Genomic DNA, 60,948 nt, shown 5'->3' with positions numbered 1-60,948 from the left:
TTTTGGACGAACTTTCTGTAATTTAAAATTTAAGAGCAAACAAAAATTCTGCAACAAAATTTGTTCATTTAAGTTCATATTTTCGTATAGCCCACATACAGGGGTACCTCCGAACTAGCTGTTAATGACATTTGAAGTTCCCACGTTATGTACCGATTTTCGGTATTTTGAGGATTTCAGCTACAATTTTTAACCGAATTAGGAGTTATTTGACATTAAAGACTCCCATCAAAAACTGTCAACATTGGTCCATGTTTTATTATAATCTAATATAACGGTACCTCCCAATTTCTAGCCCACCAAAAATTGTCAACATACATCATTGATGCTCAAATTATTTTGTTCATTTATTTCTCTGAGAGTGTCTTTCCTTTGCTAAACCACGGCAGATGAGAAAAAAAGAGAACGTGTGTTGTTGTTGTAGTCACGTTAACGTATATGGATGATCTTGGCTGACATACATAGTTAGATATAGGCACCATAAAAAAGGGCCTCCCGAATGAAGCAATTTATGTACATTATCTGACATTTTAAAGTACCCACTTAAAGTTGGGGACAGGAATGAAAACTAATTATTCCATTTTAGTTCAGAATATTTTATGGTGGAGGGTATGAAAAGTTCGGCCCGGCCGAACTTAACGCTTTTTACTTGTTAAACCTAGTCCTTAAAAAACAATTTGTTCCATATGCCATTGTTCGTAACTTGACAGAATTTGACAATTTTTTGTTCCAAACGCCATCATTTTTTGTGAGTAACAATTCTTTTTTGTCCCTTTTTGTTCCATAATCCAAACGTTATGGATGTGGAACAAACAAGTTCAAAGGTCTTTTGTTTCATACGCCAGACTTTGACATGATAAAGTTCAGGATTTATTTGGGACTTTCTCATTTGATGCCTTTAGAACTCGTCCGTTAATCCAACGAAGGAAATGACCAGTGATGATACCCGCAAAGGTTTTATAGCCCATGCTCTGCGAATCAGCACTCACTGGCGTACATACATAGACATATGCTTACAAAGAGCAAACATTCACAGATTATTTTTGTTTTTCAATCTATTTACATTTATTTACTAAAATTTAAACTCAACCTTTTCAAAAAACAACTCTTGAAATCACAACTTTCAGCATTGTTTACTGTAATTTGATTCGTATGCTAATTAAATGTGAGAATAGTCCAAGACTTTAGAAAGTGGAATGTGGACAATTATCTTTTCTTCACAGATAGCATAAAAATACAATTCTACAATTAATTTGGAGATAACTTTCATTAAAAGGAAGGTGGGGGAAATCTCCCAATTATGTATTTTGTAGGTGACCCCAACTCCGTTTAACTTGTTTCAAATTAAATTATACTGAAAAGAAGTTGATTTTCTTAACGTTTTTGAAAAAGTTAAAGTTCGCTCAACAATTTTGAAACATAAAACTAGTAAATAATTTTGATGACAATACAGCAGGGCTATCATTGATCAACTAATAATTTCCAAAAACTATTCTTTGAGAATTCCTGTTTTTGGAAACCAAGTTGATGACAAAGATAGACAGAAAGTGTAGTTGGGGTGTTGATAACAAAACGTATAAACCTAATAAGCCATAGTGGTCAATTGCTAAATGTAATTAAGTATCTATGTATGTATGTATATTGTTAAAAAATATATAGTATGTGTGTTTGTTTTGAGCTGGGTTTTAAGGGTTATTGCACTTCCCCTACAATCATCCATCAAACATCTTGACTTGGCGCCTCTTGATGGGAATCTGTTTCACAAGATTCCACATCAGCCAATGTTGCTTCGTGTTCTTCTTCGCCACTTGGTTCTATTTTTGGAGATGTCGATGCTTCGGGTTCTTTGTAATCGGCATAGATTTCGGCACGTTGCTTAATAATCTCTTGTATGATAACAGTAAGAATTTCACGCGAATCTACAATGTGACCGACTTCTTCGGCCACTTCTGCCGACAGCCAAGGACAGAGGGTTTCCATTAGCTTCTCACGCTTGGTAGCATCTGTGGCAGGCTCAAGATTGTCCAGAATTTCAGGCAGAATGCTAGCAATGTGACCTTGTAACAGTTTGGCGGCGGTTACTTCTTGTTGCATATCATTATCCAGCGATTTGGCAATTTGGTCTTGCCTTAGACGTCTTTCCTTTTCGGCCTGTAGGCGTATTTCTTCAGCTTCCAGGCGACGTAATTCTGCCAACTCGGCTTCGCGTTGTGCCAGGAGTCTGGAAAAAAATAAACAATTATTAAACATTTTTGATTTCAATTACACTTGTTTGTCTACTTACTCTGCTTGTTTGTCTCTTATGTGCTTGATTTCTCTTTCATGGGCCACCTCCAATATGCTCAGCTCCAATGTGCTATCCACCAAGGCATCAATAATTGGCTGAGCTTCTTCATCGAATTGGAAGAGTTCACCGTCACAAATCTCCGTAGCCACATCGACGCCAATTTTGGCCGGCACATATGGTGGTGTAGGTGGTTTCTCCAGAAACAGATCTGTTTGTGTCTCTACCGACTGTTCTGGTGGCCTTGACACTAGCTCCTCCAAATATTTGTCGGTCTGTACATCTTCATGACGTCGACCAGATACCGGTGGTGGTGTGCCCAATACATTGCGTTGATTCCGTTGGCTAACATTCTTTTTACGTAATGCCTGACGTCTTCGTAATTCTGCAGCTTTGTCAAAGGGATCATAGTCACTCTAGATGAATAGAATAGATGGGCGAGAGGAGTGGATGAGGCAGGAGTTTATATTATTATTTGTTTAGTTTACGCAAAATTTTGTTAATAAATTTAAATTGCTGTCACAAATTGCGAGCGTTATTAATGAGTGTTTAACATGCTAACCGAAGCAATTAGTTTGGTTACAGGTAGTCTGGTCGTCACCCTCATCCATATGGGAAAACTATTGAATCACACTGTTTAGAATTGTTGGAATAGATGTATATGACAAAAGTCATTGTATTGCAAATAATATTGTTATGTTTGTAGTTGTGATGGAAGAGCCTCTACAGATGAGCAGAATTAAGTATTACCGGTAGGAGTCTTTATTGACGTTCCGAAGGGAGAGAAGAGATTTTTTTGTAGACCCTCAGAACAGAGTCTTAATAGAGGATTGTATGAGCGATACACAACCAGAATACAGTCTTCATAGACGACCAAGAGAAGTCTTTATTGACTACCAGAATAGAGTCCTTGTAGACAACCAGAAAGGAGTCTTTATAAACTTCCAGAAGAGAGTCTTTATAGACGACCAGAAGGGAGTTTTTATAGATAACTAGAATGGAGTCTTATAGACGACCAGAAGGGAGTTTTTATAGATAACTAGAAGGGAGTCTTTGCAGACAATCCTTCAGAAGTTTATTAAGACTTCTAGAAGATTTTATAAACAACCTGAAGGAACACTATGTATACTACCAGAAGGGATATTGTGTAGACGACCAGAAGGGAGTCTTTATAGACGACCAGAAAGGAGTTTTTATGGACAATCACAAGGGAGCTTTTATAGACTTCCAGAAGAAATTCTATATAGAACCAACAAGTTCTATATATAAAACCAGAAGGGTGTCTTAATAGACGACAAGAAGGAAGTCTTTATTGACGACCAGAAAGAAGTATTTTTAGACGACTAGAAAAGAGTATTTATAGACAATCAGTAAGTAGTCTTTATAGACCAATAGGGATCCAGGCGAGGAGAGACGAGTCTTTATGTACATACGAATGAATTGAGTCTTAATAGATAACCAGAAGGGGGTCTTTAAGAAATCCAGAATATTAGATACGACCACGAGGGTGTCGGGAGTAAGTAATGTTTATAGACGAAAGTGAGTCTTTATTGACGTGCAATGATGCTTTGTAGACTTCAAGGAAATCTTTATAGAATAGCATAATTAGGTTTTAAACTCTTTTTTGATAGTCTTGAAGATACTCTTTTAGCTCGATATTGACAGAACGACTTCTTATTTGTAGTCCGTTCGATCAAAAGCAATTTCTAGATTGCGGATGTATATGACACTCTCCTTTACCTTGGGAATGTGACATATTTGTTCATCCTCAAACTCACCATAGTATTTTATGGCCAAGCAAAGCATGTTAATGAATTTAAGTTGGCAGCATGACATTTTTAATTGTAACTACCAATTATACTGAGACTCCTTATCTTTGTACCAAATCTTCAAAAACGCAAATTAAATTATTTTCAATAACCTTGCAGCCTTCCTTCTAAAACTAAAAAAAAATTAACTTACCAAGAGGGCATTTGTGGTTCCATAATTACTGCCTCGTACCACTCTACGGTCATACATTATATTTTTGTAGGGTTCCGCTGGTGGGGTTTCTCTGAAAGTAGAAAGCAAACAAGAAAAAGAAGAAGGTGAAAAAGAAAAAATAAATATATTAATTGCAAGTTAACACAAAATAAATATAAATTTTCCTTCTTCATAGTTCTCAAGAACACACGAAACGATGAATCGATGACCTTTCGTGATGATGAAACGGCAAAAATCTAAAAAAAGGACGTTTTTCACATGGAAAATGTACTTCTTATATGTATTTGTTTTTCAATGAGGCAAGGAAGTTGAATATTAGGATGGCCTCTTCGACAGAAGGGTAGCCAATTACTACTGAAAGTGAGGAGGAAGAGTTTATTGACCAGAAAATGAGACAACTCATATACCAGTGGAAGGGAGCGTTTATAGCAGGAATATACACCATATTTTCTATTGCATACTTTAAGGAGTTTTGATTAAGTGAATTCGACGCACCTTTGATTATTGCTCGTTTAAAGGACAATTACCTAAAACATATGAGGCACTCAGCGCCAAAACGGCCTAATCCACATGGTTTAAAAATTCAAACTGACTATAAGAAAATCTTTTGAAATAAATACTAAAAAACTAACTATTGCATTGTATAAAATAATGTAATATGGATTTTTTAGTATTTATTTCAAAAGCCAATTCGATATATTTAGTCGTTTTGATTTTTTAACATGTGGCCGTTATGGCTCTTAGTGCCTCATATGTTCTTTATGTATATTTTCAACCTATTATTCATGTATTTTTTCAAATCATCCCCAGGGAATTCTAACTTTTAATTCCAATCACAAAAATAATGTTTCACAATATTCTATGTCCTTTCTCAGTGCCACTCTAATATCCACAATGTTTAAATTTTCAAACAACATCTGTGGTTTCTTACACTGGCCAATATGCCATTCACACAGCAACATGTGATGGGAATATTATAGGCTGCATGTCTGAAAATAAAATCCCTTTTGCGAGAAGGTTGTTCAATTGAAAAAAAAAATCAAGTCGAAACTCACGACCTATGCAAATTTCCATTGAGTTTTACAATGGACTCTTTATTTTATTTTTCTTTTGCCATTTTCAAATAGTTTGCCATAGACCGGAAGTAAATACAGACATTACGGTTCTGTTGTGTATGTGTTGTACGAGTATAGTGTAGATGTGTGGATGACGTTCTATTCTATGACATGAGGGATAGTGATTTTTGCAATGCACTGAAAAAAGGTTTATGGAGTCCCTTTCTTGCGTCTTTATAGACGGCCAGAAGTGGACCCCACAGACAAGTAAAAAAGTCTTTAAAGAAGGAAGGCTTTATAGAAGGCATAAAGCATGGATTCTGTATGGACGACAATAACGAAGTCTTTATAGATGACCAGAATGGGGTCTGTATGGACGTCCAGAAAGTAATCAGTATAGATATGCGATCAGAAGGGAGTCTTTATGGACGTCCATGTAGGCGCCCTGAAGGGAGACTTTGTGAACAGGGATTCATTACAGACAACCAGAAGGGAGTCTTTGTAGGCATTATAGGCTACCAAAAGTTGGACTTTATGGTTGACCAAAAGGGAGTCTTTATAGACGACTAGAATGTAGACTATATAGCGGACCAGACGGGAGACTATATAGTTGACCTGATGTAAGTCTTTATAGGAGCCCAGGAGGGATTCTTTATAGGCTACCAGAATGGAGTCTTTGTAGACGACCAGAACGGGATCATTACCGGCGATCAGAATGGAGTTTTTAATTACAACCGGAATGGAGACTTTATAGACGACCAGAAGGGAGTCTTTATAGATGTTCAGAAGGGGCCTTTATAGATGTTCAGAAGGAAAACTTTATAAACGAGCAGAAGGGAGTCTGTATGGACGACCAAAAGAGAGTCTTATAAACGACCAGAATGGATGTCCAGAAAGAGTTACTAAAGGCGACTTGAAGGGGGTCTTTATTGGCGACTTGAAGGCGATCTTTACATGCGAGCAGAACCAGAAGACAATTAGAAGAGATAAACAGATGTTAGTATTTTTAGGTGACCAGAATGGAGTCTTTATAGACCACCAGAAGGGAGTCGTTATAGACAACCGGAAGGGGGACTAATAGGACGGTGTCATTATAGACGACCAGAAGCGAAGGGAAACTTTAAAGACTACCAGACCGGGGTCATTATGGGCGACCAGGACGGACTAGGACGACCAGAAGAGAGACTATTTAGACGACCAGAAGGGAGGCTATTTAGACGACCTGTAGGGAGTCTTTATAGACGACCTGTAGGGAGTCTTTATAGACTACGAGAATGGAGGCGACCAGAATAGAGTCTTTATAAACTACCGGATGGGAGACTATAGACGATCAGATCGGGGTCATTATAGACGACCAGAGTCTTATTATGCTACTAGAAGGGAGACTTTATAGGCGACCAGAAGTGAGAGTCTTTATAGACGAGCAGGATGAAGTCGTTATAGACGAGCAGGATGGAGTCTTTATAGACAAGTAAGATGTAGTATTTACAGAGGATCAGGTAGGAATCTTTATAGACGAGACTAAGGATGTCTTTACCTGAAGGGAGGGAGTTTTATAGACGTAAAGAAGGGAGACTTTATAAAAGTCCAGAAAGAAGACTTTATAGACGACTGCAACGGGGTCATTATAGGTTACCAGAAGTTGGACTTTATGGGCGACCAGAAGGGAGTCTTTATAGACGACCAGAGTCTTATTATACGTACCGAAGAGAGTCTTTATAGACGAGCCGAAGGGAGTCTTTATAGACGAGCCGAAGGGAGTCTTTATAGACGAGCCGAAGGGAGTCTTTATAGACGAGCCGAAGGGAGTCTTTATATACGAGCCGAAGGGAGTCTTTATAGACGAACCGAAGGGAGTCTTTATAGACGAGCCGAAGGGAGTCTTTATAGACGAGCCGAAGGGAGTCTTTATACACGAGTCGAAGGGAGTCTTTATAGACGAGCCGAAGGGAGTCTTTATAGACGAGCCGAAGGGAGCCTTTATAGACGAGCCGAAGGGAGTCTTTATAGACGAGCCGAAGGGAGTCTTTATAGACGAGCCGAAGGGAGTCTTTATAGACGAGCCGAAGGGAGTCTTTATAGACGAGCCGAAGAGAGTCTTTATAGACGAGCCGAAGGGAGTCTTTATAGACGAATCGAAGGGAGTCCTTATAGACGAGCCGAAGGGAGTCTTTATAGACGAGCGGAAGGGAGTCTTTATAGACGAGCCGAAGGGAGTCTTTATAGACGAGCCGAAGGGAGTCTTTATAGACGAGCCGAAGGGAGTCTTTATAGACGAGCCGAAGGGAGTCTTTATAGACGAGCCGAAGGGAGTCTTTATAGGCGAGCCGATGAGAGTCTTTATAGACGAGCCGAAGGGAGTCTTTATAGACGAGCCGAAGGGAGTCTTTATAGACGAGCCGAAGGGAGTCTTTATAGACGAGCCGAAGGGAGTCTTTATAGACGAGCCGAAGGGAGTCTTTATAGACGAGCTGAAGGGAGTCTTTATAGGCGAGCCGATGAGAGTCTTTATAGACGAGCCGAAGGGAGGCTTATAGACGATCCGAAGGGAGTCTTTTTAGACGATCCGAAGGGAGTCTTTATAGACGAGCCGGAGGGAGTCTTTATAGACGAGCCGGAGGGAGTTTTTATAGACTAGCCGAAGGGAGTTTTTATGGACGAGCCGAAGGGAGTCTTTATAGACGTGCCGAAGGGAGTCTTTATGGACGAGCCGATGAGAGTCTTCATAGACGAGCCGAAGGGAGGTTTATAGACGAATCGAAGGGAGTCCTTATAGACGAATCGAAGGGAGTCCTTATAAACGAGCCGAAGGTAGTCCTTATAGACGGCCACATAGTGCCGTTATAGACAAATCGAAGAGAGTATTTATACACAGCCACAGGTTGTCTTTATAGACAAACCGAAGGGAGCCTTTATATACGAGCCAAAGGGTAGTCTCTATAGACGAGCCGAAGGAAGTCCTTATGGACGAGAAGATGGAATATTTAAAGATGAGCAGAAGGGAGTCCTATTGAGCAGAAGGAAGTCCTATTGAGTAGAAGTGAGTCATTAAGGACGAAGAAATGGGAATATTTTCCTCTTCACAGAGAAGAAGGAGGAGGTGTTTAAGGGACTGTTTTATTTCCTTTACTTATTTTTTAAATTTTTTAACACAAATGTTGTCTAAAAGATTCTTTAAAGATGTTTTCATTGGGGGGTTTAAAAACACCTAAAAATAGGCAACGCAATTTCCAACAAGTACAATTGATCAATAACACTGTGACTCAAAATGGAACTCAAAGTCTGGGGGGTGGAAAATTTCTTTTGAATATGAAAGCACTTGATGAGTATACTAAGAACCCAAAAGGAAATTTTCGCCATAGGTCAAGTTTCTGAGATATCTCGCGATAAAGTTTTTGATTTTTTCCCTATAATACTTGGTAAAATAGCTCCATATCTCTATTTGGCGTTGTTGTAGCTTCATTTTGAGGTGACATGTCTTCGGTCAAATCGATTGGCGAATCTTTTTGTAGAACATTTCATTCTTCTAACTCAATGCCTTTCATGTCCTTTTCGTCCTTTATTTCTAGAACCGTAGTGAAAGTACCACAAGATGAGATTTTTCAGCATCCAAATATTCTACAAAAATGTTGATCAGAAGATTTTAGCTACGGTTCTCTTTGACAGCTAATCGATTCTGTCACATTTTCATTGTCCTTTTTGACATTTAATCGGTTTTGGTTCAGAAATAAACTATGTTTTGTTTTTCTGTATATTCGGCATTGGTTATTTATTGGTATGTAGACATAACAGTTGATTATTGCTTATGTAGACATCTGGGGTGCTTCTGAAATATTTACCACAAATAGCTCTTGTAATGGTGAACACGTTAATAACAAATTTTCTTGGAGGATAGATCCGGTTATCTCAATTTTTGATCCGGATATTCCGACATTAAAACGGAATTTTGAACCGGTTTTAAGTAACCGATTAAACTTATATGTATACCGTTAAAAAGCTTATAGAGTTGTCAATCAAATTAAATTAATTCGTTTCTGAAAACTTTGTTAGTTGCAGTTCTAGAACAAAAAAACCGATTTCTTAAACCGTTTTTAAGGAAAAATATCAAAACGCGCAAATATGGAGATCAAAGGCTGGGGGGCGAACAATTCTATTTGGCGATGAAAGTCGACGAAGATAATAATACGAACGCGGAAGGACAGTTACGCCGTAGGTCAAACTTCTGAGTTATGGCGCGATCAAATTTCGCTTGTTTTTGTCATGTAGGTATGTATAGTTTGTCAAGAAAGAATTCATTTCGCCATAACTCAGAAGTTTGACCTACGGCGTAACTGTCCTTCCGCGTTCGTATTATTATCTTCGTCGACTTTCATCGCCAAAAAGAATTGTTCGCCCCCCAGCCTTTGATCTCCATATTTGCGCGTTTTGATATTTTTCCTTAAAAACGGTTTAAGAAATCGGTTTTTTTGTTCTAGAACTGCAACTAACAAAGTTTTCAGAAACGAATTAATTTAATTTGATTGACAACTCTATAAGCTTTTTAACGGTATACATATAAGTTTAATCGGTTACTTAAAACCGGTTCAAAAATCCGTTTTAATGTCGGAATATCCGGATCAAAAATTGAGATAACCGGATCTATCCTCCAAGAAAATTTGTTATTAACGTGTTCACCATTACAAGAGCTATTTGTGGTAAATATTTCAGAAGCACCCCAGATGTCTACATAAGCAATAATCAACTGTTATGTCTACATACCAATAAATAACCAATGCCGAATATACAGAAAAACAAAACATAGTTTATTTCTGAACCAAAACCGATTAAATGTCAAAAAGGACAATGAAAATGTGACAGAATCGATAAGCTGTCAAAGAGAACCGTAGCTAAAATCTTCTGATCAACATTTTTGTAGAATATTTGGATGCTGAAAAATCTCATCTTGTGGTACTTTCACTACGGTTCAAGAAATAAAGGACGAAAAGGACATGAAAGGCATTGAGTTAGAAGAATGAAATGTTCTACAAAAAGATTCGCCAATCGATTTGACTGAAGACATGTCACCTCAAAATGAAGCTACAACAACGCCAAATAGAGATATGGAGCTATTTTACCAAGTATTATAGGGAAAAAATCAAAAACTTTATCGCGAGATATCTCAGAAACTTGACCTATGGCGAAAATTTCCTTTTGGGTTCTTAGTATACTCATCAAGTGCTTTCATATTCAAAAGAAATTTTCCACCCCCCAAAAATGCTGCTGCACAGTGTAATCAAAAAAAAAAAAAAAATAAATAAATAAAAATAAAAAAACAGAGTAATATTTTTCTACAGTGTAGCCGCCATCCGCCATCGACTGGATTTTTTCGAATGAAAAATTTAACATTTCCTTTGTTGCTAAAACTGAAGTGTAAATTGCGAAAACCTTGCATTAGTTTTAACGTCAAGTTTCCTACAACTTAGCAGCAGTAGTTGCACATTTTTTTTCATTTCGTTTGCCAACAAATAACAAAACAAAAATAGGTAAAATATTTAAGGCTTATTAAGGATTAGCAGGACATTCACCTATACCCCAGGCGAACGAACACACACAACAACAACACAATCAAACCTAGACAACCAATACAAAAATCAAATAAAGTGAATAATTTTTTTATTAGTCATGTCAAAGTTGAAACTCTAACTACATACAATGTTTGACTTTTGTTTAATAAAAGTGCTCTCCGAATTGGCTATTTGGGGTTTTGGGGCATTAAAATTTGATTTTCGGTTGGGGAATTTCCGTGATTGACGCATATGACACAAATAGATGGTTACTTCCTCTCCTACTTACATATGTAATATGCATATGAGAGCTAGGAATCTCTATAAAAGTGAGAGTGAGAATACTTTTGTAAATTGTCCTTATTTTTTCCAAATTGTCATCACCATCATCATCATGCTTGTTGTTATTCTTATTCTAGTTGATTGTTGTTGTTATTATTCCTTTGAATTTAGGACACACAAGTAATGATTTGAAAACAAAATAATTACATGTTTTTAATATTTTATTAACCTATATTTTGTAAAATTGTTGTAGGGAGGTACCGTTCGCCGATAATGTAGGGAAGGATGATTAAATCACGCATAAGCTTTTGGAAACATTTACATGTGTATGACTGCTCATCTTTGACATACTGTCACGGTATTTAGTTCAATTATTCATTTTAAAAGTTTAACAATTGCAGATCAATTTTTAGATATCATTTAAATAGTGAGGGGGAACAGCAAGGGGGCAGAAGACATTTTAAAGCAGATGGGGATTTTTAAAGACGGACAAATTGAAGCAGAGAAAATCTTTGTAGAAAAGCATCTGGGCGACTTCAATGCAAGGAGTCCTTATAGAAGACCTGAAGGTAGTCTTTTTAGAAGACGACATCGAGTCTTTATAGCTAACCTCAGGAAGTCTTTATAGACGAGCTGAACGGAGTCTTTACAGACGACCCGAAGGGAGTCTTTATAGACGAGCCGAAGGGAGTCTTTATGGACAAGCCGAAGGGAGTCTTTATAGACGAGCCGAAAGGAGTCTTTATAGACGAACAGAAGGGAGTCTTTATAGACGAGCTGAAGGGAGTCTTTATAGACGAGCTGAAGGGAGTTGTTATAGACGAGCTGAAGTGAGTCTTCATAGATAGCTGAAGGGAGTCTTTATAGACGAGCTGAAGGGAGTCTTTATAGACGAGCTGAAGGGAGTCTTTATAGAAGAGCTGAAGGGAGTCTTCATAGACGAGTCGAAGTGAGTCTTAATGGACGAGCTGAAGGGAGTCTTTATAGACGAGCCGAAGGGAATCTTTATGGACTAGCCGAAGGGGGTCTTTATAGACGAGCCAAAGGGAGTATTTATAGACGAGCCTAAGGGAGCCTTTATAGACAAACCGCAGGGAGTCTTTATAGACGAGCCAAAGTGAGTCTTTATGGACTAGCCGAAGGGAGATTTTATAGACGAGCCGAAGGGAGTCTTTATGGACGAACCGCAGGGAGTATTTATAGACGAGCCAAAGTGAGTCTTTATGGGCTAGCCGAAGGGAGTCTTTATAGACGAGCCTAAGGGAGCCTTTGTAAACGAGCCGAATGGAGTCTTTATAGACGAGCCGAAGGGAGTCTTTATAGACGAGCCGAAGGGAGCCTTTAGAGACGAGCTGAAGGGAGTCTTTATAGACGAGTCGAAGCGAGTCTTAATGGACGAGCTGAAGGGAGTCTCTATAGACGAGCCGAAGGGAGTCTTTATGGACGAGCCGAAGGGAGTCTTTATAGACGAGCCGAAGGGAGTCTTTATAGACGAGCCGAAGGGAGTCTTTATAGAGGAGCCGAAGGGAATCTTTATAGACGAGCCGAAGGGAGTCTTTATAGAGGAGCCGAAGGGAGTATTTATGGACGAGCCGAAGGGAGTCTTTATAGACGAGCTGGAGGGAGCCTTTATAGACGAGCCGAAGGGAGCCTTTATAGACGAGCTGAAGGGAGTCTTTATAGACGAGCTGAAGGGTGTCTTTATAGAAGAGCCGAAGGGAGTCTTTATAGATGAGTCGAAGTGAGTCTTAATGGACGAGCTGAAGGGAGTCTCTATAGACGAGCCGAAGGGAGTCTTTATAGACGAGCCGAAGAGAGTCTTTATAGACGAGCCGAAGAGAGTCTTTATAGACGAGCCGAAGGGAGTCTTTATAATCAAGCTGAAGGGAGTCTTTATAGACGAGCTGAAGGGAGTCTTTATAGACGAGCTGAAGGGAGTCTTTATAGACGAGCTGAAGGGAGTCTTTATAGACGAGCTGAAGGGAGTCTTTATATACGAGCTGAAGGGGGTCTTTATAGACGAGCTGAAGGGAGTCTTTATAGACGAGCTGAAGAGGGTCTTTATAGACGAGCTGAAGGGAGTCTTTATAGACGAGCTGAAGGGAGTCTTTATAGACAACCTGAAGGGAGTCTTTATAGACGAGCCGAAGGGAGTCTTTATAGACAAGCTGAAGGGGGTATTTATAGATCTTTATAGACAACCTGAAGGGAGTCTTTATAGACGAGCCGAAGGGAGTATTTATAAACGAGCCGAAGGGAGTCTTTATAGACGAGCCAAAGGGAGTCTTTATAGACGAGCCGAAAGGAGTCTTTATAGACGAGCCGAAGGGAGTCTTTATAGACGAGCCGAAGGGAGGTTTATAGACGGCCATAGGGTGTCTTTATAGACGAGCTTAACGGGGTCTTTATAGACGAGCTGAAGGGAGGTTTACAGACGAGCCGAAGGGAGTCTTTATAGGCGAGCCGAATGGAGTCTTTATAGACGAGCCAAAGGGAGTCTTTATAGACGAACTGAAGGAAGTCCTTACAGACGAGCCGAAGGAAGTCCTTACAGACGAGCCGAAGGGAGTCTTTATAGGCGAGTCGAATGGAGTCTTTATAGACGAGCCGAAGGGAGTCTTTATAGACGAGCCGAAGGGAGTCTTTATAGACGAGCCGAAGGGAGGTTTATAGACGGCCGTAGGGTGTCTTTATAGACGAGCTTAACGGGGTCTTTATAGCTGAAGGGAGTTTTTATAGACGAGCTGAAGGGAGTCCTTATAGATGAGCTGAAGGGAGTCTTTATAGACGAGCTTAAGGGAGTCTTTATAGACGAGCTGAAGGGAGTCTTTATAGATGAACTGAAGGAAGTCTTTATAGATGAGCTGAACCGAGTCTTTATAGACGAGCTGAGGGAGTCTTAATAGACAAGCTGAGGGAGGTCTTTATAGACGAGCTGAAGGGAGTCTTTATAGATGAGCTGAAGGGAGTCTTTAAAGACGAGCTGAAGGGAGTCTTTAAAGACGAGCTGAAGGGAGTCTTTATAGATGAGCTGAAGGGAGTCTTTATAGACGAGCTGAACGAAGTCTTTAAAGACGAGCTGAACGGAGTCTTTATAGACGAGCTGAACGGAGTCTTTATAGACGAACCGATGGAAGTTTTTATAGATCCAACCGAAGGTAGTCTTTATAGACGAGCCAAAGGGAGTCTTTATAGACGAGCCGATGGGAGTCTTTATAGACGAGCCGAAGGGAGGTTTATAGACGGCCGTAGGGTGTCTTTATAGACGAGCTTAACGGGGTCTTTATAGCTGAAGGGAGTTTTTATAGACGAGCTGAAGGGAGTCTTTATAGATGAGCTGAAGGGAGTCTTTATAGACGAGCTGAACGAAGACTTTAAAGACGAGCTGAACGGAGTCTTTATAGACGAGCTGAACGGAGTCTTTATAGACGAGCTGAACGGAGTCTTTATAGACGAACCGATGGAAGTTTTTATAGGTCCAACCGAAGGTAGTCTTTATAGACGAGACAAAGGGAGTCTTTATAGACGAGCCGAAGGGAGTCTTTATAGACGAGCCGAATGGAGGTTTATAGACGGCCGTAGGGTGTCTTTATAGACGAGCTTAACGGGGTCTTTATAGCTGAAGGGAGTTTTTATAGACGAGCTGAAGGAAGTCTTTATAGATGAGCTGAACCGAGTCTTTATGGACGAGCTGAGGGAGTCTTAATAGACAAGCTGAGGGAGGTCTTTATAGACGAGCTGAAGGGAGTCTTTATAGATGAGCTGAAGGGAGTCTTTAAAGACGAGCTGAAGGGAGTCCTTATAGATGAGCTGAAGGGAGTCTTTATAGACGAGCTGAACGAAGTCTTTAAAGACGAGCTGAACGGAGTCTTTATAGACGAGCTGAACGGAGTCTTTATAGACGAACCGATGGAAGTTTTTATAGATCCAACCGAAGGTAGTCTTTATAGACGAACGGAAGAGAGTCTTAATGGACGAAACGAAGGGAGATTTTATAGTCGAACCGATGGGAGTCTTTATAGACGAACCGATGGGAGTCTTTGTAGACGAACCGATGGGATTCTTTATGGACGAACCGAAGGAACTCTTTTGGATGGACACAGAGAGTCTTTGTAGACGAGGCGAAGGGAGTTTTATAGACGCGTCGAAAGTAATCTCTTTAGACGAGCCGAAGGGAGTCTTTATACAGCTGCGAAAGAAATAATAGCACCACCTCCTAAAAAAATGGTTTGGAGGCATTTTAATTTACATGTGCAAATTTTGCTGTCCTTTTCATGCATTTTTAGAACAAAACGATTCTAAAGAATATAAATGTAACCACAATCGCAATTATTTCCCACACTTTTTAAAAAAATAGACCAAATTTAACCAAAAATCCAAAAAATGGGCGAAAAAAATAATAGCACCACCATTAACAATTTCCTTAAAATTATAGAAATTGGACAAATGTTTACACTTTATTGCTCAAGAATAGTAGTATATCAAGAGAAACAAGTGCCTACTGATTTATTGTTCAGTTGAATTCGATAGTAACGCCTCGGGATAAGCTTGGTATCGAAGAAGTGGATTCTGGTATTGTTCGCAGGATTATTCTTAGAGGATTTCTAAATAACTATCCAAAATGATTTTCTGGTGTTTGGTTTTGATGCTGTAGTTGCCTTAGTGAACTTAGATAATACTTTTTTGATTTGTCATAGTCTAGGGAGTGGCCACAGAACTTCTATAAGACAATTTCTTTGACTTTCTTCCAAATTATAACCCAGTTTATTACTGTTCATATCCTTTTGGAAGGGCCAAACTAGTGCCATCTTACTTTCTAAATGAAATAGAGTCATATTTTCTAGAATTTCAACGATAATAAGTTAATTCTTTACAGTTTTGTTGCCATGTATAGGGCTTAGTCTCTAACGACAAAATCAGCTCTATCCTATTACGGTTAAACAATCCTTTCATAAAGGTTTTGCTGTATATTTTGGTTCCATTTAGAGTTTTTTGAGATCATGTAACTGAGAAATGAAATTATTTTCGCCCAAACATAAACATTTAGAACCACAACTACATAAAATATTGCCCCACAGTTGGTCTTGCAAATGTAAAATGTCATTGTGACTACTTTTCGGCTCTGTATCGTGTAATCCGTTAAAATTATGGCGTTTCCTAGAACTGTGTGCTTTTAAACTATGCTCTCTGAGATATTTGCGAAATTTTTGTACTGTTTCCGATACAATGTGGTCCTTTTATAGCCTACTAGGACCTTTGAAATAGTACCTTTTTGCATTTCAGATGCAAATTTTGACCTGATGTTGTGTCAGGGATCAATTAATTCCACTACTTTACGCATTTTCTTTACAGTTAATAGAGTGATGAATCATTTTCTTAGATTTTCAAACAAATCTGCCAACTTATCTGTGAATATTTTCTATCAACAGAGCTGTTGTTCATTATTTTGGGCTTCTCTGCACTGTAGGACATTTTACGACCTATTTTAAGTTAAAACATCGTATTTTTGAAGTTGGAATGTCAAAAATGAAAATTAATGTTCAATAAGCCAAATAAGTATTTAAATGCAAGAAAATGTCCCAAAAGTAAAATATTATCTATAGAAAATGAAAGTGGTGCTATTAGTTTTTTCGCCTCTTTTTTGATAGTTTTTCGTTATAGCTGCCATAAACAAATAGTTATAATAATGTGAACATAAAATTTACTTTTTTATAAAAGGGGACACCTTGGGATATTCACCTAACAACAATATTAGTGGAAACAACAACAATCTTAATTTTGTTTGTAGTGGTAAATAAATTGTTCACGGTGGTGCTATTATTGTTTTCGCAACTGTATATGAACCGAAGTCAGTCTTTATAGACGACCACATGGTGTCTTATTAGACAAACCGAAGAGAGCCTTCATATACGAGCCAAAGGGTAGTCTCTATAGACGAACCTAAGAGAGTCTTTATAGACTAATCCAAGAGAGTATTTATAGTCGAGCCGAAGGGAGTGTTTGTACAAGAGCTGAGGGCCGTCTTTATAGATAAGCCTAAGGGAGTCCTTATCGACGAGAAGAGGGAGCGGAATGGAGTCTTATTGAAAATGATGGGGAAACGTTATAGACGAGTAGAAGTGAGTAATTGAAGACGAAGAAACAGGAGTATTTATGGAGGGACAGAAATGGGTCTGTATAGACGAGCAGGAGAGAGTCTTTATAGTGGAGCGGAAGCTTGTATTTATAAACGAGTAGAAAGTAGTCTTAGTAGACGAGCAAGAATGTATTTAAGGACGTAAAAGGTGAGACGAGCAAAAGGGAATCCTTGTAGAGGATCAAAGTGGTAAAATATTCCAAAATTTATTTTTTTTTAAATTATGAACTTTCCAATAATACCAACAAATTTTATCTGAAAATCAAAATTTTAAGCTTTTCTTTAATTTATATGCAAATTAAATTTCCATTGAAAGAAAATATCCTTCAAAACAGAAAAAGAGGTACACACATTAACACAACAATATGTACATACGTACTACATACATAAATCTGTTCATACATATGTAACAAAAAACGAAGTTACCTTTTTGAACGGTTTAGCTCAAGTTGTTGTTGGAATTGTTGTTTGGTAATATTTATGCCACCCAATAATGGTGGCGATATAGCGTCACCAGCCGCCAAAGAGGATGCATATAATGGCCCCCTGACACCGTTTATACGTAAAGTTGATTTCGACGAATCTTTATCAGCATTGGCGATCGAAACTCCAACACCACCACTATCACCACCCCGTCCACTGTCGGCGGCACCCCCGCGTTTGCCTGTTGTGGAGCCTGTTGTGGTATAGGTATTTGAATATTTGTCCTTGGCCATTGTTATCGAAGAGTTTCGGTTTGTGTAGTGTTGTTGTTGTTGGTGCTGTTGTTGTGGTTTTTCTTGGTTATTTTGGCTTCTGGTTATTATTTTGTGGATAATTTGCGTTTGGTCAGGATAGGGTAGTCGACTGAAATGATGTTGGTGTTGGTAATACAACGCTGGAGACGACGATGACGGTTCATTATTGTTGCCTTTATAGACGACCGGATGTGAGGAATACGCATACAACTGTCGTTTACGTGTCGGCGAAATGAGTGCAACTTCGTTTGGCGGTGGTAGAAAAATGCCACGCGGCACAGTGGTAATGAAAAGCGGTCGTTGGTTAAGTGTTTCTTGATTGCTGCCCTAAGAGTCCAAAAAAGGAGAAGTCAAGAAACGCAAAACAGAAAATGGAAAAGAAATTAAACAAAATGAAGAACAAATACAATGGTTTAAGAAATTGAGTTAAATGAATTGGACCTCCCAAATGATGATACATGGGGAGTGTTTCACTTAAGTTTACTTTTTTTCGGCGAAAGTATGGGAAGTTTAATTAGGAAATGCCAACAATAATGGAAAAGGTTAAAAGATATAACTATTGTCATATAGAGAACAATTAGTAAATCTGTTTGCTAATGAAAGCTAAAGAGTCATTGTCCACAAATGATGGACATTTATTTGTTGATAATTGTTTTAATATATGAGAATTATATTAGGTCGAGAGTCGGAACCAGATATTATAGTCTTTAGGAACATGGCACTACATGATAAAGGGTGCACTGCAAATATTCTCAAATGGAAAAAAATCTGTTATCGCAGTCCGGTAGTGTGTATAATCCAAAAATAATTCAACGGATATGGCAAGTTATGAATGCATGAATTTAAGAAAATTCTGGTCAACGAAACTGAAACTGAAGAGGGCAGGACTCAAAGAAGCATGCGTAAAGAACTCAGATTTGTAATATACCCTGAAAAAAGTGAGATTTAGTGGACCCCCGTACACTTATTATTTTCGATTTACATGAAATTAAGATCCATTGAAAGAGAGGAAATATACGAGACACGAGATAGTTGTGAAAATGGAAGGCCTACTCTGCACATTCACATTTTTATAGACTAGCTTAAGGGTGTCTTTGTATACGAGCTGAAGAGAGTATTTATAGGCGATCCGAAGGGAGTCTTTAGAGACTAGCCGAAGAGTGTTTTTAGATACGACAACAGGGAGTCTTTAAAGGTGATCCAAAGGGAGTTTATAGATACAGAGGGGATATGTAAAGATGAGAAGAAGGGAGTCATTAAGGAAACGTGGCATGGAAACGTTATAGACGAGTAGAAGGGAGCCTTTAAAGACGAGCAAAAGGTAGTCTCTAAAGACGAATAAAAGGAGGTCTTTAGAGTAAAAGAGAATCTTTACAGACGAGCATAACGAAGTCCTTAGAGACAAGCATCAGGAGTCATTATATCCCACAATAATGGACAATTGGAATGGAGTCTGTATAGACGATACACACTTGAACTGACGTCAATTGACGATATTAAGATATATTAAGATCGATGAGAATTATACGGGTATGTTCTGAGACACACTTCACCTCTCTCTTCACGTCTCAAGGATTTTGTTCACCCCATTTACGCTTATTTTTCGCGTATTTTATGGACGGACTAGGGTGTACTCATCTTTTTAAATGCTCTAATAAATCTTAGCCACAAAAATTTGCAAAAATATGAGTAAATGGGATGAACAAAATGCTTGAGGCGTGAAGTGAGAGGTGAAGTGTGAAGTTCGGATGAATTATGTCCAAATTTATTTTACATTGCTTAGCTGCAATTGTCAGTTTGAAGGGGAGAGAGAGGTGAGGCAAAGTATCATCTGCGGCAAGGAAATTTATCTAATGTAAATCCGGACTTATTAGCTAATTTTGTAAGAAAAACTTTTAACCAATAGAAAAATAGGGTTACCAGCCAAGTCGGACTATAGGAAAAGTTTGGAATTAAATAACTGTCATTAATTCGTATATACAATTTTCGAATGATTTATGTATAAATGCTAGTTTCCAAGGATGACCTTCGTCCACCCACTACAATAACATTCTAATATGCCTGATAATCGGACTTAACCACCCGTGAAACGTCGTAGCATAATGGTCGAATGTGTGGGACTTCGGTGGACTCAAGGTGAAAGAGAATTAATTAATTAATTCCGTACACAAGAAAGGAGATATTATCGTGAGACCTCTATTGAAGTTGTCATGTTATTTGCCAACGCATATGCCATCCACCTAATCGATCCCATAGTCTGGAAAATTGGGAGGGTGATCCCGCTATTGAAACCAGGCATGAATGTCAGCAAAGGTGAATTGTTCAAACCAATTTCGCTTTTGTCGTCCGTAGCAAAGACCCTAGAGGCTTTAATCCTCCCCAACGTCAGAAATGGCTATCCAGTTGCCGATCATCAACTTGGGTTGGCAACAGCGCTGCACGCCATCTCCACACACATATTAGGCGAGGACTCAACCCAAGCAAGCTTTGTGATAGAACAGTTTTGTTGGCTCTAGACTTATCAAAAGCCTCAAAAGCACTCCAAGCTGTTTGAAGACATCGAGCAGACTACATTCCGGGCATGTTTGAAACGTTATATGTGTGGACGCCTGTCATACGTGGAATTAAGAAACAAGAAGTCCAAGCCCCGTAGAGTAAAACAGGGAATTCCCCAATGTGGGGTGATATCTCCGGAACTGTTAAACCTCTAGCTCTCCTGCATACTACCCCCTCAAGAGGGTATTGAGATCTTAACGTATGTGAATGATTGTACGATCTTGGTATCAGGTACCTTACCTCATGTCATTTGTGAAAGGCTGAACTCCTTTCTGACTGGTCTTACCACCTTTTTCCACGAGAGGAATATGCAAATATTCGCCACAAAATCTGCGACCACTCTGTTCACCACATGGGTTGCAGAGGTGAGTGCTGTGATAGCAGAATTCGACACATAATACACATTCGACAGCACGTTCACGTTGTGCGCTCAAATCACAGTTATTTGCGATAAGCTGAGATGTAAGAACAAAGTCCTCAAGTCCCTAGCCGGCAACACTTGGTGTGCACATAAAGAAATCTTGTTGACCACACATAACGCGATAGGTCGGTTTGTGGTAAGCTATGCGACGCCAGTGTGGTCCGCGAACATAAGTGCAACGCAATGGAAAAAAATTCAAACCTGATAGCATGCCGACCTTAGAAGTGCAACAGTGTGTTTCTTCGTGTAATCAATGAACCATTTGCATGATGAGACAAAGATTCTTCCAGTACAGCAATACAAAGGCATGCTTTCGTTGCAGTACTTGTTAGAGTTTTACGATCCAGGCATGTTAGGAGGGATCTTCATAATCTAGAACGAGAGGTCCAACGTTACAAGAGAGAAACATATGCCATAAACAATTATCATGTGAATGTGGGCCTCGTGAACATCTCCCCATCTATCGCAACTGAGGAACGTCAGTTGCCAGGACAAACCAGAGTAGTTTTGGTTCAAAAACGCTAGGAATGGTGCAGCCGTCTACATTCCTATGGGGCAAGGATCGATCATACCGTACAAAACATCTGCCCAAAATGTGATGCACACTGGACGTTTTCAACTGCCCAGACGGGGATAAAAAACTTGGCGCGATGCGGGGGCTTGACGCCACAATCTTCTCATTTAACTTCTTGAAGTGTTCAACTGGATGGTTGTGACTGACCAAAGGTTATCCACTTTTTCTGTCGCTAACCAATATAGTGCACTGAAAACCTACAGTGTATCTCGGGACTGACATGTTTGGTAGCGATCTATTACCAAAATAATTGTGAGATCCCCTAACACCGGGGTGTTAAGTGAACACGTGCCCATCGGACATGTTTGAAACGTTATATGTGTGGACGCCTGTCGTACGTGGAATTTAGGAACAAGAAATCCAAGCCCCGTAGAGTGAAACAAGGAGTTCCCCAATGTGGGGTGATATCTCCGGAACTGTTTAACCTATAGCTCTCCTGCATACCACCCTTCAAGACGATATTGAGATCTTAACGTATGCGAATGATTGTTCTTAAGGTTTGCAGTTAGGGTACCAACTGTATTTGAACGGAGAGTCGTTGATACCTGGGCGATTCAACGAGTTTTAGGCTTACCTGTCAAGTCCTTGCCGTGGTAAGGAGGCTATGACCTCAGGACCTCAGTCCCTCCATAAATCAATATCTTATGGATACACGAACTTTTGATAAAAAAACCCTCAAAATAAACCTTCGACTGATGTAGGTGTGGGTGCCTTGGCACCCTCAGTCTTTACACACACAAGTGCAACAACCTCTCTATCCCTGACCTCCACTAATATGGGAATTGACAACAAATCCTCCAGTTTTGCTGCCAGCGATTCAAACTATGATGCTGCAGATAAACGGACTATTAATAGGGGCGTGGATGACATTCCGGAACTGGACCACATAAATGACAGCCTAAACAGACACAGTATGTTACTCCACAATCAGGCAAATATTTGCTCCAGCGACCGGCAGTGTGCGCTTACTGAAAGCAAGTGAGGAGAAATAACGCATTGAAATTTATGCTCACTTGCTCTTTGTAAGCGCACACTGCCAGTCGCTGGAGCAAATATTTGCCTAATGTGACCTTACCTTTATTAAGGAAAGCATCCCCTTGACTCTCAAGGAGGAGAGTTTCCCGGATGTCATTTCGGAATATTTATCACTGACTGAAGAGGAGGTCAAAGCTGCTAAAATGACCTTCTCAATTGCAACATACCATTTAGTATCGGAAAAAGCCGACAAATTTTTGCTTCTAAGGAAAAAGACAATGGAGGAGGCGAGCGGCAAGAGTGAAGTATCCATCGATAAGACGTATGATTCACAGACCTCCAAAACTTCCAAAGCCAAAGATAAAAAGTGCAATCGGTATGCTAATAAAGACCCAACCACCAACAGTGTAAAAGAATTTCATGATGATCACGATCTAACTTGTGACTAAGAGGGAACTGCGTTTCAGCAAAATTCCCACGTCAAGAGCGGGAGCAACCCGAATCGAGATCCCCAAGAAGGTGACGAGGGGAGGGACCTCCATCTCAAATATGGACACCCCATTCAACCATTACGGTAACGTCGCAGCTCTCAAGAAAGGCTGAAAAGTAGCCAAAAAAGAAAACGAAGGTGTCCAAGTCCACCGGTAAGGTTTCCAACGACCCTAAAGCTGTCCCAATTTTTAAACCCCACCAAAAGGTGATGGAAGTGTCTTAGCTGATGAGCACACATAAATCATCCGACTCAGGTGCAAACACGAGCTGGCGGAAAAATTATGTGTCTGAGATGACATCGACTTCTCCAAAGGACAGCGGAGCTCGGTCGACCGATGCAAAATCAAAACCATTGGTTGTAAAAAGGATGATATTGTCTGAGAAACAACCTCCTGCTGCGAAGAAGTCCAAGCTGCCACAGCTGGTCCATTCGTCTGCTTCGTATGCTACGGTGACGAGGAAGGCTAGTGAGAAGATCACTGTTGAAAAGACCAAATTCTCTTCAATAGGTGCATCTACTTCGAAGTCTTGAACATCTGCTAAGGCGAGTAAGGATAAAAAGCCAAGTGCTCTGCAGACTCCCTGCTCGTCGAACCCGAAGCAAAATGACAATATCGCTAGACGGATTGTGCCGGGCGAAATACGATGTGTCCCAAATTCCAAACCCCACCAAAAGTTGATGGAAGTGAGTTAGCTGATGGGCAAACATAAATCATCCGACTCAGGTGCAAACACGAGCAGGCGGAAAAATGATGTGTGTCAGATGACATCGACTTCAAAGGATAGCGGAGCTCGATCGACCGATGCAAAATCACAATCATTGTTTGTAAAAAGGATGAGATCGTCTGAGGAACAACCTCCTGCTGCGAAGAAGTCCACGATGTCACATCTGGTCCATTCGTATGCTAGGGTGACAGGAAGGCTAGTGAGAGGATCACTGTTGAAAATACCAAATTCTCTTCAATAGGTGCATCTTCTTCGAATTCTTGTACGTCTGCTAAGGCAAGTAAGGATAAAAAGCCTAGTGCCCTGCAGACTCCCTGCTCATCTAACCCGAAACATAATTTCAATTTTGCTCGACGGATTGTCCCGGACGATATACGGCTGACAATCAATGACAGGACTGACCCTAATGGGCGCTTCAGCAACTGTCATTGGTTGCTAGTTGAAGGTCGACTTGGTTGACCAGAGTAATGTTCGGCTTGTCCGGGCTGCTCTTTATAAGCGAGTCAAGTTGTTTAGCTGTGAGAACAAATAACACTGTGAACACAAATTTTGGGGCAGAGATAATTCCTTTCGGAAATGAAAGCCCTTGGTGAGTATATAAAGAACCCCGAAGGAAAGATCCGCCGAGAGTCGAACTTTCGCCTTATGGCGTGATGAAGTTTTTGCTAGAGACCCTGTAAGCCATCAGGAATTAGCGTTATATCTTTGATCACTGTTGCTTTAGCGTATTTTTGAGATGACAATTCTTCAGTCAAATCGAATGAGGATTATTTTCGTAGAACACTTCGACTTTCTAACTCGCTTCCTTCGATGTCCTTTTCGTCCTTTATTTTAAGAGCCGCTATAAAAGTACCACAAGATGACGTTTTTCGGCTTCGAAATGTTCAGCAAAAATGTCGCTCAGAAGATTTTAGGTGCGGCTCTGATGGACAACTTATCGATTTGGTCGCGTTTATCTAATGTTGGGAATATCGATGGTTTGCCAGCTCTAATATGGGATGGTGACTTCAATATGGGTCCCTGCTCCTTCAATGGAGCTAGGACGAATACTGCCCCCCCCCTATTCAGTAACTTTTTAACAATTTTACTCATTGTTTATTTTGCAATAATTTCATTTGTTTGTTAGATCTTTTAGGCCATTGACTTAGGTAGTATGGACTTGTCCCCTGTTTATGTGGGAAACGCTGCAGTGGCATCACTGTAGCGTAGATTGAACATACCCCACATAAACGTTGTTCCTCATTATCACCTATTTATACCCTCAGCCTTTAGTCTAGAAAGGGTATATACACTTTCATACGGACAAAATGTGCCTCATCGAAGTACTGGTTTTAGACCCCAAGTATGTTTGGACGAAATGTGTTTCAGACAATTTGGAGTTGATTTAGCAATGTCCGTCCGTCTGTCTGTCTGGCTGGTGCGCACGATAACTCTCGAACGGATGAACCGATTCGGTTCAAATTTTGGCTTTCGTAATATTTTGTCCAAACTTAGTTTAAGTTCGAAGACGAGCTATATCGGTCCACTCATTCCGGTACCTCCTCCACAAAAGTTCCAAAATTGTAGGCATGATAACTCTTCAAGGGAGTAACCGATTTGGTCCGCACTTTGCACATCGTGAAATTTCTACCAGACTTAGATGAGGTTCCAATATGGACTCAATCGGCCCACTCCTTCTGGTACCTCCCACACAAGATTTCTGATAAGTTCAGTTTAGGACCTGCTCTCGAATCGCTTTGATTTTTGTTGCAACAACTTGTATTCACTTCCCCCCATAAAACAGTACAAGTATCATCAGGGGCAAGTCCATACTTCTTGAGAAAACGGCCGGAAAGGTGCATAAAGCCCCTATGACACCTTGTGTAGTGGTTGGAGCGCAAGATAGCTTGAACGGATCTGTCGATTCGGTCCAAAATTTGGCCTTCGTAATATTTTATCAAAACATAGTTTAAATTCGAAGATGAGCGATATCGGACCACTCCTTCAGGTACCTCCCCCACAAAACTTCAAAATGTTCGGAAAAATTTTGCGCACGATAACTTTTGAAGGGAGTGACCGATGTAATCCATACTTTGCACATCCTAATATATCTACCAGAAATAGATCAGCTTCGAATATGGACTATATTTGTCTGCTCCTTGTGGTACCTCTCACACAAAATTACGGATAAGTTCACTTTAAGACCTGCTCTCGAATCAATTTGATTTTTGTTGAAGCGATTTGCACTCGCTACCTCCATTACGACGGTAAAAGTTTTTTCAAGGGCAAGTCCATATTTCTTGGGAAAACAGCCCGAAAGGTGTAAAAAAAACAACTATGTCACCATATCTTGCGGTCGGAGAGCATGATAACTCTCGAAATGTTCAAGCGATTTGGTCTTCGTCATATTATATCCAAACTTAGTTTCATGGGCAATACCGATCCACAACTTTCGGTACTTCTCCCCAATATTTAAAAAAGTCACTAAAATGCTAGGACGATATCACTTGAATGGGGCAACCAATTTGGTCCAAACTTTGTATCTCCTAATATTTTATCAATATTTAGTTTAACTTCTAAAATGGCCCAAATCGGTCCTCCCTTAGGGTACCTGCCCTACAAAAGTTCAACATTTGTGTCTTAGTGCAGTTAATTCCTAACCCACATTTTTGTCGGCAAGTTCAAATGTCCAAAAAGGGCCACAAAATTCTGAAGAAACCTTAAATACATTCGATCTGTCCGTAGGTGAAAGTTTCACTTCACATTGGCTGAGGGTATATATCTGTCGACAAAGCCGACTGACACTTTTTTACTTGTTGTGGATTCTGAAACAGCAATGTTGTTGGATGAGAAAAATTCGAAAACAAGAAAAAAATCGATGTAGGGATTTTTAAATAAGTCGCTGTCAAAGTTCCCATTTTTAGGTTTATTTTAGGTTTTCGCGATTTTGCTTGGAAACCGCAAGTCCTATCGAAATGGAGCTAAAGAAAATGTTGTAGCTGTGAAAATTCTCTAGAGGATTGACGTTAATGATTTGTTCCCAGGTTGTACCATTTGTGAGATAAAGAAGCTCAGGTTACATTTCTAGGTTTTTTCGTTAGGGTTTCGCGTTTTTGCATGAATACGGCAAGTCTTATCGATATGGGACCTGAGAAAATCTTATAGCTGTGAAAATTCTCTACAAGATTGATTGTGTGATTTTTTCTTAGGCTGTACCATTTTTAGATATATAAGTTGAAGTTGGGAAATTGCCGTCATGGCATTGTTTTATAAGGAGACGATACAGTCAGTCCATTGTCCCAATTTGAACTTCAATATCTCAAAAATGGTAAATCCTAGGAAAAAGTCGTAAAGGCTAATCTTGTAGAGAATTTTCACTGCTATAATATTTTCTTTAGTTTCATTACGATATGACCCGCGGTTTCCAAGCAAAATCGTGAAAATATAAAAAGCCCTAAAAATGTGAAATTTGGCCGCGCTTTATTTGAAAATCCCTCCGGCGATTTTTTTGGTTTTCGGTTTTTCTCATCTTAGAACAATGTAGTTTCAGAATCCGCAAAAACTTCCCAGGTGTAAGCACCTTTCATTTAAATCTAGTTAAGGCGCACCGTGAGTACATTTTTCGAACATTTTTGAAATTTTTTGCGGAGGTACCCGAAGTAGTGGGCCGATATAGTTAAATGAAATATTACTTGTGTTAGTACCAAGTTTTGTACTACCTTCTAAAGTTATCATGCGCATAAGTTAAGCGAAATTTTTTTAACTTTTGTGCTGAAGATACCCCAAAGAGTGTACCGATATTGCCCATTTTCGAAATTGATCTAAGTTTGGACAAAATATTATTGCAAAGCTTAGACCAAAATTATTGATCCGTTCGAGAGTCGATGTGCTCACCAGCCACGTAGACAGATGAACGGGCAAGACTAAGTCGGGTGCAAATTGTCTGAAACTAATTTCGTCTAAATACCATTATTTTGATAAGGCATAGTTGTGATCAATGTGTATATACCCAGCAAAAATACTCGGTACAAAACTCCATATTTCAACAAGGACATGGTGCGCGATATAATAAGTTATTTTTTGATCACTAAATAAGTCGATAAATAAGTATGAACGATTAATTTAACCACTTACTTTGCGCGACATGACCTTCGTTAAAATAAGGGATTAGTAAAGGGTTTTGTAATGAGTATTTTTGCTGTGTACCTTCGTTAGCATAAGGGCTGTACCCTCAGCCACGATTTTTATTTAAACATAACCTACAATAGTTTTGTCACACTTCTTCATAATTTCCATTATTTGTTTGCAAGCATTTCCCAATTAAAATCTTCCACTTCGAAAAAAAACACACACACATTTACACCTACATTTTGTGAAGAATTTTTAAATCTGGATAAACTCTGATCACGATTTCCAGCAATACTTGAATCCAAAGAACTTAACTTGCGTTTAAGTTCTTCGGCAAATTTTTGTACATCCCGATTGTAGGTGGGATGGGTTACCGATAATCCAACATTGGCCGGATAACCAGTGATCCTAAGATCACGGCCGAGAACATTTGAATTTTTCGGCAGTGCCGTTTCTTCAGAACGTCGTATGGGGTGCACTATGGCGTTTGGTTTAGCTAGATAAGATAAAGACGAGGTGTAATCGTTGTTGTTTAGAACAGTAAAAGCCGATAAGGATGATGAGCTGGCAAGGGGATAACTGGAGTCGTATAGATATGACGCCGACGGTGCTGTGGGTGCTGCAAATGAAGAAGTGAAATTACGTGGAGGTTTATAATCCGAGGCAAAGGAAAACTTTGGTCTTGTTGCTCCTCCTTTTTCTTCTTCTATTTCTGTTATTGATGATGGTGGTGGTTGTTGCGATAAAGATTCTTCTTGGTGCAATTGGGAAAGGTTGTCGTTATCGGGTTCGTTGTTGACGTGCTCAGGATTAGAAGGGAAGTGCTGTGGATTTTCGTTTTCTTTATTATAGTCCACGTTTTGCATTATTCGTAATTATTTGTGTGGTGGCGGTGAGTTTCGTTAATAAAGTTGTTTTTGTAGAAATTTAACATTTTGTTTTAGATTTTCACCGATAAAGGTATCCATTTCAACCGCAAACCGATACACGATAGAACGAACCCACGAAGGAACGGACAATACAACAATGGAAAAATATTTTGGTATAACTGTGATAATCGATAATAGAAGTGTGATGTGGAATAAACCGACCGGCGTTACTTGTATTTCGCACAATTTTTCCTTTTCAATTACAAAACGCCGAGAGTGTTGTTTAACGGTCAACTCTTTGTCACGAAATGACCAAAACACATGCTCTCGCCACAGCACGACAGGAGCAAAGTTTGTGTGGCTAGTTAGTTGGCTAACTTTGGTTAGCGTGTTAAAGCTAAAGCAAAGAACGAACGACATAATAAAAGAACTGAAAAAATGCCGATGGTCAACTCTTGGGACCTGTGCGATTGTGGGAGGGAATGCAAAGGGGGGTTTCCATCGGCACATGTCGTTGTGTCCGTCCTTTCGTTTCATAGTCCTGCTGTCTACTTTTGTGACATTAACAAACGGTAAGTTTATGGCGTACACACAACCAGCGTAAGGGGACCCTATCATAGATTGGCCGGTCTTTGGAATTGCGCAGGAATTCCTGGTGGCAAATAAACATAAAAACAGCTGTTTAGGTTTCAGAACTCTCACTCGTATTTCAAAAATATTCAAATAGAAATGCTAAATTAAATATGAGCAAAGGATTGCCTGTTTTAAGGCGATTAGAAGAAAAAATTAACTGTTACTAGAATTGTCGATGCGAGTGAAAGAGAGTTTTTTTATGAGAGAATGAGAAATGTTATGGAAACTACAACAAGAGAATGAGAGATTCCTAGAATAGAGCGGCATGAGAACAAACTTAATAATGATTTCTAATATTCCTAATTAATTGCCATTAAAAATAAACGATTCTTAAAAAGGAAAGTACAGTGGTATCGCCATAAGTTGGATTGTGAATGGAAAAGTGGTCAGCTTTAGTTTTAAAATATACAAATGTTCTTCTAAATAGAAGCTCATCTATTTATATAACGTCCATCAGGGGATATTTAATAGATGGAAGATCTATTTGGAAGTGATCTTCTATAGATAGAAGAGTCAACAACAGGTCTTCTAAGTGTAAAAGACGCATAGAGTGTTATTCTTTGACCCAACACGTGGACTTTTAAAGATGGAAGACGCATTGAGTCACCCTTAATAGATAGAAGACCCGAGAAGAAGTTTTTTATAGAAAAAATACCAATAAAGTGGTAGCTGATTATCCAACAGGTGGTCTTCTAAAATAATAAGATAAATTGGTCTTCAATAGATAGGGGACCAATCAAATTGCGTTTTATAGATACATGGTAAATAGAAGACCCAGCAATTAGATTTCAAAAGACCCGACAAGATATTTCTTATTGGAAGATGATATTTCTTATTGGTCTTCAATGGACAGAAAAATATAATTCAAAATAGAGGATTTATCAAAAATATATTCTATAGCAAGAAGACCCAACAAGTGACCTTTTATTGAATGGGAACCCAATAAGTGGTCTTCTAAAGTACACCTTTTTCAGATGTAATTCGAATCATTTTAGTTGTAATTCGAGAATTCCATTTGTAATTCGTAACATTTTATTTGTTTTTTTTTTTAGTTGTAATTCGAAACATTTCAATTGTAATTCGAATTATTCCATTTGTAATTCGAATTATTCCATTTGTAATTCGAATGATTTTATTTGTAATTCGAATTATTCTATTTGTAATTTCAAATGGAATTACAAATAAAGCAATTCGAATTTCAAATGGAATACTTCGAATTACAAATAGAATAATTCGAATTACAAATAAAATAATTCGAATTTCAAATGGAATAATTCGAATTACAAATGGAATAATTCAAATTTCAAATGGAATAATTCGAATTACAAATGGAATAATTCAAATTTCAAATGGAATAATTCGAATTACAAATAGAATAATTCGAATTACAAATGGAATAATTCGAATTACAAATGGAATTCTCGAATTACAAATAATCGAATTACAACTGGAATGTTTCGAATTACATGTGAAAAAGGTGTAGAAGATTTACCAAGTAGCCTTCTGTACTAAGAAAGCCAATAATACTGCATTACAGAAAGTGTAACATGTCACAATAACATATAAAGGAGAGGCACTGTAGTTAGCGGAGACATAAACATATTAGCTTCGTTCACGTTAATCGCCCAAATTTGTCGTGTAAAAGGTTTTTAAAGAGAGCGTCATTCAGAGTTATTTTTGTTTAAAGAGAAGTGAACATTTTACAACTTTTTTTGTGTACGGGAACGCTTTTTCGGGGAAAATGTGTAAAAGTGGTAAAAATTGTAAAAACTTTTTAGTTCTGGAACAAAGCTATTATCTACCTCTAGATCAGCGTCGCCCAAGAACTTCCATCAATGTTTTAGTACAGCATCCGGAAAAAAGGGGCACACGTGCCCTTGATGAGAATAACAACAGAACAACCCCCACTCAGTCTTCGTTCAGAAGTCAATGAAGAAGGTACTGATGTCGCTTGTTTCAATGATTTTTATAACCTCCACCATATGGAGGGTATAATTAAATTTGTCATTCCGTTTGTAACACATCGAAATATTCGTCGGAGACCCTATAAAGTATATATTATTGATCAGCATAAAATTCTATGTCGATTTGACCATGTCCGTCTGTCCGTCCGTCTGTCTGTTGAAATCCAGATACAGCTCGTAATTTTAAAGATAGGGAGTCAAAATTTGGTACAGAAGTTTTTATTACTTGCAGAAAGGTTGGTATTGAAAATGGGATATATCGGTCCACGTTTTGATATAGCCCCCATAGAACGGTATTTCCCGATTTTCGGTATTTTTAAGATTTTAACTTCATTATCTTACCAAAATGGCTGAAATTTGGTACGTAGTCTTCTTTAGGGGTATAAAACTTTCCCCCAGAATTTTGTCGGTATCGGTCCACACCTTCATGTAGCCACCATAGAACGGTACCTCCCGATTTTCGGTATTTTGAAGGTTTTAGCTTCATTATCCTACCAAAATGGCTGAAATATGGTATGTAGTTTTTTTTAGGGGTATAATACTTTCCCCCAGAATTTTGTCGGTATCGGTCCACACTTTCATATAGCCCCCATAGAACGGTACCTCCCGATTTTCGGTATTTTTAAGGTTTTAGCTTCATTATCCTACCAAAATGGCTGAAATTTGGTACGTAGTCTACGTTGGTGGTATAAAACTTTCCCCCAGAACTTTGTCGGTATCGGTCCATGCCTTCATATAGGCCCCATAGAACGGTACCTCCCGATTTTCGGTATTTTGAACGTTGTGGCCTCAATATTCCACCGAAATGGCTGAAATTTGGTATTTAGACTTCGTTGGGGGTACTCAAACTCCCCCTTTAAATTTGTCGGTAAAGGTCCACGCCTTCATATAGCCCCCATGGAAAGGTACCTCCCGATTTTTCGTATTTTGAAGGTTGTGTCTTCAATATTCCACCAAAATGGCTGAAATTTGGTATTTAGTCTTCAATGTGATATAAAACTGTTCGCCAGAAATATGTCTGTACAGGTCCACGCTTTCATATTGTCCCATTTCTGACTAAAATTCGTCGGTATGGGTCCGGTATAGGCTCTATATCAGCAATCGGCACACAACAACAATTTGAGCAAACACTGTTGTTAGTGCATGTTTTTTTTTTTAAATTAGTGAGTGTACAGAGAAGCTCTCTTTGCTTGCTCGCGAGTAAAGGGCTGCGGAATGTTGCTCTAAATTTACTCCAGTGCACAGCGGTTCCTTTCATGGACAAAACTAAACAGTATTAGTCAGTTTCGTCGACAGAGCGATACTCTCAGTCTGAGAGCATTGAGACACATCGAATAACGGCTAAATTGGGTAGTCGATCTGTATTTTTACCACAAATTGTGTATAAAGGGAGGTTTTCAGAATTTTGCGGCCTTTTTCACGAAGTATTAACTTGCCGGCAAAAATTTAGGTCTTTTTTGGAGCCCTAGTATGGATATTTCCTGGCCACACAACACTAGAGATGTAAAATTCCTCTAAAATATGGAGAATAAACAACAATATTTCGAAGAAGATTACCTGTCCACAGAGATCTCGAAAAACTTGGAGACTGCACGAAAATTTAGCCTATATCAAAAACTTTTGGTGGAAATTTATCGATATTCCCAACATTACATGTCTATGCTTTTGCTGATGTACTTTCTCACATCCACAAAACCAAAAAGTCGAGTAATATTTATTCATTTCAATAGATTTTAGGTTGAGCTTTTTATTCCGATAATATCGATAGAAGAATTATCTATCGATATTGAATTTTTAAAAAAATAATCAATACTTGATTTTTCCAAATAGTCTGGCTTAATCCCATTGTTGTTGTTTTAATATTTAAAACAACTAATTTATTAGTGGAGAAAGTTTGGTATTGTTCGCCAAGTGGTAAGGCAGGGAAGACTAGTTTCGATCCTCCCCACAGGATCTCATCAGTTCCCTTGTTTCTTGTTTGTGGAAGTTAGTTATTTTCCAATAACTTCTTCAACAAAAAAACTTTTTATACCCAAACATCAATCGTCAGCTCGAAGTACCAGGTAGATTTCCTCCCAAAAGCACTTCTCTCAATTATCAAAACCCAAAGAAGAATGAAAAAGAAGAAAAAAAAAACAGGAATCATTTTGTTGGTGGGATTCACACACAAAAAACTAAAACTCATTCTGCCACACAAACAAAACTCCGAAAAATTGTTTTTTTTTTTCACCATGGCATTGAGAACCGAGAGAAGAGAATAAAATTGTAGAAGAAATTGTCCCCACTCAGTCATGTCAGGAGGGATCTTCATGACAAAGATAGAGAGATTAAACGTATCCAAAGAGAACCTCTGGATCAAAAACCTATCAAGCAAGTTCAAATAGCATTCTCACAGATGCAGTCATAGATGTCATAAACAACAACATGTCCCATCTACCGCAGCTGAGGAGCTGCGCATCGTTAAATTCCTTCCAAACATACCGAGAAGGCAAAATTAAGCAACACTTGCTGTTGAAAATTTTTAAAAATTGTCCGAAGGTACTACATGTGAAAGACAAGTCCGTGGTAAAAAACCTCAAAAAATTTTACTATAGGTCCTAATAAACTGAACTTATCCGAAATTTTGTGTGGGAGGTAGCTAAAGGAGTGGACCGATTGAGTCCATATTGGAACCTCATCTAAGTCTGGTAGACAACTCACGAGTTGCAAATTATGGACCAAATCGGTTGCTTCCTTCAAGAATTATCGTACGTACAAATTTTCCGAACATTTTCGAACTTTTGTGGGGGAGGTACCAGAAGGAGTGGACCGATATAACCCATCTTCTAACTTAAACTAAGTTTGGACAAAATATTAAGAAAGCCAAATTTTGGACCGAATCGGTTGATCCGTTCGAGAGTTGTCGTGCGCTCCAGCCAGCCAGACAGACAGACAGACGGATATTGCTCAATCGACTCCAAATTGTCTGAAACACATTTCGTCCAAACATACTTGGGGTCTAAAACCATTATTTCGATGAGGCACATTTTGCCCTTATGAAAGTGTATATACCCACGGCTGCCAGATTTGACGATTTATCGTCATTTTGACGATTTTTTGGTCAAAAATTGATAAATGACGATTTGACGATTTTTACCCAAAACAAGCAAAAAAGTATCAGTCGGCTTTGCCGACAGAGATATACCCTCAGCCTGTATATGGCAAATAACAAAATTCCTTTGCAATTCCATTTGAAAAAAATTAAAAAAAAATTTTCGCGAGCACATCTACGATTTTTGGTATAGAGTTAAAGGAAAAAAATCTGGTTTCAAATCTGCTCGCGTTCACGAAATTAGCCGATGCGCGCAAAAGTTATAGCGGTTTTTATCCTCTTATAAAGAAAAAATATTTTAAAATTTCTTATTTTTTGTATTGAGAAAATTTAAGCATATATCAGTAACAGCATTTGATATCTATCCATAGATGCACCAAAATTTCCAAAATGTGTTTTTATTTTCGCACAAAAATCAAAAAAATTAAAAAAATCTGGCAATAAATTTAAATTATACTAGCTCAGAGTCCGTATAAACCTCTAAAAACTAAATTAAAAATACGTACAGAAAATAGACAACGCGTAAAAAAATGTGAAACCAAAATTATAAACATTGGCTTTATAAATTGCATACTATAACAACAACAAAAGAGAAACAACTCTTTGTTGGAAAATTTTGTTACAAATATATTTTTTGGATTGTTTCGAAAAATTAGAAAAAAATATTTGAGAGTTATCCAACTATTTCGCTAAAATCTAATACATAAATTAAAGTATTCTGTTAAAACTTTATCAAAATATATGGTTTACCATCGTGAAAGCTTAACTGCTTACTGTGATTACTTATAAGGATAGGAAGTTAAGAGTAATATTGAAATTACTATCATTTAAAAGATATGAAAATTAAAAAGCCCGTAACTCGCGAATTGGTTAAAGTCGGTTAATGCGCATCCGATTTTGGATAAAGCGAATCAACCTCTTTCAATATTTATGTATATATCGATGTTTCAGTCAGCGGCCATTGTGTGCCGCCAGTTGCATCATGCACTGCAAAAAAACCTTTAAGTTGCTAAAAGTCGCGCAGTGTGCATACAATTTTGATGCACACCCGGTTTCATCAGCGCCCATCAAATATACGTCAATATACACCTATTTCAAATAGATTCTTCAAAAACCGCGGATGTGCCTCCACATTCAATTTTTGGCGAAATACCGATATTATTCGTGTATCTCTGTTTTTTTATGACACGTGTTTTCGCAAATATTATAATTGCGAGTAAAGGATTCCATTTATGTAAAAAATTTTAAAGAAAATCGCGGTTTAGTACACGGATTTGTCAAAATATATTTTTGCTGATTTTCCGATTTTCATGGTATTTACGCGGGTTTCAAAGGAAATTGAATGACAGTTGTAAATTTTACACACAAAAAATATGTTTTGTAAGAAAATTCACGCATGAAATTTTGGCCTTTCGACTCCAATTACTAGGATGTTGTGAGGAGCACAATCATGAGATATGCACCAAACGACGTAAAATCACGAGTTCTATAATCGTGTTATGAGTTTGGAATATTATCTTCTTGCGCGTCCGGATTATTAAAAAATTTCAAAAAACCCCGAAATTCCGGCTTCAAAATGTCAGCATCAATTTTAGGTGGATGCAGTGGATATATCGAAAAATCATACACAGCTATCTTATTGCCCATGGAGTATTCTGTGATTCATTCTTTGGAAATAGGTCTATAAAATGTAAGGTTAAGCCAGAAATCGCATGGGAACATAAAAAAATTGTTGGCTTCAACCCATGTTTACCCATTTTTCTACATTGATGCCAACACAGCTTCCACGAAAATTAATTTGAATGGTCGACATTATGGGATCCCTCCTAAAGCACTTCATTTTAAAGAATTGTAGTCATACTTTATAGAATATGTTAACAGTTCGCGAATTCTGAAAGGGTGAAACTCGGATTCATCGATTGCAAAACATTTTGTTATTTACCATATATTGAAACAATTTTTTCCCAAAAAACGTATGTATGTATTTAAGAGTTTTCAAAAATTTTGGGACTTTGAACCGACAAAAATGTTCATTAGGATTAGGGATCAAAAGTTTTGCGTAGGAGATACTAAAAGGAATGAATCTACATCGACCATTATGGAAGTGGATCTTCAGCCACTACATATGGTGCCATATTGGGTTTTTATACACTTCGGGATGTTTACTCAAGAAGTATGGACTTGCCCTGAAAAAACATTTACCATCGTAATTGAGGCAGCGAATGCAAGTTGCTTCAACAAAAATCAAAGTGATTCGATAGCAGGTTTTAAAGTGAACTTATCCGACATTTTGTGTGGGAGGTACCGGATGGATTGGGCAAATATAGTCCATATTTGAACCTGATCTATATCTAGTAGATATATTAGAATGTGTAAAGTATGGACCAATTCGGCCACTCTCTTTAAGAGTTACCGTATGAACAAATTTTCCGAACATTTTTGAACTTTTGTGGGGGAGGTACCTGAAGGAGTGGGCCGATTGAGTCCATATTGGAACCTCATCTTCCTCTTGTATAATGTTTTGTACAAAATATGGACCAAATCGGTCACTCCCTTCAAGAGTTATCGTGCGGAAAATTTTTCCGAACATTTTTGAACTTTTGTGTGGGAGGTACCTGAAGGAGTGGACCGATATGGCTCATCTTCGAACTTAAATCAAATCTGGACAAAATATTTCGATACCCAAAATTTGAACCGAATCGATTGATCCGTTCGAGAGTTATCGTGCGCACCAGCCAGACAGACAGACGGACAGACAGACAGACAGACGGACGGACATTGCTAGATCGACTCAAAATTGTCCGAAACGGATATCGTACAAACATACTTGGGGTCTAAAACCATTATTTCGATGAGGCACATTTTTGGTCGTATCAAAGTGTAAATACCCTCTTTAGCCTAAAGGCTGAGGGTATAAAAATACGATTTTTGGATATTTTTGACGAATTGTAAAATATGAATATGTAGAAACTGTACGATTCGTAGTTGATTTTAAAAATGAATTGTAAAACAATAATCACATACATCACGGAGCTCTTGAATCAAATTTAAATGGAAGGTGCTTACACCTGGGAAGTTTTTCCGGATTCTGAAACTACAATGTTCATAGATGAGAAAAATCAAAAAACAAAAAATCGCCGGAGCGCATTTTAAATAAATCGCAATTCAAGTTGGCATTTTTAGGGGTTGTTTAGGTTTTCACAATTTTGCTTAGAAACCGCAAGTCCTATCTAAATGAGACTGTGGAAAATGTTGTAGCTATAAAAATTCTCTACAAGACTGACCTACACGGTATTTTTGTAGGTTTTACCATTTTTGAGATATTGAAGTTCAAATTTGGAAAATGCACTGACTGTATCGCCCCCTTATAAAACATTGCCATGAAGGGTGCGCCTTAACTAACTTTTAAAGAAAACCGCTTACACAGGGGAAGTTTTTGTGAATTCTGAAACAGCAATGTTCATAGATGAGAAAAATGCAAAAACAAGAAAAAATCGCTGTAGGGATTTTTAAATAAATCGCGGTCAAAATTCACATTTTTAGGTGTTTTTTAGGTTGTCACGATTTTGCTTGGAAACCGCAAGTCCAATCGAAATGGAGCTGAAGAAAATGTTGTAGCTGTGAAAATTCTCTACAGGATTGACGTTTACGATTTGTTCTCAGGCTGTACAATTTTTGAGATAATGAAGCTCAGTTTACATTTTTAGGTTTTTTTTGTTAAGTTTTCGCGATTTTGCTTGAATACGACAAGTCTTATGGGCATGGGAACTGAGAAAATCTTATAGCTGTGAAAATTCCCTACAAGACTGCCTTATGTAATTTTTCCTAGGTTGTACCAATTTCAACGTCTTTATCTCAAAAGTTGTAAAACCTACGAAAATATCATCAAGGTCAATCTTGTAGAAAATTTTGAAAGCTACAACATTTTCTTTATTCCCATTTTGATAGGACTTGCGGTTTCCAAGCAAAGTCGCAAAAACCTAAACAACCCCTAAAAATGTCAAGTTGAATCGCGATTTATTTAAAAAGCGCTCCGGCGATTTTTTTTTGTTTTTTGATTTTTCTCATCTATGAACATTGTAGTTTCAGAATCTGCAAAAACTTCCCAGGTGGAAGCACCTGCCATTTAAATTTGATTCAAGAGCACCGTGCATACTCTTGCCCACTAAAATGGCTGATTAGTACAATAAATGAAAGAAATGCCAGCTAAAATTACATCCAGCTCCATAATGGACTATTCCTTTGGTCTTAGCATCAACATGAGTGTTATGACTTTTTTACAACCTCATATCCCTGAATCATGGCGTGATGAGTTTCTACATAAGATTATATAAAATCTTAATTATAAGGTGATGATTTGTGAAATTTGAATTTGAATTGAAATTATGGGCAATTTTTTGAACTCACTGTAAGCAGATATATAATTAAAAACAAACTTTAGAGCCACATGAGATGACTAACCTGACATAAGATTTGTTTCTCACTAATTTTCTTCAATTCTTAAAATCATAAAAATGTCGTAAACGCTTTTTGTAACCTATACCACACTGTGGTAAGGGGTATTATGACTTTGTGCATTTGTATATAACTTACAAAAGGAAACGAAATAGACCCATAGTTCCTTCTGGAGATATACATATATTCACTTTCTGAGTCGATTTATGCATGTCCTTCCGTCCGACTGTCCATGTATTTTTGGTCGCAACGTACATGTCGCATTTTTTGTCCGATTCAGCTGAAAATTGGGGAATATAATTTTTTTTAGCTATAGAAAGAACGCTATTGCTTTCGTTTCCGATTTGTATATAGCTCCCATATATATTTTCGGTCGATTTAATGTATTTGCTGCACCGAACACGCTATATACGTCCGATTTCGATGAAATGTGATATGTGTGACAGGAACAAATTTTTAATAATATTTTTTATATGTATGTATGTACATCATAATTTTTTCAAAAAAATATTTTTGTTAAATCGATTTGTGCGTGAACTTTTTTATATTTCAACTGAATATACGTCATTTTAGTGATTAGTGGGCAAAAGTTCATTCATCCGTGCTACAGGAAATCATTTTTGAGAAAAAACGTCGAAAATCATCTACAGACCACTTCGAAAAAAGTTTTGATTTTTTTAACTAAATCTTTAAAAAAACGTTTACGAAATTTACATGATTCTCAGAATTAAAGAAAATTAGTGAAAAACAAAAGGTTTGTCAGCTTGGTTATCTCATGTGTCTCTAAATCTGCATACTGTGACTTCAAACAATTTCCCATAATTCTGAAAACTTCAAATTTTAAAATCATTTTGTGCTTGAGGTTTTTCACCGAATTATAATAATACAGATATATGAGGTTGTAAAAAAGTCATAACCCTAATGCACATCGGTAGCCTCATATTACAAATCCAAAGGAATGCGCTTCTATTATTCCTGTTGTTTTCCTTTATAGCCTGAAGAGGTGGGACATAAATTTCGACACATGCCTTTAATTCTAATCTTCTACGTATTTAGCAAATCGTTTAACAGTTTTCGAAGTATTTTTCAATGGAAATTCAATTAAAATCCGCTTGTAAATAAATCGTACGTGGTGAAGGGTACATAATGTTAACTGATGAAACATGTATACGCCATGATGTCTACTTGGCTTACACGCGTACATAGTATTTTTAAAGGGAAATAATTTTGCCAAAAAAATTCCGAAACTTTGGATTAAACTTGCAAAGAAACGCAATTTCCAGAAACCCGAGCTAATAAAATTTCCCTTTAATTTCCTAAAAGAAAATAAAAAACAACAACAAGTCGTAAATATAATGTGGTCATTGTCGTTTTACCCATCGTTATTGTGTCGTCGTCGTTTGGTTATATTTAGTTCCGACGACAACAACAAACATTTGATTTACTACTCCTCGAAGTTGTTTATGCAAATTATTGACCACATGAAATAAATAATAACCAGGGGCACACATTTATTGCTGTGGTTCTTTTAGCTGTTTCACTTGAATTCGAAATAAAATCCAAGAAAACAAAAACCAAATGGACTTCCTGTGGACCTTGGTTATAATCCGTTTCGCACACACACACACTCATAAAAATGCGACTTAAAAGGATGATGTTTTTTTCTTTTCAATGTCAATGTGACATAATTGCTGTTGTTTTCTTTTGGTTTTTTTTTGTTATTTCGTTGATGAATGGTCCCTCATTTGGCATTGGCCACGTAATTGTCAGTTCTTGGACAATTTTTATTGTGTTCCATTTCTAATTTGTTAGGCAATTGTTGAGGAATTTTTGTGTAAGCTCTAAGTGAAGTTAAGTTCAAATGGTCATCTACATGCATACACCCAGCAAACCAATCGTACCGACATCTTAACGAAATCGGAACAAAATTCGGACGATACGTCCGATGTCTGATCCGAAATCGTAACGATATCTTAACGAATGTTGTATGAAGTGGTTGACATAATTTCGGAACGAAATGTCGGAGCGACATCGTATCGATTTCGATCCGATTTCGTAACGAAATCTGAAGAAAATCCTTGGGAAATTCGGAAAGGAAATTTCTTTCCGACATTCGTTCCGAAATCTGAACGAAATCGGTACAAAATCTGAACTATTTCCGCTCCGAAAAATCGTTTAGAAATCGGGACGAAATCTGAACGACGTTGCTTCCGAAATTGTTCAGACGTGTCGGACATCCGACATTTGGTTTGCTGGGCATACACATGTGTGTATTTTTGTATACATGTATTTTTGTGTGTTTTGTGTTATTTTAGAATTTAATTGGAAATTTCCATTTCAATTCATTTTCCTTATACAAATTATGATTGATGAGCTATGTGTACTCGTATACGTGTACCTACTTCTTGGTTTGCGTTGCAGGAGAAAAAAATCGAAAGTTACTCTGAATTATTTATTGCTGTAAAGAAAGTTTGTTGTACTGGGAAAGTGAAACTTGTACAATTATTTTTGAATCAGTTTGTTAGCCTTTACATGGCAAGATTACCTATTGATGGTCACTGCACTCGAATGGGCATAATAATTTAAAATTTTATTTAAAAATGAAATATGTGGGTTTATTTGTAATAATTTATTTATTCAAGGTCTAAAGAAAATCGACATGATAAGGTTTATGTGGTTTTATATATTAATCGGGGAGAGTTTGTTTCAAGGTTGTTTATGTTTAGAATTTGTAATGAATGGAAGGAGATGACAATAAGAAGTTTCTAGAGGGCCTGTGCTCGTGACCTTGATTTCTTCTATAAGAAAATCTTGTGGTCTTCCATAAGAAATCCGGGTCTTTTACAAGGAAAGCTTTTGTGTTTCATAAGAAGACTCCTGGGACTCCTGTAATATAATTGCTGCACAAATAAACACAAATGATTAATACTAGCTCAATGATATGATACATACTGTTTATCGCCGAGTCCGAACGGCGCACTGTGGGCGAAAGTCAAATCTAGCGGGGAAAAAGTCCGAAAACTGACCAAGAGCTAAGTAAAAATCATTAATGCAGTATTTTTCCAAACATACTGGTAGACCTAAAAATAACAATCAGTATTGCATTTAATGGTTATTGGCCGTTATAACGGTATATTTACTAGTAGTTTTTTTGAAAGTGATAAAATCGACTTTTTTTGATGATTTTTATATTGACAAGTAATATGGACAAATGAAAATAAATATGACCATAATTGAATTTTTTCAGATAGTTTGGAAGTAGTGTTTATTAAAAAAATAATTGTAGCACTATTTGGTGATGTAAATATTCTGAAACAAATCTGTAAATATTTATATGAGATTTTTTCTACTTAGAGCATTTTGAGTAAAGTGCAACTTATGGGAAACACACGGAAACACTACAGGACTTTTTTTAATATTAAATTACATACTCCGAGGTATCTACTTCCAAAATTTCGTCTGCCTTTTTTTGCCTTTTTTCATGTTATCAACAATTTTATAAACCCATTTTTACATAAAAATACGTAATATAAAGTAGGACATTTGTATGGGGGATATACCAAAACGTGAACCTAAGTGAATAATGTTTGGTGTGTATATGTTTTGTCTATTAAAAATCCGAAAACAAAATTTACAGCCATTTCCTTTGGAAAATTTTGCTAAAACCTTCTCAATTCTGGATATCGGGAGATACCTATATATGGGCACTATATCAAAACGTTGATCTAGGTCGAACATTTTTGGTACGGATTTTTTGTGTGTACTTAGAACCCGAAATACCAAAGTACAGCCAATTTGATTCGCAAATATGAAGAATACATTCAAAATAACGATAATCTCGGGGATAGACCAAAACGTGGACCTAAGACCCCCATCATTGGAACTAATGTTATGTACCCCCTGAAGATACTAAATACCAAAATACGGCAAAATTAACAGTGAAATGTGGCCCACATACCCAAAATACTTTATATGCGGAGGTACCGTTACGAGGACGGTATGCTTTAACGGTGAGCTATATTCGCCATACTCAGTGTAATCATACCTATACAAATAAGTAACATCTGTACCAAATTATAGCCGCTTACTTTAATTAGTTTAGGAGTTATTAATTTTTCCCCGCTAGATTTGGATTTCGCCCACAGTGCGGCGTGTATTACCACACCACTTGTAGAGAAGTTTTTCTTGGCTGATATAATCAGGAAACGTCGCCAATCGATGGGTATTTTGTCACCGTTGACAATTTAATGTTGCCTTTCCTGAGAATGGAACCCGTGAAAGGTGGGGGTGCATACCATTGCATTACGGTGACACCCTGGGACCCCTACAAGGCATGGTAGAACAAAGAAGGTAAAACAAATACTACAACAAATACAATTAAACAACAACCACAAAGGAATTTGTTTTTGTTTGTAACGTTACTGTCACCGGTACATGTAAACAAAACAAGGAAATGTCTATAAATAATTGGAATTTATAAAACTAATATTTTTCACATTTGATTAAATATTTTGAAAAACGTGAATGAAAATTCGTTACATTTTCAATTTGAAAGTATCGATATAATTCAACTAAATGGATAATTTCACGCAAAAAGTAAAATTCTTGCAAAGCACATGTCTATTAGGGCTTTATTTTTTTTCAAATTTAACAAGATATTACACATATTAAAAAATATTGTACCGCTTCTATAAGAGGTGTTATAATGTGCGGCACGTTGTTCGGGCTTGGAAGAGGTTTACATATCATTGATATGAAGATGTCCTTAAGGGAAATAGTTTTTTTCTCCATGATATATTTTTTCCTCAAAAAATATATATCCCTATTATAAAAATATAAAATATTTTATGGAATTTGACACTAACATTACAGCCCAGTTCAGTTAGCTGGGTATTGCTCTTACCTTATATTGTTCTACCATGCCTACAAGGACATATTTAGGTCTTCTATAAGTAGACCTTGTGGCCTTCTATAAGGAGCGCTTGTGATCTTCCTTAAAAATGCCACTTCACCTTCTACAAGGACATCTTGCTGTCTTCACTATAATGATCTTTCGGTCTTCCATAAGACTTCTTCTACAAGAACACAAGCTTCCAAGGGAAGACCTTGTAGTATGCCATAAGAAGATTACGTAAAGTCATTCTCTATGAGAAGAGGACTTAAATTGTCTTCTATGGTCTTCCATAGGAAAACCTTGTGGTGAACCATAATAAGGAGATGTCGTGGCCTTACATAAGAAGAACGTGTGGTCTTCTAAGGAGACCTATTGGTCTTATATTATGGTCTTCCATCTCCATGGTGGTATTCTATAAGATGACCTTGTGATCTTCTATAAAGAGACCTCTCGGCCTTTTATTGAAAGACCTTACAGAACATTTGTTCCATAAACCGTACTAAGAAAATATCTACATTTCTTTCTGTTTGTTGCTTTATTTTCCCAATCTGGAATATGGAGTTTTCTGATATCGTATTTCATTTGCTCGTTCCATCGAAGCCTTCACCTTCCAGTTCTGCGTGTGCTGCCATGAGGCCCGTATTTAGACGCCTTTTACGCGCGTTCATCATGACCCCTTTTATATGACATGACTAGAACAACGCCATCGTTGTATCCCGATACGTTTAACTACACTCATCTCGTTATAAAGATAATACAGATCGTTGTTCATATTTTGAGTCGATATTCACCGTCATCGCAAATTGGCCGTAGATTTCTCGAAGAAAACACCAAACACTACCTTATTTGCTTGCGCAAGTACCCATGCTTCGAAACCATACATTATCAGGGGTAGTATCAGTAAAGTGTTGGTTTTATTGCCGTTTACCGCTAAACCGACTTTAGGAGATTACATTTTGACCTTTGCAAAGGTATCGGCATAAGTAACATATGGCTGTTTGTATATATTCTTCCACTTCTTTTGACCTTCGCATCTCGTATTACCTTTTCCAAGAGGGGAACGCCACCTCTTTTGGTTCCTATTTTAACAAAGGTCCGAGTATCTGTTAATGTCATCTTACAAAGCCGAATGAGCTTTGCGGCATACCAAAATCAGACATGGCTTGGAATACCTTTGAACGTATAGGGCTATCGAAGGCTGCTTTATAATTGACAAAAAGATGGTAGGTGTCGATCTGCATTTTTTGGGGGTTTTCCATGATTTGTCTCAAGGTAAATATCTGGACAATTGTGGATTTGCCAGATCTAAAGCCGGACTGATAGGGTCCAATTATTTCATTGAGAATATGCTTTAGTCACTTACACAATATGCCACATCTTATATGTAACTAACAAAATACCCGCTACTTCGTATGCGGAATGGGAATAATATATACATAAACAATATTTAATATGAAAATGGTGGTTACTGAAAATTTTCATGTACTTATACTTATTTTAATTGATATTTAATTTCATTTAAATACAGTTCGAATATCTTTAGTTCGAAATTTCTAAAAATACCTTATGGCACACCTACACATCAACATGAACCCACATTTTGAATTTAAAATGTTACTTAATGCGCACACGTTAACCTGGACCCTATATAGCAGTTAATTTTTTGAGACATTTTACATAAGGACTTTTTGTTCTCGGGGGATAAAAATCTTCTTGTAAAACAATAGTCGTACAAAACATACAAAACTACCCCCATATCTCTATCCTACACTTCAACAGTAATCTTAATTCCAAATTTCAGGTTTCTAGCTCTATCCGTTCACCCAAATACAAGTTGTACTAAAGTTAGTACCATTTAGTACTTTCGTACACATAAGTACGAATTTCCAAAACCACCCCCATATCTCAATCCTATACTCCGTCAGTAATCTTAATTCCAAATTTCAGGTTTCCAGCTCTATCCTTTCACCCAAATCCAAATTGTACTAAATTTAGTACCATTTACCACATTTCGTACACATGAGTACGAATTTCACAAACCATTTCTTTTTATAAACACCACTTCCGAACATTCATTTTCATACTAAATTTCAAGTTTCTAGCTAAATCCTTTCAAAATATACAATTGGTACTACATTTAGTACTTTTCGTACACTTAGAGGTCGAATTTCCAAAAAACTTTTTGGTATATCTTTCTAACTTTCCATCAGTTACCCTGATTCCAAATTTCAGAATTCTAGCTCTTCCAGTATGCCTAATACAAAGGGTACCATATTTAGTACTTTTCGTACCATTTCAGTTCAAAAAACGCAGCCTTATCTCGCCCCTACACACCGACAACAACCTACATTCAAAATTTCAAGCTTCTAGCTTCAGCCGTTTCGTCTGGGCGATGATCTGTCTGTCACTCATTCATCACTAAGCTCTTTCATATATGTATGTATGTATATACATATACATAGAATAGATAGGGAGCAGACTTATGCTCCTGTAATTAGAGCACACTGTTTTATGTCCCTTCTTGTGGACTGGACATAGGATGCTCAAGTTCCAATCGTCGGGTATGCGTTCTTCCTGCCAGATAGTGCCAAATAGCTGATGCATACATCTTATCAGCGTGTCGACTCCTGTTATGAACTGCTCGCCTGGTAAGCCATCGGCTTACGCTGCCTTATTATTCTCCAGTCGATGTATTGCTGTCTTTACCTCATCTTGGCCGGGCGATATACATGCAATACCATCTTCTGGAAATGAATCTGTGGTATCTTCGTCGTCTTCGTTTTGGATACCAACAGTTTGGAAATATGTTCATTCCATATCCCGAGCACACTATCTGTATCAGTTACCAAATTACCTTGCTGATCTCTACAGGAGGATGTGCCTGTACCAAAGCCATCAGTTTGATGTTTCACTCTTTAGTAGAATTTTCGGACTTCATTCTAATAGAGGAGCATCTCGATCTCACTCCCGCTTTTCCATTTCTCTCTTATTCCCTTTTTCTCCCGATACCTCTCTCGTGCGCTACGCGTTGCTACTGATTGAAAGTAGCCCTATATGCCGCATTTTTATACCCTCAGCCTTTAGGCTAAGGAGGGTATATACACTTTGATACGATGAAAATGTGCCTCCTCGAAATAATGGTTTTAGACCCCAAGTATGTTTGGACGAAATGTGTTTCAGACAATTTGGAGTCGATCTAGCCATGTCCGTCCGTCTGTCTGTCTGTCTGTCTGTCCTGCTGGCTGGAGCGCACGATAACTCTCGAACGGATGAACCGATTCGGTTCAAATTTTGGCTTTTGTAATATTTTGCCCAAACTTAGTTTAAGTTCGAAGATGAGCTACATCGGTCCACTCCTTCCGGTACCTCCCACACAAAAGTCCGAAAATGTTCGGAAAATTTGTGCGCACGGTAACTCTTGAAGGGAGTAACCGATTTGGTTTATACTTTGCACATACTGAAAAGTGTACCAGACTTAGATAAGGTTTCAATATGGACTCAATCGGTCGACTCCTTCGGGTACCTCCCACACAAAATTTCGGAAAAGTTCAGTTTAGGGCCATCTCTCGAATCGCTTTGATTTTTGTTTTAGCAAGTTGTATTCACTGCCCTCCATACGACGGTACAAGTTTCATCAGGGGCAAGTCCATACTTCCTAAGAAAATAGCATGAAAGTTGCAAAAAACCCCTATGACACCGTGTAAGGTGGTTGGAGCGCAAGATAACTCTCGAACGGATCTGCTGATTCGGTCCCAAATATGGTCTTAGTAATATTTTGTCCAAACATAGTTTAAGTTTGAAGATAAGCCATATCGGTCCACTCCTTAAGGTACCTCCCCCACAAAAGTTCAAAAATGTTCGGAAAATTTTTCGTACGGTAACTCTTGAAGGGAGTGGCCGAATTGGTCTATACTTTACACATCCTAATATATCTACCAGATATAGGTCAGGTTCAAATATGGAATATATTTGTCCACTCCATCCGGTACCTCCCACACAAAATTTCGGATAAGTTCACTTTAAGACCTGATATCGAATCAATTTGATTTTTGTTGAAGCAACTTGCATTCGCTGCCTCATTTACGATGGTAAAAATTTTTTTAGGGGTAAGTCCATACTTCTTGAGCAAACAGACCGAAGAGTGTAAAAACCCCCTATGGCACCATATGTTGCGGCTGGAGATCCACTTCCATAACGGTCAATGTCGATCCATTCCTTTTAGTATCTCCTCCGCAAAACTTTTGATCTTTAATCCTAATCAATATTTTTGTCTGTTCAAACGCCCAAAATTTTTAAAACCCCCTAAAAACATACGTATTTTGGGAAAAATTTGTTTCAATATACACAGGCTGAGGGTATATCTCTGTCGGTAAAGCCGACTGATACTTTTTTACTTGTTCTCTTCGGTAGCAGCACGACACTCCTGGTCATACCATATTTTGCCATTGATATGGAGTGGATTGATTGAGATGATTGTCATCCGTCTGTCACAACGACATCAATTTGATTTCTTGTTCTTTGATCTGGAGACTGGAGAATATCGATATGCTTAAATCTGCTAATGTTAACTACCTTGGTTTTGCTGCTGCTAAGTCTATCAATCAGCCTCATACCATTGTCAGATGTTTCACTTTGGAGACTGAATTTCCCAACTATTGGGCCAAAGATATTATCCTTTCCAATTTTGGCATTAAAATCGCCTAGAATAATTTTAATGTCACAACGGCCATACGTTCCTTCTAAGCGCTCGTAAAATATATCTTTGTCCTGTTCGTCCTTGTTTTCGGTTAGAGCATGAACTTGCGTTCATAATAATAAGGCTAATGTTAAAGAAGGCTAGGGCTAATGTTGAGAATTTTGCTTTTATGTAGTCGTAATTTAGCATGTCTTTCATTCACTTGGGTTAAACTGGAGACCAGACGTTTTAACCTCCGACCAACTACAAATCCGCACCCAAACTCATGATTTGTGTCATGGCAGCTATAATACAGTGCGTCATCTTTAGGTGTTGTTGTGACGATTTTCCCAATCCATCGTATTTCCGGTATGACGGTTATATCGGCCTTGTAGTTTTCAAGTACATCTGCCAGTACGTAAACTGCACCTTCTCTGTAAAGAGTGCGAACATTCCAGGTGCAGATTCGAAGATCAAGCGCTTTAAAACGTTTGCGGGGGTCGTCAACTTTAGAGGGGTTTGTTTTTCCTTTCCTTTGTTTTTTTTCATAGTAGGATGCTTTTTTCTAGGGATGGGTTACTAATCCGACGCCCAAAACCAAGTTTTTATCGTTCTTATGGGTGAACGCGCGGAACATGTTAGGTCGGTTTAACGGGTGTTAAAAGGTGACAGCACTGGGAAGTCAGTGTCCACTTGAGATGAGATAGGGACCAAAATAAATCCTGGGCTTTGCCATGTTAAATCCGGCCTGGAATAGATGTGGTCTTCTAAGAAGACGTCTTAATCTTCTATAAGGGGAGCATGCGGTGTTCTTTAAGACGTATTTGTGGCCTTCTATAAAGAACTCTAGAGAGGAATCCTGCTCTGGCTAATTCGTCTCTTGTGGGTAATAATGGGCTGAATATTAACGATATCGGCTAATGTTTTTGTAAAGCCCCCATATAACGGTACCTCCCGTTTTTCGGTATTTTAAGGATATAAGCCACATTTTCCTAGCAAATTTGCTTTTATTTGGTACTTAGGGTTCCTGGTGGTCACAAAACATGTCCACCAGGAACCCCGTGTAACCGTACCTTGAGATTGAAGTTATTTTGAAATGTACAAAAAATGTTTCGATGTAGCCCTCTTTTATGATTACATGAATTTGTACTTGTTACCCCATATTTATAAACCGATATACCAATAATACGGTATTTTAAAGTCGCCGGGGTAGAATTCCTCCTTGCAAAAAATTGTCAAGATAGGTCCATATTTTAATATAGCTCCCATACAAATGTACAGCTAAATTTGTACTCATTTCAATCTAAATCCCGCCTTTTAAAAGTGCAGTTATCAAATATTTGAAGTCATAATGTGGTTACTCGATAACCAGAGAGCACAATTTAATTCACTAAAAAATTCGAATCGAAGTTTGGCCAAGTTTAGAAGATGCACTCTATGGAACAATAAAAATTTTAGTTTTTGTTTTGTTTATTGTTGAAGATTCAATCTCATTTGATTGCTTGAGTTGGAAATGAGATTGAATAAACAATAAACAAAACAAACAAAAAACAGCGGAGGCACGCGCAGGGGAACATTGTTAAAAACAAAATTAAAACAACAACCTCACAGGCAACTGTGTTGATGTTCTTTTCAACTCACAGAATTCGATGAATTCTTAGTTGATACGTGCTGACATGTTGCAGAATATTTTGATTTTGGTGTTTCTTTGGAAAAGCCGAAAAGTGAGTGTAATTCTCATTCATATGGGAATACTAGACACTTCAAGTGTTCGGTTTTTCGCTAAAAAGGCATCATTTCAAAAACTGAGAAGCCAATTGATAATTCCCTTCGCGGGGATGAAATCATGATATTGGTAGCGATCAGTAAAATTGTGCAACACTGTCAGTTCGTTTTGAAAAACATTACTCTCCGCAATCAAATTTTAGTTTTTGAAAAATTATTGATATATATGTAGCTATGTGCCTCCAGGCGCCAAACTATTTTTTATAATTTAAATCACACCTATGTCATATTCTTACGTTGAAGTGCTAACATTGTTGAAGGGACCTTTTACATACTTATATCTAGGAAGGCGGCTAGGGTCTCTGTATTCTAAGGACTCTTCAATAATCCTAACAACTTTATGTAGATCTGTGTCTGACGAAGGTGCTCATACGGTTTATGATGCAAAGGCGATATCGGGCCGCTAGTTATGACAACGTCCAGTTATGACACTTTGGAATTTATTTCAATTTCACCACACTCCGAAATGCGAAATTCTAATTTGTAGCCAAACGCACTACACTATGTGCCACGTGTACAAGGATTAGGGTCGGCTTAAAACGTTTACATGCACATCAACAGCTCTTCCTGTTCTTCTTAACAGCTAATTGTATGCCGACGTTGAGTTGGATGCACAAATATCGATTTTGTAGTGGGGCACACACTCACACTCTGTGTCATCGTTATTCATTACCTAGTAATAAGTGGTTTTGGTTTGATCTGCCTTGTAAAATTTTGAACAATTAGCCAACTGGTAATGCAGAAGGTAAAAAGTTTACATTACTTTGTAATGGGTCATTAGGCTCATGTGGCTCCTTAATTTTTATGGGAACTTATAATACCATATTCGTTTGTTAAAGAGAGTGAAGACAAAAATGGATAAAACACATTGAACAATTGGTTTACATGACATCTTTAAAATCCCGTTTTTATATACATGTAATAACGAGACACTGTCAACGCTTAAAACATCCTTTACTTTACCACCATAACTAAAGGAGACACTTCTAAATGAAAGGTATTAATATAAACAGTTCAGATATCTTGTACTATAATGTATTTGAACAGATTACAAGGAGCTTCCACCGTCTTTCTTTCATTCTTTCCAAGTAACAACGACATACAACATTAAAATGTGTTTGACAATGCCAATAACGTATGTCTTTATCAATATCGGATAACTACATACCTCTACCCTCTCTTTCATTAATGCATGTTCCCAGGTATTTTACCTAATGAAATGTCCACTATTCTGATATATGTATGTTTGGACGAAAATATAACAATAACATCGGATCATAAGCTTACATACTAGAGAGAAGTTCAATGGACATTTCTAATGCTGTTATTTTTTGGACATTCATTTGCGTTTCCTGCATAATGTTTTCCAATATTGTTCAAAGGAAATTGTTTTTATTTACTTTCAATAGGTATTTTAGTAACTTTCATATGACACGTCGACACACCCCACAAAACAAGTACGACATTGCAGTTCATTGAACTTTAGTTGTATTAACATTTAACGCCTCGCTTGTCTGTTAAGAAGTTAATAGCATGAATGGCGAGGAAATGTGAAGTATGTGAAGGTACCAATGAAATACGGGAGGTGAAAGATTGCTCAACTGCTAATGACCATTGAACAAAATTAGAGAAGCATAAAATATCTTTATTATGGAAGAAACTAAGAAACGAAACTAAAACATGTACATTAGAATGTATAAAAATATTCTCAAAATATAACCTATCTAATATAAAATATGAAATATAAAATGCAGAATATAAAATATATCAAATGAGATATAAATATAAAATATAAGCTATAAAATATAAAAATATTAAATATAAAGTATAAATAATAAAATATGAAATATAAATTATAAAGTATAAAAAATAAAAAATTAAAAATAAAATATAAAGTATAAAATATAAAATTTAAACTAAAAAAATAAAATATAAAATTTAAAATACAAAATATAAAATGTTAGATATAAACTATTAAATATTAAATTATAAAATACAAAATATAAAATAAAATATGAACTATAAATTATAAAATATTAAAAAAAAATATAAAGTATAAAAATTAAATCGAACATTGCACAATGGTCTCAAATGCAAATTTTCTGGCCAAAACTATTTCAACGTCCATTTTGTATTGAAATTAATTAATATTTATAATGTATGTGTACAAACAGCAATTCTTACGTTTTATCGACCAAAATGACTAAAAACAGCCAAAATTTGTTGAACAGGATGGTCCCGTTGTGTGGGGTCTAATCCAAAATATTGACCAATATTAATAATTTTTGGTTCGAAGGATTCATATTTTGAGACTAGTTATTGTATAGCTGTTTTTGGAACCGCTCATGGCCCTATGGGCTAGGTTACTGTGTCTGTCAAATAAAAATAAAAATTAATTTAAAAAAAAGTATAACTTCCAAGAGGTTGAAATACCAAATTTCAGCCGAATCAGTTATAAAGTGTCGCTAAAATCCACAAAATATCTTAAATCGGACAGTACTTTTATGTGGGGCTACGACAAAAAACCTATGACCTATGACGTAGTGGATGGAAGATACCAAGGAACAGTCCTGACCGGTTTTAACATGGCAAAGCCCAGGTCCCGTGGTGTCACCTGGGGAACTGCCTTTAACACCCGTTAAAGGTAGTGAGCTAACATGTGCCGCTCGTTCGCCCATAAGATCGTTAAAAACTTGGGTTTGGGCGTCGGGTTAGTAACCCTCCCCTAGAAAAAACAGCCTACTATGAAAAAACGAAAGAAAAGAAAAACAAATCCCTCTAAAGTTGACGAACCCCGCAAACGTTTTAAGGACCATGATCTGCGAATCTGCACCTGGAATGTTCGCACGTACTTGCAAAGTACAAGGCCGATATTACTGCCATACAGAAAATACGATGGATTGTGAAAGGCGTCACAACAACACCTAAAGGTGACGCACTGTATTATAGCTGCCATGACGTAAAGCATGAGTTTGGTTGCGAATTCGTAGTTAGTCGGAGGCTAAAACATGTGGTATCAAGCTTCACCCCATTGAATGAAAGACTTGCTGCAATTCGAATAAAAGCTAAATTCTTCAACGTCAGCTTTATTTGCGCTCATGCTCCCACTGAAGAACAGGACGAACAGACCAAAGATATATTTTACGAGCGCTTAGAAGAAACATATGTATGACCGTTGCCCTGCCCATGACATTAAAATCATTCTAGGAGATTTTAATGCCAAAATTGGAAAGGAGAATATCTTTGCCCCAGCAGTCGGGAAATTCAGTCTCCACAGTGAAACATCTGACAATGGTATGAGGCTGATAGACTTTGCAGCAGCAAAAAACATGGTAGTTAGCAGTACCAGATTTAATTATCTCGATATTCATAAGGGCACCTGGCTGTCTCCAGATCAGAAAACAAGAAATCAAATTGATCATGTTGTGACAGATGGAAGACATTCATCGAGAGTGTTGGACGATCGTTCCGAGGCGCATACATTGTTTCGGACCACTACCTTGTTGCAGCAAAGGTACGCACCCGCTTAAACGTAGCAAACAAAGTACGAACAGACACAACACGATAGTTAGACATCGGTAAGCTGCAATCACAACAGATAGCCACAGCATATTCCACTCAACTAGCCCAATTGCTTAATGAGAGCACTCCTTGTCCCGATAACATATCAGTGCAATGGCAAAGCATTGCCCACTCCATGCAAACAGCCGCAAAATCCATACTTGGATACCAGAGACCTCCACCAAGGAATCCATCGTATTATCAGGAGTGTTGTGCTGCCACCGAAGAGAAAATTGCGGCATATAGGGCTACTTTACAATCCGTAGCAACGAGTAGCGCACAAGAGAGATACAGGGAAAAAAGTAGAGAGGAGAAACGTCTTTTCCGCAGGAAAAAGACAGAGATGGAAAAGCGGGAGTGTGAAAAAATCGAGATGTACAGGAGCCAGAATGAAGTCCGCAAATTCTACCAAAGAGTCAAGCATCAAACTGATGGCTTTGGTACAGGCACATCCTCCTGTAGAGACGAGCAAGGTAATTTGGTAACTGATACAGATAGTGTACTCAGGATATGGAAAGAACATTTTTCAAGACGACAAGACACAGTACCAATCCCAAAAGATGGTATTGAATGTATACCGCCCAGCCAAGATGAGGTAAAGACAGCAATAAATCGGCTGAAGAATAATAAGGCAGCAGGAGCCGACGGCTTGCCAGCTGAGCTGTTAAAAACCGGAGGCGACACGCTGATAAGGTGTATTCATCAGCTAGTTAGCACCATCTGGCAGGAAGAACGAGTACCCGACGATTGGAACCTGAGTATCCTGTGCCCCGTCCACAAGAAGGGAGATAAGATTGTATTCTCTAACTATAGGGGCATAAGTCTACTCCTTTTTGCCTATAAGATCGTGTCAGGGATATTGTGCGAACGACTAAAGCCTATGGTCAACGAAATAATTGGACCATACCAATGCGGCTTTAGACCTGGCAAGTCCACCATTGACCAGATATTTACCCTGCGGCAAATCCTGGAGAAGACCCAAGAGATGCAGATCGACACCTACCACCTTTTCGTCGATTATAAAGCAGCCTTCGACAGCCCGCTGCGTTCAAAGGTATTCCAAGCCATGTCTGAATTTGGTATCCCCGCAAAGCCCATCCGGCTTTGTAAAATGACTTTAACTGGCACGAGGTCCTCAGTTAAAATAGGAAAGAACCTTTCCGAAGAGTTTGGTACCAAAAGAGGTTTCAGACAAGGAGCCAGCCTTTCGTGTGATCTCTTCAACATCCTGCTGGAAAAGGTTATACGAGAGGCAAACGTCAAAAGAAATGGCACAATCTACACCAATAGTCACATGTTACTTGCTTATGCTGATGATATAGACATCATGGGCCGATCAGTAAAAGAAGTAACTCAGTAAAAGAAGTAACCTTTATGAAGGTCGAAGGAGAATCTGCTAAAGTGGGTCTGGCGGTAAACGGTGAGAAGACCAAGTTGATAGTGTCGACGCGCAATGCGTCCATTGAGCTCGGACCGACTGTGGAAGTTGGTTCCTATAATATTGAGGTAGTAAAAGACTTCGTCTACCTCGACACCGCCGTAAACACAACAAACGACATCAGTTGCGAAATAAAAAGAAGAATTGTATTGGCCAACAGATGCTACTTTGGCTTAAGTAAGCAGTTTAAAAACAAAGCCACAACACGTCAAACAAAAATAACGCTTTACAAAACACTGATACTACCCGTGGTGATGTATGGTTTCGAAGCTTGGGTACTTGCACAAGCAGATAAGGCAGTGCTTGGCGTGTTTGAAAAGATCTACGGAACGATCTGCGTTGACGGTGAATACCGATGTCGTATGAACCACGAGCTGTATCGTCAATATTATTAAACGTATCGAGATGCAGCGATTGCGTTGGCTAGGCCATATCATAAGAATGAGCGATGATGACCGCTTGGCGGTGCACGCAGAATTGGGAGACCAAGGAATAGATGGCGCAAACAAGTGGATGATGAGATGAAAATGAAAAAGCGCGGTATTCCAGAGTGCGAAACAACAAATAGAGAGAAATGGAGATCTTTTCTTAGTTCGGCCTATGGAACAAATGTTCTGTAATGGGCCAGCTAAGTAAGTAAGTACCAATTTTATATTTTAAACGGATATAGCTAGAATCTTGGAATTTGGTATGGAAATCAATGTTAGGAAATGATGTTTGTACGAAAAGTACTAAATGGTACTAAATTTAGTACAATTTGGATTTGGGCGAACGAATAGGGCTGGAAACCTGAAATTTGGAATTAGAATAACTGTTCAAGTGTAGGATTGAGGCAGTTTTGAAAATTCGTACTTACATATGTGTACGAAAAGTACAAAATGGTACTAAATTTGGTGTTGGGCGAAGCTGGAATTATACAATTAGTGTACGAAAGGAATAGAAGTGGAATTCAGATTTATTTTTTGTCAGATTCACTGTTATAGGTGGTACTGCAATAAGCGCACTAGAATTATTAAATAATACTAAATATTGAAACACTGGTACGAATGAATCGATAAATGAATTTTGTTATGAGGATCACTGATGAGATTGTATAGGAATGTTTATGGAAGTCCGCCTTTAAAATGTATGAAATGTTTCGGCATGTAATACAAATGATTTTAAAAATTGACTGAATAGTGTACTATTGCTATCGAGTTAACACTAAGGCGGTTTCTAAATAATGCACTGACATCAAAAAGTCAAAGATACGTTTAACATTATTGTATATATATCAGGTTGTATATAAACGTACTATTAAATAGTTTAGATTTCATTAATTCAATTAATATTTCAATTTAAGACGTGAAAAGAATTTGCGACTTTATTACAATATACGTCTGTCGCATAATATCGAAATATGAAATATAAAACATAAAATATAAAACGTAAAATATAAAACGTAAAATATAAAATAAAAAAATATAAAATTAGCAAAGCCGGCTGATTTACTTGTTTTACTTTTAAGCTTGAACTAAAATGAAAAGTTGTATCCCTGACCCAGGAGAAGATTTGATAATTTGTGCTGAAGACCTGGATTATTTTATCAAAGATGTGTGAATTTAATCAACAAAAGTGGATATGTAGATGATTCATAAAGTAAAGGGCTTATATCGCAAAAAATATGCTTTATTTTTTCACAAAAACAATAAATGATTTATGTGATATGGCCTAATGTAGAGTCCTTAAAAAGAAATGAGTACATACATATGTACATATGTATGTATATATCATCAAAAACCCACCAAAAATAAGAAGAAGAAACCAAACAAATATAGGCAAACAAATAAATATCCTTATCGCCTGATATTGAAATGACCACATTATGTGCCATTAACGCTTAATTGGCGATTTACACTTGAAAATGCCTACGGATAAGCAGGAAATGGAGTAGGGGAGTGCTAGGTACTTACTTTTGTTGCTGACTCTTGGCACTTTTTCGGGCCACCGGTTTCGGTTGTGATGACCACCAAAATGTGTATTTACATGGTGGAGCTGGACATCCCGGTTTAGCCGTTGACCATTTCAATTGAACTTCTGAAATTTCATTACGCGACGGTGGCGAATCCGGCGCTGGAGTACCCAACAAAGATAATAAAGCATCACCGGAATACTTTTTGGTCCGACCAACATTACGTGGGGGTATTGTGGGCATAGTTGTCTATTTGTTTTTTGGTTAAATGCACGGAATACTGTTGAAAAAATAAATGCAATTGTTCTGGTTTTGTACTAATTTGTTTGATTTTGTTTTTTAAATTATTTTGACAATATTTGTTTGGAATATTTGATTTTATGTTCACATTTTGCTGCTGAGTTTTTTTCTATTTTTCTTGTATGTTATTGGTCGGTTGGTTTGTACACAAAAATAACTGTAAATAAAAATCAACAATCAAACAACTAACGTCGCGTTGTTGTTTGTTTTTACGTTGCCATAGGCAGTTGTCAAATTGGACATACAAAGGAATTTTGCAACATCCTTCATTGATGGTGCATGCAACCCTGTTTTTCGAGGAATGGGGCTAATCAGTTACGATATGAATAGCATTTGAGGAATTTCAAACAAAACAAAATTATTAATATGTTTGAATTTGTCCAGTAGATGATTCTAAATTTTAGAAATGTTACATTGTTCCAGTATTTGATACCGATTTGGAAAGAAGTGATTTTAAATGTATTTTTTAAAATATATTTTTTATTCACTGGGAAGAGTACAGAATAACAGATTATTTTAAATTTGTAATTCGTTGGCAAATTTGTTAGATTTTAGTTGGCAACATTAAAACCAAAATCACTAGTGCGACATCTACATGTGAGAGTCATATTGGTCAAAGATGTATAACATAACAATATGGGTATATACATTGCTACTATACATCGGCAGATGGCGCTGGAAGTCTAACATAATGTTATGTTCCAATATGGTGACATAAAATTATGTTATTCTTGTTTTTGTTGCCGTCGTGTTCTGTTAGTTGTCTGTTATGCATAAACACCATCTATGTTTTAATAGTAAAATTGAACTGCATTATGCACTATGTCCAATCTTTACGGTTCTACGTATTAAAGTTTTGAAATAGCACAGACAACAACGTACAATTGTGAATTATTATTGTGTGTTTCTCAGATATCAGAGACAATAACCATCATTAATTAACATAAATGAATCAGATGGATTAATAGTTTATGCCGTGATACATAGATGACTCAGGTCATACGTTGTGTAGGCTTCCACACAAATAATGTGAGGTAAGATATTGTTATGGGTGGCTGTTATGGGGATGAAAGATACCAAGGAACGGTCCTGACCGGCTTTAACATGGCAAAGTCCAGGATTTATCTTGGTCCCTCTTTCATCTCAAGTGGTGTCACCTGGGGACTGCCTTTAACACCCGTTAAAGGTAGTGAGCTAACATGTGCCGCGCGTTCACCCATAAGAACGTTAAAAACTTGGGTTTGGGCGTCTGGTTAGTAACCCTCCCCTAGAAAAAGCAGCCTACTAAGAAAAAACAAAAGAAAAGAAAACAAATCCCTCTAAAGTTGACGACCCCCGCAAACGTTTTAAGGACCATGATCTGTGTATCTGCACCTGTAATGTGCGCACTCTTTATAGAGAAGGTGCAGTTTACGCATTGGCAGATGGACTTGAAAAGTACAAGCCATACAGGAAATACGATGGAATGGGAAAGGCGTCACAACAACACCTAAAGGTGACGCACTGTATTATAGCTGCCACGACATAAAGCATGAGTTTGGTTGCGGATTTGTAGTTGGTCGGAGGTTAAAACACCTGGGGCTGGATTCTTGTTCTATGAAAATTTGAAATGAAAAATATTTCCTTTATAACTTTTTCATTTGACAGTTTTTTCCTTTATAAAATTTTTCATTTCACATTTTCATAGAAACAGAATTGAGCCCCTGGCCTCCAGCTTCACAGCAGTGAATGAAAGACTTGCTACAATTCGAATAAAAGCAAACTTCTTCAACATCAGCTTTATTTGCGCTCATGCTCCCACTGAAGACAAGGACGAACTGACCAAAGATATATTTTATGAGCGCTTAGAAGAAACATATGACCGTTGCCCTGCCCATGACATTAAAATTATTCTAGGCGATTTTAATGCCAAAATTGGAAAGGAGAATATCTTAGGGCCAACAGTCGGAAAATCCAGTCTCCACGGTGAAACATCTGACAATAGTATGAGGCTGATAGACTTCGCAGTGGCAAAACACATGGTAGTCAGCAGTAGCAGATTTCAACATCTCGATATCCATAAGGGCACCTGGCTGTCTCCAGATCAGAAAACAAGAAATCAAATTGATCACGTTGTGATAGATGGAAGACATTCATCGAGCGTGTTGGATGTGCGTTCGTTTCGAGGAGCAAACATAGACTCGGACCACTACCTTGGTGCAGCAAAGGTACGCACCCGCTTAAACGTAGCAAACAAAGTACGAACAGACGCAACACGAAAGTTAGATATCGGTAAGCTGCAGTCACAGCAGATAGTCACAGCATATTCCACTCAACTAGCCCAATTGCTTAATCAAAGCACTCCTCATCCCGATAAAATACACTGTGCAACAAGGTTTCTGTGCGGTGGAAAATTCCTTTTGGAGATGAAAGCCCTTAGTGAGTATATTAAGAACCCAAAAGGAAATTTTCCCCATAGGTCAAGTTTCTGAGATATCGCGCGATGAATTTTTTGAATTTTCGCCTATGATGCTTGAGCAAATAGCTTTATATCTCTGTTTGCCGTTATAGTAGCTTCGTTTTGAGTTTACATGTCTTCAGTCAAGTCCAATGGCGAATCTTTTTGTAGGACATTTCATTCTTCTAACTCAATTCCTTTCATGTGCTTTTCGTCCTTTCTTTCTTGAACCGTAGTAAAAGTACCACAAGATGAGATTTTACATCATCCAAATATTCCACAAAAATATTGCTCAGAGAATTTTAGGTACGGTTCTCATTGACAACTAATCGATATTGTCACGTTCTTATTTTCCTTTCTGACATTTACCCGCTTTTTGTTCAGAAAAAACTATGTTTTGTTTTTCTGTATATTCGTTATTTGTTATGTATTGTTAGGTAGACATACTCATTGGTTATCGCTTATATTGACATCTGGGATGTATCTGAAATATTTACCATATATAGCTCCCGATGTGCTGAACACGTTAATGACAAATTTTCTTGGAGAATAGATCCGGTTATCTAATATTTTGAACAGGATATAGCGATATAAAACCCGGATTTTGTACCGATTTTAAGTAACCGATTAAGGTTATATGTATACCATAAGAAAGCTAATAAAATAGCCAATCAGGGAAAATAAATTTTTTGACAGCATCTTACCTGAGTTGGGTGCTAAAACAAACAAGTAAAAAAGCATTAAGTTCGGCCGGGCCGAACTTTTCATACCCTCCACCATAAAATATTCATTCCTGTCCCCAACTTTAAGTGAGTACGTTAAAATGTCAGATAATGACCATTTTTGGTGGGCTAGAAATTGGGAGGTACTGTTATATAGGGGTTATAATAAAACATGGGCCTATGTTGACAGTTTTTGATGGGAGCCTTTAATGTCAAATAACTCCTAATTCGGTTAAAAAATTTAGCTAGAATCCTCAAAATATCGAAAATCGGTACATAACGTGGGAACTTCAAATGTCATT

At 37.8% G+C, this 60,948-nt stretch overlaps 1 protein-coding gene across 2 annotated transcripts; it reads right to left on the bottom strand.

Moving 5' to 3' along the window:
* Positions 1 to 1,040: 1,040 nt before the first annotated feature.
* On the bottom strand, positions 1,041 to 29,158 carry Rsph3 (Radial spoke head protein 3). Of its 2 annotated transcripts, XR_012412954.1 has the most exons (6): positions 28,111 to 29,158; positions 17,710 to 18,347; positions 4,247 to 4,337; positions 2,285 to 2,700; positions 1,254 to 2,221; positions 1,041 to 1,191 (listed from the first exon to the last, which is right to left on the bottom strand). XR_012412954.1 is itself a non-coding variant. In XM_073987452.1 (5 exons), exons 1-5 carry the CDS (start codon positions 28,735 to 28,737, stop codon positions 1,720 to 1,722), a joined length of 2,274 nt encoding a protein of 757 aa, XP_073843553.1. In that variant the 5' UTR covers positions 28,738 to 29,158; the 3' UTR covers positions 1,041 to 1,719. The 2 variants fall into 2 exon arrangements, 1 of the variants encoding a protein (XP_073843553.1); XM_073987452.1 differs by having other exon boundaries at positions 1,041 to 2,221.
* Positions 29,159 to 60,948: the final 31,790 nt, after the last annotated feature.

The sequence above is a fragment of the Musca autumnalis genome, unplaced genomic scaffold (genome assembly GCF_047663935.1).
Source record: "Musca autumnalis isolate F117 unplaced genomic scaffold, ASM4766393v1 scaffold_4, whole genome shotgun sequence".
Taxonomy (NCBI): Eukaryota; Metazoa; Arthropoda; class Insecta; order Diptera; family Muscidae; genus Musca; species Musca autumnalis.
The sequence above is the reverse complement of the archived record's forward strand: the minus strand, read 5'-3'. Positions and strand labels throughout refer to the sequence as shown.

Excerpts from the sequence above, each read along its gene's own strand:
- Rsph3 (XM_073987452.1), bottom strand. The coding sequence starts at position 28,737 with ATGCAAAACGTGGACTATAATAAAGAAAACGAAAATCCACAGCACTTC. Across the intron at positions 4,338-17,709 it reads GAGCTAAACCGTTCAAAAAG|AGAAACCCCACCAGCGGAAC; the intron begins GTAACTTCGTTT and ends TTCTACTTTCAG. Across the intron at positions 2,701-4,246 it reads GAACCACAAATGCCCTCTTG|AGTGACTATGATCCCTTTGA; the intron begins GTAAGTTAATTT and ends CTATTCATCTAG.